General features: G+C 51.9%; 5 protein-coding genes across 5 annotated transcripts in view; 2 read left to right on the plus strand and 3 right to left on the minus strand.

Moving 5' to 3' along the window:
* The first annotated feature begins 37,063 nt into the window (after positions 1-37,063).
* Positions 37,064-41,595, plus strand: LOC100909077 (regulator of chromosome condensation). Its single transcript, XM_003743880.2, has 5 exons — positions 37,064-37,187; positions 38,599-38,689; positions 38,802-39,973; positions 40,100-40,852; positions 41,029-41,595. The coding sequence occupies exons 1-4, from the start codon at positions 37,152-37,154 to the stop codon at positions 40,808-40,810; spliced, it is 2,010 nt and encodes a 669-aa protein (XP_003743928.1). The 5' UTR covers positions 37,064-37,151; the 3' UTR covers positions 40,811-40,852; positions 41,029-41,595.
* Positions 41,596-43,554: 1,959 nt separating this feature from the next.
* Positions 43,555-47,457, plus strand: LOC100909219 (endothelin-converting enzyme homolog). The gene is made up of 17 exons (XM_003743881.1): positions 43,555-43,677; positions 43,803-43,890; positions 44,047-44,168; positions 44,332-44,475; positions 44,592-44,672; positions 44,815-44,943; positions 45,044-45,118; positions 45,262-45,374; positions 45,481-45,757; positions 45,863-46,069; positions 46,155-46,243; positions 46,364-46,452; positions 46,530-46,621; positions 46,704-46,769; positions 46,887-47,047; positions 47,140-47,241; positions 47,331-47,457. The coding sequence occupies exons 1-17, from the start codon at positions 43,555-43,557 to the stop codon at positions 47,455-47,457; spliced, it is 2,085 nt and encodes a 694-aa protein (XP_003743929.1).
* A 5,049-nt stretch (positions 47,458-52,506) lies between these two features.
* On the minus strand, positions 52,507-58,923 carry LOC100897254 (endothelin-converting enzyme homolog). The gene is given in 19 exon segments (XM_029111618.1): positions 52,507-52,606; positions 52,751-52,889; positions 52,892-52,922; positions 53,147-53,212; positions 53,309-53,412; positions 53,511-53,599; positions 53,682-53,770; positions 53,881-54,084; positions 54,200-54,521; positions 54,660-54,769; positions 54,928-55,017; positions 55,156-55,275; positions 55,444-55,542; positions 55,731-55,889; positions 56,013-56,137; positions 56,268-56,406; positions 56,489-56,690; positions 56,821-56,999; positions 58,900-58,923. Coding segments are annotated over 19 exon segments (2,391 nt in total).
* Positions 58,924-61,742: 2,819 nt separating this feature from the next.
* On the minus strand, positions 61,743-69,337 carry LOC100897396 (kinesin-like protein KIF18B; the record flags this gene model as incomplete). The annotated part of the gene is made up of 20 exons (XM_029111612.1): positions 61,743-61,870; positions 62,014-62,239; positions 62,564-62,623; positions 62,749-62,817; positions 62,979-63,104; positions 63,190-63,329; positions 63,427-63,514; positions 63,643-63,716; positions 63,841-63,937; positions 64,057-64,141; positions 64,319-64,407; positions 64,580-64,676; positions 64,838-64,935; positions 65,077-65,189; positions 65,310-65,477; positions 65,624-65,711; positions 65,794-65,935; positions 66,033-66,163; positions 66,241-66,342; positions 69,320-69,337. Coding segments are annotated over 20 exons (2,139 nt in total), but the record flags the coding sequence as incomplete, so codon positions are not given.
* Positions 68,621-70,073, minus strand: part of LOC100906121 (F-actin-capping protein subunit beta isoforms 1 and 2) — a 3,040-nt gene continuing 1,587 nt past the window's right edge. The window contains exons 3-5 of the mRNA XM_018639734.1: positions 70,004-70,073; positions 69,726-69,908; positions 68,621-69,637 (exon numbers count right to left, since the gene is read on the minus strand). The exon at positions 70,004-70,073 is cut by the window's right edge and continues 126 nt beyond it. Of these exons, the coding sequence (XP_018495250.1) occupies positions 69,392-69,637; positions 69,726-69,908; positions 70,004-70,073 (499 nt within the window). The 3' untranslated portion in view covers positions 68,621-69,391. The remainder of the gene's footprint in view (positions 69,638-69,725; positions 69,909-70,003) is intronic.

Consider the following 70,073-nt stretch of genomic DNA (forward strand, 5'->3'; position numbering starts at 1 on the left):
GAACTCGAAAAAACATACGCTTCGACACAGTCGGCTTCGAGCTTCAAGATTCGTATTGTATCGGTATTCCTCGGTCGTTTCGATTCTGTGCGTTTTATCCGAGTCTCCTTACGTCTTCGCAAACGCCCTTTGGCCTGATTCCGGCAGGTTTAGATCAATCTCTTTTCGTCATCGTCACCGTCGTCATCGTGATCAGCACCACAGTATCATAGTCAAACTGATGGAACTGGCTCACACGAGGGTGTCTCATTTTGGGATTTGATCTCTGCGCTCGTCTCTTCCGCGTTCCTCTCCTTTCACTTCTGCGAATTCGAACGAAATGAACTTCCGCGACACTGGGTTGTTCCCGCTTTTTCTTTTTTTCACCGTCGATTGTATCAAAAACCCCCATGGCCCTATGGCTGGTCGGCTGATCCATCAAGCATCATTGTTTTCATCGACATTCATCAATTCATTCCTCTCGATCTGTTCGTTCGGCATTCATTCGTGTTTCAATAAGCTATCTCGGGGAATGGTTCTCTCATCGATAGATAATTGTGCTTTCACGTGCAAATAGATACGTTGTTCCTCGATCGGAGCCCCAAGCCGCTGCTCATGATGTCGGCAACAAGAAAACGACGCCGGCCACCATGATGATGATGTTGACGGGGATCAGATGGACGACGAGAACGATGGCAGGGAAAAGAGATGGAAACAACGACGAAGACAAGAAGTGGAATGCCAGCGAGAATAGCCGTCACCGCTACTGTAGCTTTCAGATGAAACTATACCGAAAAAATATACACCGAATGAAAGTCCGCTGACTGGTTATCTGTTGTTGGCGTATTGCTATTATCGCTTTGGTGACCTGGCGGCTGCGGCGAGCGATTCTTGGTGAAGACAATCGGCGCGTTGAGGTGTGGCGTTCACGTTACGCAAGCCTCTACGACCGGTAATTCGCTCCCGTTATCAAAACGCGAGTAGTGCCTCATGTGTTACCATCATCCAGCCAAGCATCCAGCAATCCGAGCTGCTCGGATCGCACCGCCGGACCAAACTGTTTCACTTTTTTTTGCTAGTATTTCCAAACTACTACGACCAGTGCTGTCGCTGCAGCCGCGGTATCCTTGAGCATCGGGTGAAGATCTGTCTACGGAGGAAAATTCCTCAACAAAACAGCGGAGCACTGATGATTTCAAATTGCTCTACACGTAGTGGACCACCCGAAATTTGCCCAAAGAGCACGCACGCTCTCCAGCACGGGATCACTCATCTGACATATGATCAGTCTGGTAATCGAGGGATCATTGCAAAATCCAGGTGCCTCCCACACCGGACAAAACGAGTGGCAAGAAGAAACTTGCAACTGAAGTTATCTTTAAACACTCCTGATCGTAACAGCCGGGGACCTTGGGTAGCGTCGGCGGCCGGAAGGGAAGCTCATTCCTCCTTTTCCGCGGGAGCGCTCAACATCACCCCACTATGCGCACTTCGAGTCTCCGAAACGCTTAACACGCCCAGTGCGGTTGCGACGAAGGTAAAAATCTCCCGAAGAGTTGTGACATGAAATCAATCCACTTGATTCGCTTAATTGCGTCTTACCCAGCCGATCTTGAGCGAAGGATTTGTTCCCAGTTCATGGATTAGCATAAAGGCGAACTAAAAGAGGGCGAAACACAGCTGAAACCAAAATCACAGATCGCTTTCAACCACGTTTGACGATATCTATCCGAAACTTGTCAGTCCTGGTACATGAAGTTTTGGTATACATATGTAACCATTATCACCTGAAAGCATTACCAAACATAAACCCATGTCGGCGTCAAAGCGTTCCAGGTTGAATGATAAATCTATCGGAGAAAGACTAATTGCGTGAATAGAGCATAAAAAAAAACTCGAGATACAGTCGAACGTTTTTGTTCAGCTCCGATGAAGGGATTGCAGATTCCGTGAAGGAATGATTTTGCTTGACCGTCCTCACCCTGCGATTGTCGTGAGGTCGTTCGAGGATTCAGATAAACGCCAACGATTCGAGGGACTCGGAGACGGACTCGTTGCAGCTTCGGAAACTCTGCCATCGGGAGTTCCGGGGTTTCCTCGCCGCTGACGGACTCCATATCCTGTCGCGTAGTAGGCAAACCATGGATGAGGATGGCCAATTCTCACGGATGATGACTGACGAGATATTCAAGAAAAACTCGTCGGATTATACGTAAAAGGATTCGGCTCGCATGCGCGAAGATCCAAGGCGAGAGACCCAAGGAAGCTGACAGTTCAAATTCTGACAGTATTTTTTTTTCTTCGTTCGCGTGGTCCGTTATGACGGTAAAGCAGCAGGGGCGACGGCAACAGCAGCAGCAGCGATGACGGCCAAACAGTTTCGATGCCGGTTCGTCGGTGGCTCGGCTGGTCGGTCGGTCAGTCAGTCAGTCAGTCAGCGATCCAGTTCTTTCACAAAAGTTGACTCTGTCCATTTCTGAGACATGACCTTGGCCCCTCCCTGGCTTCCTTCGTCTCTTCGTCGGTCCGTGGGGCTGGCTTGCCATCCGTCCGTGTGTCGGTTGCCTTTGTGCCATCAATAGAACCTCGTTCGGCCGGCCGGACGAACGTAGCTCGTGATCGTATCGAAGTATCATTTGCAAATACCTACGCCGCTGTCGCGAACAGACTCTTGATCCGTCATCACATAGATGTGAAGCGGCAAATAGACCGCGCGCTATCTTCCACCTCGGTGTCGTACCGACGCCTAGTACTTGCAAAGACATACATCTCGTGTTGTATGAAGCTATCTGTCAATCGGTCGCTCTGTCCATTCGGCCGAGCCCCGCAGTGGAGCAGAAAGAAGCAGCCAAAAGAGGGCTTCCATAATACTGCGCAGCGAAACATCAAAATGTCTTCAAGCATCTCCATCGTCGCCGTCTATCTGATGACGCTGAAGTGTCCGTTGCAATAACGGAACAAGCACTAATCTGAACGATGTCATTCATCCATTTACTGATGGAAATCGACTGATGGCAAATTCAACTTTTGAAAGCGCTTGCCTGCCTTCCCGATTGCCTGCTTGACTACACCTGCCCACCCCGAAAAGCAATCGCAGTGGTCAGTGTCTCTATTTGTGTGTGTCTGTCCGTATAAGTGTGTGTGTGTGCGCGCTTTTTTTTTCGCTATTCTTCGTATGACATTCAGTCTTTCGTGACAGTCACCGTATCGGCTCGCTTCACGCGGCCGCCGCCGTGACGACACAATCATGGTTCGGAGAAGACAGCTCATCAAATCGAAGCCCAAAACCGAAGCATCTTGCAAAAAATACCATTGAGCGGTCTGCTGGGCTACATAGATTGCCGCTACACTTCGCAGATTGCCTTCGATGCGCGAAAACAGTTCAAACATCTAACGGTTTCGCGGTACTTCGGGCTGCGCCGATTCCGCGATGAGGGTGAGTTCGAATATTGGGACTCCACATGTGGGGAACTCGGGACTCGAACTATACGTCTCGCCCCTGCTCGTACGCGCAGATTGTCAGCGGCACCGATCAGGCATCGTCGACGGGAAAACTTCGGACATCGAACGTAGCTTTCTGCAGAATGATTCTTCGGTGGACTCGCTCACGATTAACGTCTGAGCGCACTCCCTCTACCGTTTAGTCGGTCCTGCGTCAATGATGTCCCCCGGAGGAGAGAAATCGTTGAGATTGAGAGCCCGACGACCATGAACGAGCGGCGACAGAATTCCGCCACAAACTTCTGCGGATGCAATAAAGTAGTCGCGTTTCTCCTCATTCTGCTTGGCTGCACCCGCAGAAGATTTGGTCTAAGTTCGGATAGTTGTGAAGCGAGAACCGTTATGGTCAGCCGGCGTAGCCGCTGTCGATCGGTGTCGGCATCGGCGCCTGTCAGACACCGAACGTCACAGCGGAATGTTTCGCGCAGCACAACTGAATCGAGAATGGAGACCTTTTCTTTCTCGTTGGCTCTCAAGCTCAATTCGAAAGCGAAGGTGAGATCATGTGCGTGCGATGTTAAGATGGGATGAACAAGGGACCACTATTGTGAACGCGCAGGGCGGGGTAGGAGCCACACAACCAGATAGCTCTAGTCACCGAGATAGTCAGACAACCCGGGCCAGCAGGCAGGCCAGAAGAGTCGGGGATCCGAACACCACAGCCCGAACGCAACCTTGCCCATGGGGGGCGCACAGCACGTTTTTCTTTCTATCCTCTTTTCTTTCTGCAAACACGGGTTAAAATAGTCGTCTTTCTCTTCGCTTGGCTCGCAGATATGTCAAAGGTGAAGCCCCACCTCATCACAATGAATGGCATCACGACAAGAACTTCGAGTCCCCACCTCGACGAGAGGGATTCCTCAATTCGCAGCGATACGTCCCTAAATGAGCCACGCTCGAGGTCGAGTCGAATATCGAGTATTCTAAAGAGCGTGCCGCCGTGCCATAATCTGGGAAAGCCCGGAACGTATCGGGAACGCAGGAATTCCCAGACGTACTGGGGATATTCCGACTTTCCAGAATGCAGAGAACATTCTGAGGGGAATAGTTCCGAAGTTTCGGAGCAGTCCTCAGCCGTGAGCTTCGAGTTTGTCACAAGAGGGACACCGCATCGCGCTTCGAGATTTTTTGAAGCAACGTCGCAGTCGACGTCTGGCGGGACCCGTAGCGCCATCTGTGTTCCGCTGCTCAACTACCGGTCACGATCGCGATCGGAATCGACCGTTCTCGCCGATGGGAGCAATCTTCCGTGTACATCTACAATACGTGCAGGAATTTCGTGAGACCGGGTGGCGATCAGATACCAAAATGCAATTACGTCTGACCGATAAAAAACAGGACCGCGATTACCATTCTGGATTCTTTGCGAGTTATGCACAAGGCCTCAAACATTCGATATCTCCCGATATAACGTCTCCGGGATCATGAGCCGATTCTAGGAGCCGATCATGAGCCGACAGTTACCCGCTCGGCATCACAATCCGTCGAGAGAGTCGTGACTCGCGCTCTTGAAATCGGACCGGCGGGAAAGCGGTCCATCCTCATCTGTTGGGCGTTGGAAGAGTCCCGTGCAGATCATTCACGAGTACGATTCCTGATCATTCATGGAGAAAAATGATCATCTCTTCCTAGGCTAAGAGGAGATTTTTTCCGTTCCTCCCGATGCTGAATCACCTCAGGTGCAACCGACACACCGCAAGTGTGAGACAAACGGCGCGGGCTATAGTTTTCTCAGTGGACAATGACATTTATATCGACCCTTAAACCCGGTCGGTTGTAAATCGAGCCCAACCCTGTCTCCTCGATCGCTCCAGCGCTAAGCGAGACACTACAAGATTGAGCTCTGTCATTCCGGGAAGTTTCGAGAGCGCTCTGATTGTGCGTCCTGAAATTCCCGGAATTTCGCTCTTCCGCGATTTTTCTGCCCTTTCGCGTACCCACCCCGATCCTTAGAACTCATGCTGCTCCTGCTGCCGTCTCCCTGATGATTATGCCGATTGAGTGAGCCAGCACCAGAGGCGTCGAGTCTTAACAGCCGTTCGTGCCGAACGTCGACACCATAAAAACGTGACGTAAAAATATCTCCTCTCCGGGCTGGGTGAACAAGGAGGCAGCAGCGGGACATGGGGGAGCGCGGGCAAAAGCGGTCGGACTGGCGGCAGGGGCTACATGGAAAAGGAAGGGACCACGGGATCGTTGGGGCAGCAGCATAGAAGGGGCTGTAGGAGCGCCAATGGGAGACCAAGGATGACAGGACAACCAATGGCGCAGGAGGCCCGCGAAGGAGGAGTCACGCAGCGAACTGCTCTTCCCTTCCTCCCTCCTACCCTTCGCTTCTCGGTGCTTCCTCGTCTTCGGATCTCTCCATTGTGGGGATCATCATCGATAAAGCGCTCCTCTTCAGCTCCGACACGTCGACGTATTTCCGATACGGAGCCCTGAACGGTCAAGACCTCCGCAAATAGATGTTCTTAATTACTGCATCGCTCAGCTAACCCTCATGTACATTGTGTCATCTTTTAGCCCACCAGAGAGCATGTGCTGACCATAGATAAGCGATCTACGGAAGAATAGGTTCTCATCGCTCGCTTCGTCGAATATTATTCCTCGTGGATGATCCAAACACCGAATCTCAGTTACACGGGCCGATCCGAATTAATCTGGATTGTCTATTACATGTCCAATATTCAATTGACCCAGACCCCTGGAGGAGGGGGGCCGGGGCGGGGGTCCACGGCGCCGGCGCCTTCTCGAGCATCAGAGAGCAAAATCCGATAGGGTGATCACTAGATCTGCGGTCGACGAAGTCGCCAGGGAATAGATCCCCGATTCCCCGCTTGAAATCCCGAGGAAAGCCTCAGGGATCTAGAATCCTGTCCAATGATCCCCGATGATCTAGGCAAGGCTCCCACAACCGATATTCACCAAGATGTCCATCCAGAATCAACAAATCATCATTGAGGCGCAGCGTCCCCGCGTTTCGACGCGAGAGCCATCAGAACAAAGTGAATCTCTCCTGCTCGTGCCGAAGTTCATCCCTCGTCAGTTCGAAAACTCTCGCATAATCAGGGCAAGACGACAAAGATGATCCTCTGCTTCCGTGAAACGGAGTTCGTACAATAGGACTCCATCTCTGACTTTCATAGTTTCATGCTCCTCATACGAAGGAAGCAGCCTCTAGCGTATCTTATTCTTACGATTCTTTGACGGAGATCCTGATTATTCCAGCTGACTCGCTCCGGCTCTATTGCACATGGCACGCCCACTCTTTGGCATGGAGATAGGATAATGAATTTCGGAGACGCACTCTCCCAGAGAACTATTGCACGGTATTGCACATATTTTCCTCTCTTGCACCGGTGAACGATATCGACCGAAAAAACAATCCGTCTGGCTTAGCTCGAGCAGACACACTCGGCCCTGGGGCTGCCGATGGGAGTCCGAGAGACAACAAGAGGGCAACGGAGCCGCTGGTGAGACAACTCGAAGAATGAACGGCCGCGGGAGTCTCGACGGTGCCAGGAGGAGACACGGCATCTGAGAGAGAGTCGAGAGACATAATAGCTCCTCCTCCTCTTCCTTCTTCTTCTCCAGCGCTAGCCAGCCGAAGCCACAGTAGAGGCAATGAGTGGAACAGCCGCGGCAGCTCCCTCGAATGTATAAGAAGACGACACCTTATACTCCTTGCGACGAACCAACGAGATTCATCCTTCTTGCGAGAGGACGGCAAGCGCTGCCTGACTGCTCGGATGGATCGCTCAGTCAGTGGTGGGAGGAGCATCCAAGGATGGGCGCCCTCTGCCGATGGAACGCCATAGGACGACGACATTCTCTTCTCCCTCATATCCTTCCTTAGCTCCGGCAGAAGCGAGCAACACTCTCGACTCTGGCTCTGTGATCCACCGAGTAAATCTATTCGGCCGTCGGCACTCGGCTCGATTATTTTCCTCCACCAGTCTCGGTCGCTTGCTCGCTTGCTTTGCTCATTACTACGGAGAGAGTGGGCGATAATTTTCATTTGATCGGAGAGACCTTGATGAAATTAGAACTCTCTGAGAACAAACGGCATCGACGTCGAATCATTCCGCCAGAACTGGAGACGGCAACCACTGGAATTCTCTCAGGGTGCCCAATCGAGCTCCAGATAACAACGTGCTCTCTAATATCCCCGAATCAAACGACTGCATAGGCAGTGGCCGACTGACAAAATGTCCGACTATCGAGTTCGCCGAATCGCATGCAAGCTGCGATCGCGACGGGAGCTGTCGGTGATATGAGTAAGCAGCCATTCGACTTGACAACTCGAGTTTCGGAATCCTGCGTAGCCTTGTTTAGTGCGCTGATTTTCAGCTGAGCCCGCGGATCGGCGTTATCCGACGGCTGTGTCGTTTTATGATGATTTCTTGATTTTGACGTGATTTTTCTCATTCGGATTCCATCCCCTTTCCGCGAGTCGGTACCTCCGTTGTTTTTCCTCTTGTCGTGCGGCCATGCATTTTTCGCCTGTTGTTGTTGTTGTCGCGAAAGGCGTCGCGGAAGGGGTGCAGTTTGGACAACTTTTACAAAGCTCGCGTTTTGTACCAATCGCAGCTGAGATAGAACCCTATTAAAATTCTCTGCGCGGGTAACTAATTGCGTGAACAGCTGTTGCCCTCCGAACCCCTCGAGCCTGCACTCAAATGGGTGCGCTCGCTTTCACTGCGAGTCCCCACACAGCGATTAGGGCGGACTTGGCCGACTTTTGAAATGCTGCAGGCTATATAAACATTGTCAGCCGACACAAGACGTTGTTTCTTTCTCGACTTCTCGAAATTTTCCCCGGCTCGCTCTCCGTGCTATCGCCGACAGTCTTTCCAGTCTCACCGATATTCGCGTCTTCGTTCCCGAGCAGCTGGCTGGAGGTTTTCTCTTGGCGGCCCGGGGAAATTCCCGGCCCATTCCCACCGGGAGTCAGCATTTCGTATAGGAGCCGTAGATTCCGGAAGAATGCGTGGAAGAAAATCGAATTCCTCCGTACGGAAGAGCAGCACTTACGCTCGGTCTCCGGACGCCGAACGATAGCGAGGCTCGAGAAGAGTATTGGCGATCGAGACAGTAGTTGGTCTCGGCTTGACGCGAAGGCAGCGGTGCTGCTTCGTAGTCGCCAGTGGTAAAGCTAGACTAAGTAAGCTTATTAATTTCGTGAGCTCCACCGTAGCAGCAGCCACCAAGGTGGAACCATATTGCACAAAGCGAATCCATCATAACGGGACACTGTCGTTCTGTTTACACGGCTGCCCACATTACGAATTGGGTTACGATGTCGAGCCCGGGTCCCAACAGCACAACTTCCACCAAGAACCTCAAGTTTCGTCCGAGAGCTGAACTCGCTAGTCTGGCTAGTTTGTGAGCAAGCTGAGCTCTTGTCGTAACTTGGTCCGACTAACTTCTTGCGACTAGATGGATTTGATCTGTCGACCGGATGGCGCAGCTTCGAGCAAATATTGACACTCGCCTAGACGCACACGCGCTGTACCTCCTTTCGCTGAGGCATTAAGCACACAACAAGATACTTCTGCTCTTCCTGCCATCGATCTCAATGCATGTACACGATGTATTCAGCGTTTTCGGAACGACGTACAACGTATATCGGGGACGTCTCCTTCGCACGTCGAAGAAGGATAAAACTTCCTCAGACGGCTCACTATGTCAAACCAGGTTAATGGAAGCGTATCGAAAGACTCGCACAGCATAATGGGCGTAGGTGTTTGATCCCCGGATACATACATAGAAACCAAAGTCTACATCTATATTGCTCCGGCCGCGGAAGCTCCGAGTGAGCTGCGAGCGGAGGAACCCGGAACAGAGCGACGAACAGCCAGGCGGGCGGTACAACGAACGAATAGACGGACAGGCAGGCACATCGGGTGCAGTGGGTACGAACAACCATTATGTAAATGTGCTTCCCTTATCGTTGCTGATATATTGTGAAGCTTATTAAACTGTATCCCTCGAATCAATGTTCGCAGTGCCCTAAAAACGAGGACGAAAAAATAACACTGATCGCGACGGAAACTGGGAAAAGTAGAACATGCACAATTCGATCAGAGGAGCCCAAAGTGGGGAATTCCGTGGGTCGACCCACGGAATTCAAGGGGGAGAAGAGGAGCGGGCTGATGCCGCAGCCAGAACACGCCGAGCCTCCTTTCCTCTTCCCTATATTCGGGAAATATCCCTTCGGAAAAATCGACGGAAAATATTCTGAATTTCCAAATCTTCCGATGAGAATAAAGATAAATGCGTCGCTGAATCCCCGATTCGAGTTCCGCCTCGACAAGGGCATCTTCCGGGGGGTTTCGACTGGGTCCATTGTCCGGGAGGGAGCTCGTGTCGTCCGGATCGCTCTTTCCGCCGGTCGGGCGATCATAGTTCTCGAAAATCTCATATCCGAGCACATTTTATATACGATGGTGTCGTTGTTTCCAAGTGGAGAGTGCCACACTCCCGAGTGAGTCTGGATACGCAGGATTCAATAAAGTCCTCCTCCTCCTCCACTTCCTCGATCCCCAATACTGGTATGGCGTCTTGGCAAAACCATTTATCATCCGACCGCATCGGTCGGGCCATCCTTCTATATATGGGCTTCCGATGGGCACGCTGAGAAGTCGGCCGTTAGATTCATGTGTCGTCCACATCGGTGTATCCTCCCACGTTCAGTCGATCCCGATAGAAGTCACAGCGCAGCGAGTCTCTCGCAGCGAGCGGAGTGTCTCGAGCTCGCTAGTGAACCTACACTTTAGTCATCCATGTACCTAGAGAGCATCGATAGCTATCTCGTCAGTGAATGTCACCATCTGGGGGCTGGCTACCCGGCTGGCTGGCTGTCTGGCTGACGAGCTCTCACTCTTTCAGTTACCGCCACAAGGTGTATGCGCGAGAAACAATACAAAGACATCTCTACGTCGACATGGCACGTTTATGGATCGTAGGAGCAAAGTCCGCACAAAGACTCGCTAGCGAAAGCGCCTACCTTCTCGTCCGACCGACCGGCTGGCTGGTCGTCCGCCTGTCCGCGAGTCAAGCAGCGAATTCTCTCTATCGAGAGTCTGTGTGCCTTTCTCTTATACGGTCGGTAGGCTGCCGGGGTCGGCTGGCTTGCAGCTATCGATGAAATAGTCCTCCGTATCTTCGATACTAACTGGTTGAGTGATAGTGACAGTTCAGCCAAGTTACCGTAGGCTGGTTTCGGCGAAACGTCGGCGTCGCTCACCACGGCCGTACAAAGAACCTACGGGGAGGCTACGTGCTGATAAAAATTATTGTGCTGCAGTTTTCCGAGCCGTCAACGATCTGGGTTCGAGAGAACGACGAGAAATGTCTCGCGTCTGACGGTGAACGTCACGAAACGCCTTCCAGAAGCGGTAGTCGAGACCGGAGTGACCGGGCGCGGTCTGTCAGAACGACCGACGAATCGACAGAGCGACCGGCGGGCAGGCAGGCAGGCAGAGTTCTTCGTTATCGTTTCGGCATCCGTTTGTTCGGGTCCGCCCTATCAACGCTACTCCATCCACGACACAACGACAGGCTGGACTCGATTCTGACGGCGCTGATCATCGAATAAGTCGCGCGATCAAGGATCTCGGACAAATATCGACCGCTGCCGCCACAGACTGGATAAGCGGAGCGCTCGTTATGGTGCAGCGGATACACTCGTATGCGCTCGCATCTTGAGCGCGATTCGCGAATCTGCTCCGTCGCGATAAACTCCGAGATAGAACGTCTCCTTTAGATTCGTCGTCGAGATCCGAGTCAGGATCTCCACAAATTCGGTCCGGGCTGAGAGTTCCGACGTGGAGAAGCCGGATTCGAGGGGTCGAGTGTCAACCTCAACTGCTGCTTCAATAAATGGTTTCGCCGAGAAAGGATTAGGGGGCTCACATTAGGAGAGGAAATGAAGGGAGAAGGCTCCCGAGGAGAAATAAGGGGTTCGGCGGGCGAAAGGGACCGAGCAAAACGAAGGGAGCCCGAGGGAAAGAATTGGTTTATTTTTGGCCGGTTAATTTCTCTTCACGAAGAGTCGGCGGCCAGAAGCTCCTCCGGTCGTAATGGATTCCCGCTCGGCATCGGGGGCACGAAACTTCATAATCGAAGGTCATTTACGGGCTTCGGTCTTGATCGCTCGCTGGTTCGCCCGATGGATGGAAACTCCATTCATCCCCGCAGCCATTCCCTCGAGGAAGGAGCTGGGTATCCCGGGAGAGGGTCCGAGCAGTACCTTTGTATCTCCGACAAGTCTCGGCTCCTGACGACAGCAAGAAGTGGGCTCGACGTGTATCCGGGTCCTCTGTCACGGCAAACTCGACGGTACACGTTGGAACTGTCAAAGTTTCCGACAAGAAAGAAAGATTGTGAATTGCGAATCTGAATTGCGCATTGGAAGACGACGGATGAGCGGAGGCAGGGGAAGTGAGACGTCGCTCGAACGGGAATTTCCGGCGTCGCCGTCTCCGCGAATGTATGGATCTTGACAGATGGAGGGCTTCGCTTCCGAAACGCCGAGCCACCGCCTCGTCGGAGATATTTTATTATTTTAAAAGACGAAAAATCTACGACGACGAGCCACGGGAGAGCAGCCCTCTTCCGAATCGAATTTGTTTTGGTCGATTTCTGAATCTTCTTGTTTTTTTCGCCCGACTTTTTCAGAAGCAGTTTTTCGAATGGCCTGCGTTCAGATTCGACGACGCGGAAAGATGTATTCCGCAAAACACTTGCCCACTCTGGCTCTCGGTGTTTTTGCCTTGTGTCCCCCCGAAACGACCTACCGCCCCGGCGTCCCCATATTCCTCAGCGTTCCCGTCTTCAAGTGAAGCACAAGCTGTTTTTTGAACAATTTCCCGAGCATGCGGACGGATCCGATGCAGCAAAGGCAGGATGCCGCCCAGCTAGCCCAGCTAGAGAAGGACATCGGTCAAAGCTTGTGTCAGACTCAGCCCTGGCCCCTCCCGTGGTCTGATCGTCGAGATCCGAGGAGAGTTGTCAAGCGGAAGGGCCTCGCAGACTTCCCGCAATCGCGGCTCTCGTACACGACGCAAGAGCAGCAACAACAACAACAAGCGCGACGACATCCTGTACGAATTCCGAGCGGGGGGAACATGCGCCCGAGCTGAAACGTGGATTGATTCACCGAAGCACGCGACGAGTGATCCGGTGCTTCGATATTCGGATATCGTTTCTTGATGGAAAACTGAGAAGTTTCGAAAGGTCGTATAATGAGCCCGTCGATCCACATCCCGCTGGCCGCCGGGTCAATCGTGTCCGAAAGACGTGTCAATACACTACCCATATGAGCAGTCGGGGCCGTTTTACGATTCCTTTTTCTCCGAATCGGGTCCCGAGGCTCCTTCACTCTTTGATGATGATCATCACAGCAGCAGCCGCGGCTGCAGCAGCAGCAACGATCCCCCTCCTGTCGATGCAGTTCGATCACAATTAAAGACGAAATCTTGATACGCGGCGCGATAGTCGCACTGTATCTTTCAGAGGTGAATCTCGGACGCTTCGAAGAGCTAGTCCCGATAAGAGAAATTGCGTCGCTTTCCCCGCTCCGGTGGAAACAGCTCCTGTGCTTTGTGAGCTCCGCGACTTTTTCCCACTATTCTCTTTCTTCGTGCTCCCTTTTTGCGTCGTGTTTTCCTCCGGCCCATGAAGGGAGATATTTGCGCCTTCTCTGAAAGAGCCGTTAACTTTATCTCACAGATTTATGGGATGACCCCGTCGGATAACCTCACTTCGAGAGTCACCCAACGGAGCAAGCTGCTCCTGGGTGCAAACCAGGTGGAGTAACTCAAGATGTCAGCGAATCGGGAGGGGCTCGAGGCGACATCGTCAGCTCTCTCCGACCGATACTTCGAGCGGCAATCAATGAAAGCCTCGGGAGAAAATATATCGAACCGGAAGAACTCGGACGAGAGGAGCCGCGAGCATTCCTGAATTCGAGATCCTATGGATCCGGAATCTTTAATCGGGATTGCGAATTCCTAACGGAGGCTTTCGCATCAGCAAAAACACTCCGAGCCCGTCTCCCTGCGGTGATGTCGAGTGTTTCGACAGTCCCTCTCCGGGAGCAGACGGTGGAGCGAGCACGCAGCTTCGTCGTTTCGTGTTCCTCCAGAACGGCAGGAGCTCCGATGCAAGAAGTGTTCAGCTGCCTCCACACATGTTGCCTTCATAAATGAGGCGAGCGTCTTTTCCCCGTGCCCCCCCCCACCTTAGCCCCGTCGGACTCACCGTCGGTCGAACCCGACCGAGTATATTCCCAAGTCTGATGGGAACCCAAGCAGGCTCAGGATGGGTTTCCTCATCCGAGCGGAATTATTCTGATCGGGAATATTGGGGCGAATGGTGTCTGATTTTCGTGACTCGTGAATACTCGGCTTATTCCTGCATCGATCCTCGCCGATGAATGACTGAACTTCTGCTCCACGTTGAGACCTGCTCGAAACTCGGAAAATCCAGACTCCGACCCGAAAAGCGGCCGGGAATGCAAGATAATCCTATTCGAAAGCCAGCGGCGACAGGAGTGTCTCATTCGGTCCGTCTGTATTGTCCTAGCACGGCGGCGGGTTATCACACGTTTAAGCGTCAAGACACATGGGACCGCGCCCTGATGACGTTCGTTCATCGCAGCTGTCGTAAATCTCCAATGTTTCTCGAGCGCAGAGCTGTGTATTTATCTCTCTTTGGGACTTTTTATGACAGACGACTGACTCGTAGTAAGGTAAGGATTTCTCCGCAACACAGCCAGATGACAGAGTCTTCTCGTGTTTGCGTTGTGCATGCTTGTATTTTCATGTGTTCCTTAACGAAGCCGATATTCCTCCCTCTAGCACATTTCTCACGATGCGATGGAGGGAAGTTCGCCCGAGAAGGCGCACCGAATGCCGCGTTCCTTACGAAGGGGTTAATTCTCGAATTATTCTGGAGCGAAGGAACCGAAGGGCTCTTGGAAGAGAACTTAGGGAGCGGAGTCCAAATCAATTTATTTTGTGCGCCGAGGAACACACATCACGGATCACAGATGAATCCTGAGATGTCGACAACCTGACACATCAACGAAGCTACAAGAATCGGTGTCGCACGATCGGAATCGCCTACCCGCCGCCGCCTCGAATCAGGGGACTGAATCTATGCAAGGTTTCGCGGGGGCGTCAGAGAAGCCTCTAGGAAATCGGACAAGTGAGCAAATAAGACCAAATATGGCTTCACCAGCTCGTCGGAGGCAGACAGGCAAGCCGTCAAGAATAACTCTGAATTCTCGGATACTCTCGATAGTCCTTTAGAGAGGGAACACCTCGCCCGACCCCATCCGGGGGTAGAGGGGGATCTCGATCTAATTGTAAGGCTACAGAATCTGTTCGCTCACTCACTCGCTCGCTCGTTCGCTCGCTCCTTCTTCGAATATGTATGCCGAGCAGTCTCGCAAAAATCGGACTCACCTGAAATAAGGAGTAACGCATTCGAATCACTTGTCTAACCAGCTACCTAGTGTGTCGATCCGACATCTAATTAGGTCGCAGGATAATTCCATTCCGTTGGGGGGCAAGAAAAATTCCGTCAGTTTCGCGATCGCTCCGCGAAGACGTCGAGTAACGATTTCTTCCACGTGCATTTTCGTTATACTACCGCAACGAAGCGTGTATGCATCAATAAGCGAATCACGCGCATGACTTGAGTTACCGGGCGCCCGAACGCCCGCAGATTGTTTGTTCGCTGAAACCATTGGACGACGAAATCATCCGCGGCGAGAAAAATCGCACAAGCTGCGACCAAGTCTGTCGGTTAACACGCCGCGGAGAGACGTACTCAGAGAAAACTAAGGCTCGAGTTTGTCCGTAGAGAACAACCAAAATCTGGGAGGGACCCGTATTATGCAAGAAGACATACACAAGGAAATCTTGTTAGCTAGCTAGCTGGTTGGCTCGTTCTCGGGTAAGCGAGCTTGGCACGAATTAGCACGGGTGCTTGCCTCGCTGGCGCAGTTTTCACCTCGACGAGGGAGGAGGAGGCACAGCTTGTAATAAAGTCATCCGGAAGGGAACAATGTTAAATGGTGTGGAATAATCTTTGAGGCGCACACAGCAGCTCCGCTCCTCCTCCCCTCCCCCTGCTGCTCCCATCTCTCAGGGTCTCCCCGCCCCGTTCGCTCGTACCGTGGCATACCGAAGCAACTCTCGGGTCCCCCTCCTCGGCCGAAACGTTCTCTCGTGACATCCCCTCCGCAAAACGAACTCTCCCTCGCTCGCTCTCTCTTCCGACGGAATACTGATGAAGGCGTTACAACACGTCCTAACTCTCTCCAGCCCCAAAGATACTGCCTTCCCTGACTCTGAATACATGGAGTCACTGGAGCTTGCACGGAACGAAACACATAAAAAAAAGAAACTGCAGCTACATCAGGGATGCCAATATTTAGTCGGATATTAAATTTCCTATCATTCAGTATTGCGCCTCTAGGTAAAGTTCAGCCGAATCCAAGCCAAGATTCATAAAATTAAGATAGACGAAATTTCCGCGCGCCACGATTGAGTCTCCACCGACTATCATTCCGACGAATAATTTTGAGCGCGTTTTGAAGGTCTGCAGAAGTTCCGCTCACGGCCTGCCCCTGCGGCGAGCTCGAACCCGGTCCCACGACTCGGATTGCTCGAGCGACTCCCGGTTCCTCCCGGACACCGACGCGTCGGTGTCGCGGCTATAGCTCTCGCTGAATTATTCATCTCCATGGCGCGATTTGAAACGATTTGGAAGTACCTGCGAGGTGTCTACTTCATATCGGAGGTGTGTCGTCGAATGCTTCCTCAGCGGCGAGAGCAGCTTAGAGCAGGGATGTGTATGTGAGTGTTCGAGCGTGATTTACGCGGGCTTGGTGTTGCTCTCTGAGCGTATATTGACGATACACCCCCACAATCCAATAACATCGTCGACTGAACTGCCCGGCTGGCAGCCTGCGGGCCGACTTGCCGGGCTTCCTTCAATCTTGCGTTACTCCCGTCTACTGCGACCGACCGATGGGCCGACCGGTCGTCCTGCCCGCCAGCTCGTCCACCAGCTCGGTCGTCCACATTCGAACAGAATCCAGATCTGCCAATACACGGAAGACTCCATTCGGCTAAAGGAAGAAGAGAGAAAAAAAACACCATCACCGCTCTCGGATCAAACGGACCCCAGTTGCGCTCATTCTCTCCGTCACTTCGGCGATTCATCATGAGCGTTGCGTGCGCTGGTTCGGAAGTCGTTTTCGCTTCGTTCAGAACGAGCGTCGAACTTCTCCGAATCTCCGTTTTTCTTTCAAGTAGCGCGTGCATAGCATGGCTTTTCCTTTTTTTCTTCATCTAGCGCGGCTCCGGCGCGGAAATTCACTCAGTGTCCGGCGTTCCAGCGCAGGTAGACGCGTAAGCAGGACAGCGAATTCCCCTCATAGCCGATTCCTACATTGGTGAGGAGAAACGGGTCATGTAGCCTCGAAACCTTACTGGCGAGCGCTTCTGATCGAGTGTTTGATGTTTCGTCTCGGGGAGCGGCTCTCACTCGTCAGAGTTCGCGGGAAGCATCGACGTCTTTCCGACGTCCGCACCGGACAGTGTGATTGAGGAAGGACCGGGGGTGAAAGTGATGGTGAATGGGACTTCTGCATCGAAGCGTAGAACTGTCTTCGTTCGTCCGAAAGCTACGGAACAGGCGAGCTATTGAATAAGTAGAGCTTCGATGGAGCGTTCGAGAAAGAGCTGCGGGGTCGCTCCGCAGTTTGTGGTCTCACTCGATCTTGGGTCGCGGTCGACGCGAAGTCGAGTGAAGACGAGGTGCTCGACGGCGCAAAATGATGAGCGGACCAGGACCCTGGGCGCGAGTAGGAGAATAGTTTCAAAGGAAGAAGAAACCACAGCGACCACAGGGCCAGCAGCCACGGAGCGCAAGTCTTCCGTCACGGAGAAGTGGCTAAACACGATAACTCCATTAGACGGAGATCAAGCTCCAAGGTAGGCGACACGCTCCGCAGGGGCGCACACCTACAGCCCAGCAAACTTTCACAGCGGGAACAACAGGGACAAGAGTGAATCACTTTTTCTGCTCTTTCTCGTGATAACAATGGCCAGGAGACAAGCTCGCGCGTTATCGCGCTCAGGGTTCAGTTCGTCACGATCCGACATCGCGCAAAGAGCTTCTTCACAACACGTCCCTCGACACATATGTAAGTCGAGCGCGATTCACTAGGTAACAGTTCGCATATCCTGACCGCGAGAGCCCGGATTCAAGGAAGACATTTTCTCGTTTTCCTTGATGGAGGGACGCTTGTTTTGCTTTTGACAGGGAGGAAAAAAAGAATCCTACTCTCGGGTGAGCGAAGGTTCCATTCCTGAATCGCGTTTTTCGCGAAGGTTTCCAGCAATTCCTGAGGGAAGGCTCGACTTCGGAAGGAAGAAGTTCTCGATCGAATAAAAGTCCTGAGGCGACGCCGAGACGAGGAAAATTTGCAGAAGCCATGACTCGCCGGCCCGCGTAAATGGCCACTTTCGACAAGCAGAATACAATCAGTTAATCGAGCAAAGTACACTCGGAGGCTCGTGACAAATCTAACTCGTCTAACAGGATCCTTTGTATTTGAACAGCATTGCCCGGCCGGCCTTTTCTATCTCGCTGACCCTCCGTCCGTCCGCGTTCGTTCGGTAAACCGTTCGCGTAGGAGCAGCTCATAACTCAAGCCATTCAAGGGCGAATTGCCTCCGTGAACAATGAAATTGCCTCCTTGAGGAAGACTGACTCCGTACCACTATCAACCTTAGTGGTCAACGTGTTGCGCTCGCTCGCCCGCGCGCGCGCCTTTCTCAGGGGTTTGCTTAAACGACTTCCCCCGGGGAACAATCTCGACACAGTCTTCTCCGCCTCGGTAAAGGTGAGGGAGAAAGCCGACACGGGGAAGGGAGGGGGGCGAGGAAGCCTAGAGAAGAAATGGCTGCTGCAGCCCTCGTCGCCATCGCTCCCCACCATCCCAATATCCCCTTCGTTCCAAATAAATATCATTATATATGGCTCGCACGTGTTGCTGGCGGCAGTGGCACCGAGATCGCCGATTCAAACCATGCTGCTGCTGCACTGCGGACTCCAAGCATCTGGAATCAGATAGCTCTGGCTGGTAACCGCTGAGGCGAGCAGGCTACGCGTCGTCCAGGTGATTTCCCCGTTGAAGAATGAGGAAGAACGGCCGATGTGCACTTTCGTTCCAAGTCAAAAATCGAGAGTTCTCTCCTCCTCTGCTGCTCCTCGACTTCCGGCAGACCGATCCTGGCTGAAGACGTTCCCGAATGTTCGACCGAACTGACTCCTCTCGATTCGTGAACCACTCCCTTCGCCAAACAGTTTCGAGCTCGCTCCGCGTCGAGTGCCTCAAAATGGAGTTGTTTTGCCATCTCTCCGAAAACGATCGTTCGTGAGTGCAGCCAGAGCATGTGGGACTTGTTTTCCACGAATCCGAGGAGCACAAGAAGCTCATTGCTTATATATAAGGATGTGGGTACGGCGCTATATCTCAATAGCGCGCAGAGACTTCGCGCGGGTGGAGCCGAGCGAGAAGAGAGGAACGACTCGCAGAAATTGAGCCCATTCGGCTTGAGCATCGAATCAAAGACAATGTTAGGCGAGTCCGTTTAGACAATGCCGTAGTCGCGTGGGTTTCCCCTATGCGAATTTCCCCACCCTACGAAGGAGCTCCACGTTCGGTTTTCAGGGCGAAGTTGAAATACTTCTTCGCTTCTTGACGTTGCGGATCGCGGATGGAACTGTCGGAGGGACGTGTGCGAGAACGAACACGGAGGAAACTTCGCGTGAATGCGAGTGGACTCTAAGGCCCTTGCCCCTCAGAGTCGAGATTCGCGCTGCTGACCGAGATGACGAGATGACTGTCGTCGGAATCTCGTCTCCACTCGGCCTCGCCGAGAACAATGCCGATTTTGAGACGAGTGAGCTAGCAGGAGCCGGAGGAGCTTGTTCCTATCAGGTCGGCTTGAAAGATGAAGAAGCAGACCGATTGAAGACAGGGGCTGGAGACCGGAGTTTCACACTGGTCGGTTAGCGAACGGACGGCTAACGGCGACTGCTGCAGCGGTGGCCAGCGGGTGTCGAAGAGAGACCCTCTACAAGATTTATGTGGCCATTTACGCCACCCCGCTGCCGCCTGCTTGCCTCCCCGCCGCCGCCGCCGCCGCCGCCGCCGCCTGTCTTGCTGACCGACCGTCCGTCTGCCCGACCAGTTCGCAAGCCGCCCGGCTGACCAGATTGGATCGCCTTATCACTCACTACATTACTTACATAACGCTGGCCACAGCTCCGCCAATGGACACTGGTCGGAAGAATAGTAAACCCTGAGTTCCCCCATCTTCCGTGTCGTGTCGCCTCGGCGCGTTTGTGAACTTTTGATCGATTTGAAGCAAATATTGGTTCTCTCGGAGCTCGGTCCGAGACTCTCCTCCGTGATCTCGACATCGGTGCAAAACGTCGACAGCGAAAGAGCCGAAAGAGACAATGAAGTCATCGAGAGTTGTTGTCAGGCAACGGAGGCTCGTAGCTCATGAGTGGGTTTGGGGCTGCAGCCCCACGATCCAATTGCTCTCACGGCAGACCCCATTTCCTGTGCCATTTCCTCTATGGCTTATCTTCCAACGCTCGTCATTACTATCAATTCAAGTGGCTGTGGTTATCTTGACCATTGCACAGCGATCAACATAGCGGACTCATTTCTTTGTTTAGTCACTCTGACAGCGATAACCAGACAAATAGATAGCGCACCTGATAAAAGGCTGATAGATAGCCGAGCTAGGTCGCCCTCGATCCTTTCATCGGCAACGAAAAGAGTGGACCGACTACAAAGTAACTTTCGGAGGTAAGCTCCCCGCCAAACGACTCTGCCTCATCACCCCCGACACGCTTTCTCGCACGCACAAACAGACATTGCCAGCTCCCTCATGCTCCGCTGCACCTCCAGCACCCTGTTGCATACGACGACAGTCATGGTGGGAGAGGGGCAACCCAACAGAGGAGTTCAGGGAAAATCCAGCTGCAAGAGAAGGCAAGTACCGCGCGCGCCCACCAATTACCATCCATTCCCCAGTCTAATTAGGAGAACACGCTGTGAAGTCAGGATGGCCCCATTCAACGAGGCTTCTTCCCCACCTCGGACTCCTGATTAATACTCAGGAACAAACCGTCCCTCGCCTCGTTCCCGTCCGATGGGAAATTCGATGCTCGATGGAGCTGCCACGTATAACTGAATATAAGTATCAATGAATGTATTCATTCCGGAAATCTTTCCACTTTTTCACCGATCTAGTCTCCAACGGTACCGCGCGTGCATGACCTGTGAGGGTGTCACGAGAAACGACGAGAATCTTCGAGTTGAGGGATAATCGTCTCCGTGGCATCCAATCGTTTGATGTTGATTCGCTCTTTAGGTGAGAACGAGAGGAAAACCGAGGCGGGACTTTTGGAACATATCGTATGGAACGTATAGGCTGCGTGCGAGCGATTGTAACGATTGATATACTAGGAACGTTTCGACGAACAGAGACAAGAGGTCGTTATTTGCCTTCAGCTGTCACTGCTCCGGCGTCACCGGTCGTGATGGAGATGGAGCTGCCTGGTACTGCCAGAAGATGTCGTGCTAGTCTCTTTCTCGTGATACGGTTCAGGCCACGTAATAATATTTGTTTCGCGTACCCGATCGATCGTCAGGGTCGGCAGGAAGGGACTTCGGCCTGAAAGCAGGGGCGGCGCGTCGAGACGATCCGATGTCTGGCTGACTGACTGAGTGTGATCGGGAGCGAGGACGGAGGTGACTCCAGATTTGGAGATCCGCCTCGCTCGACAATCAGCTCGTCCACTGATGTCGTCCTTAAAAAGTTTTTCAGCGGGATGAACTAGTCTTTTGTTTCCAATTTCTCATCATGTTGTGCAGTCCAGGAGCAATCATTGTCGCTTGTCAAATTCAGGACAGTGGAGTCCCGCAGCGACTGGGCGAACGAACGAGCAGCGCCCGTGTCGTCATCGTCGTTCTACACAACTGAACAGTCTTTTGTTTTACAATGTCGATGGGGAACGCAAGCCATCCAGTCGTCTGTCGGTCGGTCGGTAGTCGGCCAACGAAAGAACAAGCGTGCCTGAAGCTGACAGTCACATCTGACATACAGATCCTGTGGATGCTTAATTGGCGAGAGGAGAGGAAATGAGAAAAAAGTGAATCTCTATCTCACTCAGTTGCAGTTTGTTTTCTTTCCGTCGATGGCCAAGAACAACAAACACCGACTCGACGGCCACAGGCTCTCACAGCGTCCCATGTCCCATCGATCCGTGGAGGCGCGGGGAAGGGATTCACAGGAGGTATTCGGATCTGCCCGTCTCGAGCCCCAGACAATGCTCGCGTGGATTCCGCGAGGAATTAATTAGGAGCTCGCGGCTCGATTTCTCAACATTATTCGGGAATTCGCGAATCGCGATCTCCGATCGCCGTCAACAAGTTGCACCATTGCGTCTTCATCATTTGTTCGCTCTCTTCGACCTACTAGTACAACCTCACCGCTAGTCGCTATAATTGTGACCATGATTGCCCGGGACGAACAGGTTCCTCGCCGGGATGCGTTTTGAATGGACTCTGCGCTCGTTTTTCGCTTCAATCCGGTTGTCGGAATACTTGTAGTGCTAATTTTTCTCCCACCGAACGGAGCGACTAGACAGACGACGACGATGATGATGATCATGAAAGATCATGGAAGCACAATCGTCATCGGGCCAGTTGCTGTGTCGGGTTCTGTAAGCAGTGGAGCCTCACGAGACACACGAATGTGGGGTTGAATGCGACGATCAGTGATCTCGCTGTTACATCGGAGGAGGTGGGAGATTCAGCGGCGGCAGTTGTTCTCGCCGCTGCTGGTGGTGAAGCTGAACCCTCGTTCGCTCGCTCCTTCTCTCGTTCGCTATCTCCTCCCTGTCGGCTTCTGTTCACCGATGTCTCTATTGCGATAACTTTGCATTTTTGTAGCTAAGCTGTATGCGAGCCAAGTGGCTGGGCGGACCGGCTGCAAATCGACGAACACTAGCACCTCTGCCTCGTCGCCGGAGCTTCCAAAGACAACCGTGGACTCACCGAGCGAGTGAGCGAGCGAGCGAGCGATCCAGTCATCCAAACAGGCAACCAGCAGCAAGTCAGGAGAGAAGCTTTTCGCAAAACGATTTGCTGATCCCCTACCCCACGCAATGTACGACCGCTGCCGCCGCTCCCGCCACTATTGAAAGCGATTGACTGACATTTGAACTTTTTAAACGGAACTCGAACTCGAATACAGCGCTCGTTCGAAACAACAGACAGACCTAGCCAGAAACCCTCGACGTAACCGCTTCTCAGGAATAATTCCCTCCTCTAGTGAATCCGTTCCCCCGCCACGACTTCGGGACGGGACAGTTTCCTAGTTTATCACGAAATGACCAGGAACAGACAACCGCCAGAATTTCCACGAGCGGACCGCCGGCCCGTCGAGAGCCAATTCGGAAGAGATGGGTCGCGTCAGGGATCACCGAGTTGGCAAGCGTCGGATGTTAGTATGGCGGATTCGTAATTGATTTTTGTTGGCCCGAGATGAGAGATGTGGCAATCCAAAGAGCGAACTGCGGTCCCCACCGTCTCCAACATCGGCGGCAGCAGCGGAGCCAGCACAGCATATGTCCTGATGTGTCGTCCGATTTCGTCTGTTCCATGATCGATGGTGGTCCGCATCGAATCGCAATCTGCTCCATGCAGCAATTACCTCATTTGCTCAGGACTCCAAAAAGGAGAACGGGGATGAAGCCATCAGACGGAGCCTCCGCTGCCGTTTATACATCGAAAGCCGAGCACCACTTGCTCCGAATGTTCACACGACGAGCTTCGCTCGGAATCCAACTGCTCCACGAGGGCTTTCCCGAAGCGATTCTGCAGGATGCGAACGACACTTTTTTTCAATTCATTGGCGTCTTTGGTCCGTTTTCCCCCACCGCTCGTCGCAGAGGAATCTCATCGCTCCCCGAACGATAGACGGCAGAACGGGGCGCCGCTTCCCGAGACTCTCCGGTCATGGCTCCTCTTTCTCTGGTATCAGACCGTCGATCTCAATATTATGACGCATGATATAAAGGGAGACAATCCAGGTTCGTGACGAAAAAGAAGGTGTCGTCGACCGACGTGAATCCCTAAGTCTCGATCGGCCCCTCGAGAGATCTTCGCGGTGGCTGACAAGAGAACGAGAATTTGGATTGCCACTTCCCTGAACTTCCCCATCTCGAATTTCCCGTCGGAGTTCCGCAGACGTTCCGTGAGGTTCACCGCTGCTCGATTTTGTACTCATGCATCGGAGACGTTCACTCGTCTCAAACAGCCCCTTCGAGCGCGGCTCCGGCCATTATGCTTTTCACGACATCGGATCCCGGACGAATGCGCACACGGTTGGGTTTTGTCGTGGATTTTTTGCTGTCGAAGCGTTTCTCAAAGCTGTTTCCTCCTCAGCTGATCAATCATACATGTCTCTCCCAGGCAGAGTCAACTATTAACAACAAAGTCCGAAACAACTCAGGTCGACTCAGCAGCGATCGGATCGATGGTCGTGTGACAGAGAACATCGTTTGTCGGACCATCTGCCCCGCGAGGATTCGAGGGAAGCAACGAGGGATGAGGGCAGACGGGTCGACCGCTTGCCCGCCCGCCCGTCCGACCGAGCTACCGCTTTCATATTTACTGAAATCATGATTGTCGTTCCCTCGACGCCCCCTTACCCTGTCGGACGACGACGACGACCGCCGCCGCTGCCACCGCCGGCTTCCATCGATCCGGATGACCTGACTGCTTGTAGGTTGACTGCGCGTCTTCCTCACGCCAGTCTCTGATCGGTATCGACCTGGACAATGTATTCATCTGGCCATCTATCCGAAGCCCGTCCGTGCGTCCCCTTCATCCATTCTTATTCCATGCATCCAGCGAGTCCATCGAGCCGTCGGGAGTCGCAGCAGGGTTAGCAACTTCCGATGCAGTTTCCGGTCGAGTCTGTTCGTCCTGAGGACATCTAGAGATCGAAAACACGAACGACGAGCCACCCGTCGCCGGGCAAGAGCTTCCTCGTAGTAGAGCATTACTTTTTTTTGCCTCACGGAACGACGAGCTACGAGAATCGTCCCCCGAATCGTAGCATTTTGGAATCGCGCGTTCCATCGGCCGGGAGAGCCCCGAACCGTGTAGGTGCCTACATACCTATACAGAGAGCAGGGAAAACTCATGACATCACGGAGCAGCGACGGAGAATATCGTCCCGCGTTCCCATGATAGACTCTGCGGGTATATCGACTTCTAGGAGTACCCACTTTCGATGCTCCCGATGGTGCTGCTGCCGCACCTACGGCGGCGGCAACAAGCACCATAAAATCGTCAGTCTCATCAAGCTCAAGATTTATAGCATCGCGTCCAGCTTGCCGAGAATATCGGTTTACCAAGCGTCGTTGCAAGTTTTCTCCCGGCCATTCGTTCGTTTCTTTCGTGCTCGCTACTGGTGCAGATGTGCGATTGAATAGATGTTCATACTCAATTCAAAAGGGGCCATAAAATATCTTAATTTCCGCTGTCTCCCCGAGCGACCACGAGATCGCTACCAACCACCACTAATATCGGACCAGATTCTCACCGACGACCGAAGAATCGGCTGACCGACCGAGCGACCAGACGAGCGATAACGAACAAGAAGGAACGACTCTGGAAGTTCCAACGACGTAGAAACGGACAGACTCGGCGGTCGCCATGCCTGCGGGATGGATGGCTGTAGGCGGAGTGGGCGGAAGTCTCGACGATAACGGGTTTTGTGTCGATCTGACTGCCAAACACCGGCCCGATCAGCACCAGCATCAGTAGGCCGGATATAGAGAATGTCGGAAAAGCCCGCTACAGATAGATAAGCTCCGACGGAAACGTCCACGGTCGTGCTACCGGCTTGGAGCCCGAACCACATGACTTGACGCATAATAACAATAATAATACTCAATAATAGGAGACTGCGGGCGACTGGAGGCACGCGAACCGGTGCTCGCTATCCTGCGATGCGGCGATACGCTGCACGAAGCGATATACATACAATCAGGGAACAGGCGCAGGGCGCAGAGCTTCCCGAGCCGTTCTGTTTCTATTTCATGGATTCGATACAGAATTGATTAGTCGAGGGTGGACCCGATCGATGAGTGACCGACTCACTGCTTAGTTAATCAATTCCGCCGCGCAGTCTCAATTCAAGACTTTCGGAAGGGCTCACCGAAAAAAGCAAAATCGACCCTGATACGGTCATCTTCAACCTTCCGCGCTCGATGATTCATTACGCGCTAGCAATACGCTTTAGGTAGAAAACAGTTCCCAGAGGAGGCGGCCCAGGAGGAATTCTTCTCTAGTGCATTCCCACGGCTGGTTGACGGGCGACGACGTCAATGAAAGAGCGATGTGTCTTTACTGTGCCTATTTTTCTCCAGCTCACGCCCGGAGAACGGGTTGCATCATCATCCCCGCCACACACTGACTGAGACGCCGTAACGACTTCCGATCTCTGTGACAGAAGAATCTGAGAATGGATGTCACACGGAAATACTACGGAATCCGTACGACAGAAAAAGTAGCAAAAACCAATTCAAAGCACCGACCGACCGACCGGCCAGACGCTCGACGAGGCAGCGAACACGTGAAGGATCCTCTGAAAAGACCGCGGGATCCATAAGACGTCGTCTGGATGGATGTACTCATGAGAGCGGAATAACTGAAGAGAAAATCGACGCCCAAATGCATCGGATGTCGTTTCAGTTGCGTCTAGACGAACATTCTTCGTACAGTATGTATTCATTGACGACACGAGAGGATTTATGACGTCCGAGGACTAAGACCGCCGAATGTGTCGCCAGCTCCACGGTACAACAAAGAACCTCCGGCTGAGCGGTGGCACTTAATTTTGTGGCAGGGATTTTCCTCGAGCCCGCGCCGAGGATTCCGGGTGGCATGTACGTAACTTCTCGTGAATCGCGATCTTGCCCGAGTGCCTCGGTGTGTTTCGCATGCGGCCGCTTCCCCGTTTAATATCCTTTGATACTTCTCTCGGCGATAGAAAAAGTCCGAAAGAGAACGCTGGGGTGAGTGAGGAGGAAAAAAAGCGTCTGGTATTCGTGACGTTAAGTACCCGCAATGAAATTCCGACGCTCGGCGTGACAACCAGAATCCGAGCTAGAGCAGAATCGATTCTCAAAACGTTCTAGCGGTGCTGAGATGCGCGATCATTATACCAAGAGCCCGATGCGTGAGCACGTCTACGGTGGTGGTCTAGCGAGGTGAGATCAGGTGATGATCGATCGTCCAGACAACAAGATGAACATCCTCACACATTCACAGTGTCCGATTTCGCTCTGTTCCGCTTTTTTGGGCGTCTTCTCGTAGCTGGACGTGGAGAAGACAAAATCGGCTCGACCGGCTTCTCGTCTACCGCTTATCGCTTCCTCTCCGTACGATATCGCCGCGGATCGCTGAGGCATCGAGGCAAGACTACTCTCCGAATATTACGACGTGAGAGTTTTTTAAGAATATCGAGTGCGAAGATATCCTCTCCGAAGTTGTCGAGCCGAAGATCCAATGGATGTCATCTCGCTCCGTATAATAATGATCTGAATGATGAGGACGATGCATCGAGGAGGATGGCAGTTCGAAGGCAGTTTGGGCGGCCTTGCATACGCACCATCTGGTGTCTCAACCAGCACGGTAGCTCCCAATCGAGAGCAATTTGTAGCTCTCTCTGAGCATGGGTCTCGTCGTTTGTTCGTTCGTTCGCTCGCTCGCTCGTCCGTCCGCTCGCAAGGGGAACCCAAGTCCCAGTCTTGCAGCCAGCGAGTCAGTTCGGCAGTCAACCAGCTTGGAAGCTGGGCCGCATCATCGCTTGCATGGGCTGTTCGGAGGTTCGCCAATACTCCGGTGATAGATGTAACCTAGCCTTCCTCCGCTTGGTGTAATTCGGCGTGACATTGTCCAACATCTCTATAATAAAGACCCCTGTACCCGAGAGCGTAGCGTGCCCTGAATCGCTTGTATGTATCTATTCACATCGAGAAGAGCTTCTAGGGGACCTCGGACGATCTCCCAGAATGTCGGAGCGGTAGACTCATATGTATATGTTAGTCCATCCGTCGACGATTGAGTCCACTCGGGAAGTAGCTCCGATGGAAAAGCGCAGGGATTTCCGAATCTTCCGGAATCCGCTGAAGTTTCCGAGCCTTCTATGCCGCGAAGGTTCTCGCTCGGTTCCGATTCTTCGGACGGTCAGCAGATCACACCCGTTGCCAGGGTCGTTGAGCACGAGATGGGCGTTGTTAACAGCCGACTATTAGAAAGAGAATGGATGCGTGGCACTTAAGGCCGGGGTCAAGTGGCGACACCTGAGGTCACGTACATGACACCCGAGAGGGATGGTCCCACCATCCACCCGTTCGGAGTGTGAGGGGTGTTGATGTCTGCGTGGAAGAGCGGCATAATGCATAATTTTCAGCTCAGGAGCGGCCCGAGCTTGATTTCTATGGAACCGGTAAAGACTCGTTGCAGGGAATCATTTCATTTCTATCGGCGTGGTCACTAGCAGTCAAAGCTTTGCGAATGACGCGACGACGATCATCTTGAGCCGCATCGAATACATCAGTCCCCAGCACGCTGGTTTGTTCCTTGCTCGTCTGAGCCCCCTGGAGGCAACGGGAATTTGATCCACGATCACTGGTTGTGACAGTTGCGCGGAGGATTACGGCATCAGCCTCTTTGTGCGCGGGATAGAGGAAGTCCGAGCACGCACAGCTATGTATCCGTCTCTGCGTTTCCTCTGTCCCTAATCAAACAATCAAAGGCCGCTAAACGCCCGGCTGTGATCTTGTAACAACAAAAGCCATCGCAGCAGACTCTCCGAATGCATTCGCTGCATCCTCGGTTATATGGTCACGGGTCGAAAGTTTCTCCACTTGTGCTGAATCCGGCTCCGAACAATTTTGATTCTGCAGGACATGCTCCTCAGCCAAGATAATGAGGAGGCGCAAACGAGCGTTTCCCGATAGGTCCTCGTCGATATTCGCCCTCAGACCGGAGAACGGATTCTCCGCGATCGAATAAGTACAGTGTTTTCTTTCTCCAGAGCACGTAGCTCTAGGATCGATGGGAACTTCAAGAGGAGAGCGAACGACGCACATTATTCTTGCGGAAAAGCATCGCACCAACTTCCTCCGAGTCTACGACGAGTGACCGGCTAACTGTTTGGATGGCTGATGGCAGATGGGTGTCCTCAGCAATATAAACAGTCTTGCATAATCTCAGACGAAGCGAGGATCATCTGCTCGAGCCGGCCAAAATCTTCCCCTAAATATCTAAATCATAATCCAATCGAGGGCTTAGTCTGGCCTCTCGGCATGTTTTGGAGTCGCTCCCACGAACTCGGCCAAATACATACATTATTCGACGATGGCTCGGATAAGTCTAAGAGTAATGAGTAATTTTCTCCGCATCGGACGACCGAGGACCTCGTGTTCTCCAGGAGTAAAATTGGACAACGAGAGTCTCGGAAAAGCCTCGCGACTCGCGACTCTCGAATCTCCGACGCAGATTCACGCCGGAACATTGTTCACTCAGTGGCTTCTCTGCCTCACAACTCACAAGTAAAGCCTCGAATCCCTGCCTGGGTCGAGAGCGCGAGGAATTACGTGGTACGGCCAGCGCTGAGTTGAGAAAGTTCCATTCGTTCCCGCATGGTGACTTCTGCATGCTCCCCACCATCATCGCAATCGTGAAACATCTCTGCTTCATACACCTTCAGTTGAGGTGAACGGGACAATGCACCAATTGTTGCATTTTCGGTCGCGGTCCTATTTGATGAACGCTCATTGTGGACGAACTTTTTGCTCTTTTGCTCGACTCTCAACCCAGCCACCGAGCAGGCCAGTTAAATTCTGTTTTCGCCATACCAGGGCATCCCACCTTGGTGTGGTACACATTTCCGCTATGGTGATCCAACTCGTCCGGCGGAACGACAATCGGCAGCAGCCGAATTCATATAGCGAATGCGATCCCGCCATGGTATCATACGTGTTTTCTGGTAGATCGAGGGTACCCCGCTTCGTCCGAGCTCCCGGGATCCTGAGCAGATTGCGGGAGCTTCCCTCCTCTATAGAAAGGAGCAAATTGCCCAATCAACAGGCGATACCGGACTTCGATGTCACGGAGGAAGATTCCGAGAGGCAAGCGATAGAATGCGAATCTGGCTGACCTCATGGAATGAACGCGATAGCACGTGTCTCATCCAATTGTCGTATAATCGTTTTTCCCCATCCACGCGCTAATTCCCACATCGAAATTACTCCCAGTGTCTGATTTAAAACACGGCTGGGGATTCCGGAATCGTTTCATCCCCTTGATCAACTTTTTTGCCTGGTTCTCATCTCGAGATCGTCATACAATGGAATAAGCGATTGCCAATGATAATTATTGTATTCGACCGAAACTTCAAGTCCAACTTCCGGACCGCAGAAGACATCATCAGTCGAATTCTCGTGGAAGAAGTCCCGGGTACCCCCACATGGGATCTCGAGTTAGAAATTAGATTTCTCAAGAGTTCCTACAGACCTTTGTCCCGCGCGTCCACGATGTCGAAGAACAATTACTGGAGAATACACTGAATTCAGATACTTGACGAACTGATCGATTACTGACGGACTGTTTGACTGACGGCTATTCTGGAGGCGACCGACTGCTGTGTGTATAGTTGGTACGTGTGTGGGTCGCCAGGCTCGACGGTTAGTTCCAATCGCGAGAGTCTGAGTACCCGTCGTCCCTACATAGGATAGGATAGCCGCAGTAATAATGTCGGTGGATCCAGACAGAGCTCACGGCCAGCGCCATCTTGACGAGGCGTGGCTTAGCGCTGTCTGCAGCAGCAGCCCATGCCAGCTGTAGGCGGAGTCAGACTCCTGGGCCGCCATTCGGGTCGCGCCATCGGACAGCCAGCGAACAGCACACACCGAAGACGCGCTGCCCTCGACGTAGGCCCTTTCTCCTTATTCCCCTATCTCACGCAGTCGTCTTTTACGTCTATCCGTCCGTCTGTTCGTCAATCTGTCGGTCCATTCCAGGCCTCTCTACCATCCGCCAGCCGGTCTCGCTGCTGGCCCTTTCTGTGTTCTCGCTCGGAAATGCTCCATACCGTCGGCCTTGCCGCTGCCCACAGTGGCCTGATGTAACTGAAATTATTCAAAAACGAAGGACAATACGACAATATCGCAGGAGCTGCTTTCGATCACAAGGGTTTCTCTGGGTAGATCTCCCAGCGCTGCGCAAACGAAAATTGGAAAATGCGACAAGAATTGCTTCGGCTCCCTCAGCCAGGTGTCGTGATGGAGAAGAAGCGGCGAGAATCCTTCCCAAGGACGTCGAGCTGTATACCGATGGACGGAGACGTACGGGTTCCGCCGAAGATAAGCCCCGGGACCACGAGAGGACAGGCACAGGAGGGAACCTCCAAGTCAGATCCTTCAGAAGAACCAGACCAATCCTTTGGAGAATAAACTCCTCCTGAAGAGGATCCGCCTCGCTTACTCGACGTTCACTTCTTTGAATAGTCGGTTCGACTTGAAGAAGCGCGACAGCATCAATTATGATGAGCGATGCGATGCTCGTCGAAGGAGACACCCAGACACGAGTTTTGCGCGCGGAATAAAGAGACAGAGTGATCTTCGTGTGGGAATAGCGTAGAGAGTAGAGCAATCATCGGCATGCGATGTCATCGATCGCCTCGATTCCGATGTCGAAATTTCCGCCGCAGAGGTGTTAACGACAGGAAAGTTTCGCCAATCCAGCTCGAGTTGGTGCCGGGCTGACTAACTGGCTCCAGAAAGAGAGAAGGAAATCGTCGGACAGATCGACCGACAGACAACAGTTAGGACAAACTGGCGAAACTGCAGAATGAAGACATTAGCTTCGCAAGCTGGCGAGTGAAGTCAATTACAACAAATGATCAGATCACCTCCTCCCCTCACATCATACGCCCGCCTTGGGAGTTAGCCTCGCGAATTGAGGAGGCAGAGCTAGAAAAATGGGGAGACTGGGAAAGGCGAGGGGGAGAAGGAACTACTACCGCGACGACGACGCCGCCGCCGCCGACGATGAGGTAGCAGCCGCGAGCCATATATCAGGATCGTCGTTCACGACTTGATCAATGGGCCATATGCCGGCATGGGAGATGATCGTCGTCATCATCGTCGGCAGCAGCACCTCCACTACCACCGCTACCACCATCGTCATCATCATCGTTGTTGTCGTCGTCGTCATCCTCACGATCAACGAGCTTATTGAAGAAGCTGCACAAACATTCAACAAGCGACTACGACTATGTGTACACACTGTAAACATTTGAGCAAACAGGACGCTATCCTTTATTATCTTGCATGTATCTCCCGTCGAACATTTACATGTCTGGCGGAGATGCTTCATTTGTGTGACCCTCTCGATAACTTGTCTTTGCGTAATTGAACTCCGAAGCGGACCCGTTCCCCGATCGTTTCCAGACCCGAGATTCGGACGGGAGGACACCGACCGTCGCTCTTCGGACAAGAATTCGTTCGATGGAGCATCCGTGTGAAAACCTCTATTTCGGAACAGCAGAAACTCTGGGGAAGACCACTGAAATATTCCTGTCAGAATTTCCATGATCTTTATCTGGGAAGATTCGGAGAAGAGTTCGTTCCAGGACGCATCCGTGTGCAAACCCCGATCCCGAGCAGCAGAAACTCAGCAGATGACCACTGAGACAGTCCTGTCGATTTTTTGTTTAATAACGATCCGATCAAATTAAAAGGTCGGATCTGAGCCTCAAATGCAGGAATCCGAGCAGCGATCGATGTTCTCGTAGTGAGTGAGTCCCCTCGTCGAAATTCTCAAAGCTTCTTCTTCGCTTCTCTGGCTTTCTCCTGTCGGCTAGAGTTGAGCTGATAGAGACGACATCGACACAATGGCATTGTGAATCTCTTCGCATGGACACCTCGGCTTGTGACGCCTCAATCGGGAAACAGATTCACTTCGGACAGAGTGCAGCATGTACAGCACGTCCTCTTCGTCAGCGATGAAGCACCTCCGATTCAGCCATTCTCAGCTGTTGATCCCTAGCTTTGCGAAATTCTGCGCGAGGTTGTCATGAGGAGAGGAAAAACGACACGCGGACGTCCAGCCCGGGATATGCTAATCCAGGAAGCGATCTCGAGAATGAATCTCACGCAGAGATTCCAACGACTTGCGAAACTCAGAAAGTCGCTTCCGAGCGGAGCATTAGCCGACCCACTCCGCGGCATCTCTTTGGGAGCCCGGTGAATCGCTGAACGTAGAAGCCACTAGATGGTTAGCTCCGTGGACGACACCACAGCGCAGAGAGATAGAGCGAAGCTGCAAAGAGATACAGATGGCACATTCGACAAATGACAATGCAGACAGACATCGATAGAGATTCCGTATGCGCAGAGAGGCCGCAGCCAGCACTGGCAACTTATTTTTTAATCCGATTTTTCTGCCAGATCGAGAGCCAACCAGTCGGCCATCGAGTCGGTTGGTCGTCCGTCTCTCCATTCAACCACAGCAGCCAGCAGGCAGGCAGGGAGATTCATTGACAGCACTCTTCGTGATGTTCTTCGAGAGAGCGCGTATACTTGCGACTCTTCACTGGAAGAACTAGGTGTAGATATTTTGCGGGTTACCGTATCAGAATTTACTCAGTTCGCGTCTTGCGATAGCTCTCGCTCACCTACGATTTCGTGTCGAATCCATTTCATCAAAGATTTACTGTACGAGCGAAATCAAAGCGTGAAGCAGAGCACCATTTCCGGGATGTCCCTCCCGGGGTTCTCCTCACTAGACGGAAGATATCGCTTTCATGCTGTTCAAATCATAATCCATCCTCTGATCTGATCCGATAATTTCTCCACTCTGTCTCTTGGATCGGTCCGGGACTCCTATAACAGCGACCGTCGAGAAGGTAGCCACGGTGGAGCTCGAATATTAAAACGTGCCGGATATCGAAATCTAGTCAATGCGGCAAGAATTGAGCGGTCCGTGCTCGCATCGAAGCGGAGGGTCGTCCGCTTTTCTCAGAGCTCGGGTCTCCGGATTTAGACGGCTGCTCCTCAGAGATGGCATCGAGGACAAATGGGGGGTATTTCCTGCGTTTCCATGGCTGTGTCGTCCCACCGAGCTGATCTTGGAGTACGGTCCTTGCGGATCGCGAACGAGAGTTGCATTCGGAGACCCGAAAAGTCTGAAAACCCTTCCTCTCGTCAAAAGGGCGCGCATGGACGGATTTGGAGCCATGGTCTGCACTACAATGGTTTCATGCCACGGACAAGGATGATGTGCAATCATTATCGAGCGAGAGGAATTGTCCGCGACCGATGAGATCCGATTCACGGAGGGAGTTATCAAGCTACGACGACTGAGTCTACTACATCTTTCGGAAGAGAACCGAAATCAGCCGGACGATGTTCGCGGAGATTTCGGGACTTTTCAAGTGTGGCACGAGCACGATCACGGGGCCTCCGCGCAATCGTCAGATTTGAAGAATGCCCCACCTTCAACTCGGAACATCACGGATGTGCTTGTGATGAGGACGCTATTATCTCGGAGCAGCGTATAATAGGGGCGGAGGGCGAGGAAGGGTTCGCATCGAGGAGCCCCGGGGCTGGTGTGTTGATTCTTGATAGAGAGGGGGTGATTGTGGCGGAAAAGCAGGCTGCGGACAGCTTGACATATTCAGCGAAGATGGAGACCTCACAGAGCTCGATAGCGTCGCCTGCCGGTCCCGTTGGGGGCTCACCCGAGAGATATCTGTTGTAGCCTCCAATAGGGATGACTTAGGAATCAAGGGAAAACACTCAGCTGAGCTCCGCTCCATTCGCAGTCCCGTTACGACCCTAGTTCCCGGGCGGTTGGATGGGAACATTCACTCTCGTTGGGATCACGAATTCGGAGTTTTCCAAGCCCTTGGAGGGGTTAGTGAGTTGGTCCCCAAAAAGCGCGGAATCGACGAAGTCTGCTGTGCTACAAACCCCGCTTTGCCGCGACGCCGACGATGTCCTATATTGTAGCGGAATTCTCAGGACATGACGATGGTCGATGGCTCCGTATTTTCGGAGTGTCGTTCCTCAAGGGTGCCGCCCGGGCCAGGTTCCCCCAAGGGCCCGAGATGTCTTCTGACCAAGGGCGATAACTGGTAGGGATGGCGAGTCCACTTCCGTTTGGACGAAGTATCGATTGAATTTGAATTTCTACAGCGAAGACTGAATTGGAGTAGATAGAGCGCTGTGGGGAATCATTTCGTGAATGTCATGAGCTCGCTCCTCGAAAACAATGGGGGAAACTCCACGAGCACGAGATCCCGGAGAATGCGACCGAGAGCAACGTCTGCGAGAAAGCTGTCGAGAAGAGGCCATATGTTCGAAATGAAGTGACTCGAACGAGGATTTTCGGCTGATACCTCCATGACCCAGTGCAGGGTTATAGGTAGTCATGTCACAAGCTTCGTAATTATGGTATTCGTCCACCAGCAAACACGAACAGCCATACTCGTCTCTTGTTCGTATATTTTTCGTGACATTCCATCCAGGTTCACGGCTGCAAGTAGGAATCTGCGCTGCGCTACTCCGCTGTCATAAGTCATAACATGCGCATGAGTCGCTCGATCCGCTCTGGCGCGTTAGCCTTACTGGAGCGCTACCAGAGTTCATCTGCTGATACTCTGGGTGTGTGTACCCGCAAAAGCTCGACACAATTAATTGTTGACGGAATTCGAGGAGCTCGATACTTTCCGAGAGCTTAGATAATTCCTTGTGCGAATAGAGCTTCGACCGGTTGACTCCGAATAACCAAAGACATCGTTAAAAAGGTAAATCTTGGGAAATTTTCCGGTGATGGAACATCTTTATGACCAAACGAGATGCAGATTCGAGGTCCCCCGTGCTCAACTCGCCTCGACATCGTGCGGTCGCGATACTCTCGAACTCCGGTCACTACCAGCAGATGCTCTTGGTCTTGGATTCGAATCCGAATGTGGGGTCCCACGCTGAACGCTCTCTCTTTTTCTATTACCGGAATAAATTTTGTGATTCTTATAATATTATGGTTTTTAGTAACAAATAACAAATGAGAACTTTTCCGATTTGGCTCAATCCATCAAGCCGAGCCAAGGAGAGCCCCAGAATAAAAACGACAAATGCAGCGACGAGCTGCGCAGGGAGCGGTCTGAATTGTATCGTATCCAACCGAATGTTCAGGAGAGAATTTGAGAGGTCCGATCCCTCTTGCCTCACCAGAGCTCGGAGCGAAGCGACCAAGTATTATATTCCGCAACCTGGTGGAGTCAGGATCGTAGAATTTTACCACGAAGGGCCCTAGAGCTACCAAGATGTCATCACCTGAGTCTCCGGCAGCGACAACATCGTTTTCCATCGCGGGCACGCCTCTTGAGCTTCTGGAACTCCCGACTAACCGTGCGAAGAGCCCGGGGGCTCATCAACCTTCCGTCAAAAGAGAGCGGGAGACCCTTGCCCGGATAGGTCGCTACCTTCTCCAAACGAGGGGAGGCAGTGCCTTCGGATTCGCTCCCATCTGAACCGGACTCGCAAACCCGACCTCGCGTGTAGGTTCGATATCCCTACAGCTCGAACTGCGGCGCGAAGGATGCGTTGGATAACCCTATCTACTTAACTATTTCTTCCCTCATCGCTCCCCGAGATCGAGCGCGCCAGCCCCGGGCACGCTCACACCTGGATATCGCCTGAGCCGCGAAATCAAGCTCAGGAAGAGTTTTTGAGACCGCCTTCGCAGCATAAAATGTTAAGCAGAGATCATCAGCAGCATTTCCCACGCTCTCGTCGATTGATCAACTCCCGCCATGAATAAAATTCCTGTTGATGGCGTCCGCGCTCTTCTCGCTAGCGCGTATACCGTATTAATCACCAGAGTTGATATTATTCCTGTTCCGAACATGCAAGGATACGGGACGAAGTACATATTTCCTCGAAATACGTATAATAGCCCGCTAAGCAGGGACTGATTCATCTGTCAAAGAAGAACGATTCGCGAGCCGCAGTCTCGAACCATCTCGAATCGGAGCCCGGTTGAGCCACTCATTCTTGTCCTCTATAAGTTCGTCCATCCTGGCCAAGGTTCTTTGCCAGTTGGCGGGTGTTCTTCCAGAGACATGATTGCGGACCCTAATCAACTAATCACCGATTAGTCGGAGACATGGGGATGAGAAAACCGCGCCCCAGGACCACGGCGCGCGGCGCTGTGTGTTCTGTTGTGGTGTGAGAGACGAAGAGAGAAGGCGGCCACCAAGTAGAGTCTGCTGTCGTGTTTGCTGGCTGCTACTCGTCGTCGTTGATGATCGGTCCAACATCAACAGCTTCATAGAGTTTGTGTGTTGCTGCTAGTCCTGAAGCGCTGCGGCCTGCCAAAGTTTGTGTGTGAGAGCCGTACAAGCTACCGTTCGACACCTGACTCGAAGTGTCTTCTGCGATCTCGCTGCTCGTTCTGAAAGATTTCGATAATGCAGACTCCGCCGGAGACGATTGTGGCGAAGGAGGTAAGCGGTATTGTTATTTTCACGGTGAAGTCGCGTAATTGCTGGTCGAGGGAAGACAGCGGTCCGGCGAGCATTGCCACCCGGCGCGCCCAGCTCGAGGGATGTTCCAAGCCCCGAAACACGCCGTCGACCTGAGCCTGTCACCGGGTGCCGGTATGCGAAGTCATGCGGCCTTACGGCAATCGCTGAGAGCATTTCAATTGTGGCGGACAGAGAGATTGGGTAAATCAATCTTTGTCCTTCTGTCGCTATAAACAGCGAGGTTCCCCTCACTCCGGTACTGGGCTCGCTGGCGATGCGCGCCAACGTTTGACGACGAGAAAACGTTTGCTGCGAGAATATCTCCGCGTTCCTTCTCGAACTCCCGGGGAGATTCCTTCCAGCTCGGGGGAATCTCCGGCACTTGTTGTCCCGAATACATTTCGATTGGCATTCATTCTTAGCGGGCAGCCATTGGTTTCGAGATTTTTTTCGCGAGAGAGACCGGTGAAATGCTCCTCGAGGAGAGTCGACAGAGATGCGGCAAGAGGTGACAAAAAGTTCGTCGGGCGAGACAACGAAATTTCGCGATGGATTGGCTCTCCCCGATTCTCCGTCTCTTCGTGAGTTTCCCCGATTCGACGCGGCAAGTGCCGTCCGGACCGAGTTTCGTCCGACTCGTCTTCAGAATGAGCCTGGCTCCAATCAAATGAGGCCCATATCCGATCTGACGCGTACACCTGACGGAGTGTGTTGAAACAACATCCACATGAAGTTGTGAGCGCCCAACCGATTCTCTCGCCGGAAATTAGTGCCGAAATGTTTTTCGCGCCCCGACACGGGCAACGCTTTACAAGAAATACCGAAGACCGTATAGCCCTCCCTGTCGCGATTTGGCTAGCGGATCTCAAGGCGACCCATCGAGAGGACTGTCGGGCCTCGAATTGCCCGCGTTTTCGCCGCCCGCCTATCATCCCGCTCGCGCATCCATCGTGGCCGGAATCGAAGTGCTATCGGCTCGGGGAATTTCCTTCTCCCTCGAAAGTCATCCCTCTCCGCGCGGCAGAGACTGCACACCACAGAAACTCGATCTAGAATACCGGACAAAGTCTCCTCTGCGGCTTTTACTCTATGATAATTCGTATCGGTGCGGCGGCGATAGCCCCACGAACGCCGAGCTGTGGGGTTGGCACGGCTTCCCAGATCTCATATCATGCGCGGTTTCAAGTGGCGCCTTTTTCGAACTGCCGATGCCCGCGCGCGCGCAGAGTTGCGACCGTGATTCGAGTCTCGAATCTTCCCTTGGGTTTCGCTCGCGAGGCTTTCGGGACTTTCCCTTTTCGAGATTGCGAATGGTGGAGACCTCCCTCAAAAAAAAAAGATGGGTATTGAAAATGACAATATTAAATCAAGTTCTGTCTCCCGCTTCCAGTCCACGGAGCCAAAGACGAAACCTGTCGAAACACCAGTCGTCGAAGCCAAGAAGGAGGAGACGATCCCGAGACAAGATGAGCCTCCAAAAGGTGAGCAAGGCCTCTCTGTATATTCGAGCTGAAGAGCCATCATCTCCAAAGAGTCCCCTTTCGGGCTCAACGATCACAGGCGCTCTCTCACCAATGAAGTATTTCCTTCAAGATGCACCTAAAGATTCGCACCGGAAACCGTCCCCTGCGGGAAACGGAGGTGACACCATGGAAACACAGGAGACGAATTCCGTTACCGGAGCCAAAGCGAAAACGCCGGATGTAGTCGAATCGAAACCGAAGGAACCGACTCCTCCCAAGAACACAGAATCGACGCAGGAGTCCAAAAACCGGTCCGGATCAAAAATTCAGAAGGAAGAGGTGAGCGCGAGCAAACCCTCAGAAAAAGCCGTTGCGAAAGAAGACGAGCCGATGGATACCGAGGACGGCGATCCGAAGAACGACCGAGGGGTTGAAGCGAAAAAAGAAGATGTTGAAATGGCGGAAGAAAAACCCGAACCGGCGAAGAAAGGCCGAAAACGGAAGGCAGAACCGGAGCCTAGAGAGATCGAAGTGCAGACTTCGACGAGTCGAGCGAAGCGCACTCGGGACAATCCACCGGAGAGCACTGAGGAAAAACGCAGCGGTCACAAACGCGCCGCCAAGACTGAGGCGTCGATGAAGGAAGAAGCGGGTTCGGAGGATGAAGACGAAGAAGACGAGGACGAGGAACCCAAGAAAGTCGTCAAACGCGGTCGGGGACGCCCGCCGAAAAGCGGAAAAACCCCCAAGGCCGCTAAAGCTACCGCCACCAAGGAATCGAAGCCACCCAAACCAACGATCGAGACTCCTACTGTTGAGGGTAATACAGTTTCCTGCTCCGCCGGTGATGGCGAAGTCGGTCAACTCGGCATTGGAGAACAGGGAGAAAACGGGAAAAGTCGATTTGTGGCTATCGGTGACGTTCCGGGCAAGGTTGTTCGGTGTGCGGCCGGTGGGATGCATTCTTTACTCCTGACGGAAAAAGGTGAAATCTTCTCGTTCGGATGTAACGACGATGGCTCCTTGGGACGTCCGACCGAGAACGAAGAGGACTGTTTTGTACCCAAACTCACGCCCTTGTCCGAACCCGTCGCGAAATTGGCCGCCGGTAACATCCATTCGGTCGCGATCACGCAATACTCTAAAGTTTTCATCTGGGGAAGCTATCGAGACAACAACGGAGCGTTTGGGATACAGCCCGACGGCGACGCTCCCTTGAAACAGCCCACGGAGCTGAAGGTTCCGGAAACAATCGTTGATGTCGCCTGCGGTTCTGAGCACACCCTATTGCTGAGCAACAAGGTAAGCCATCTCAGGGAACGGAGACCCTCGTCTGGTATCGCTTATCTATTTGAATCGTAGTCAGCCGGAATCGTAGGCTCACTCCTTCGGAGGTATCCATTAATTCCTGATCGCCGCTTATTTTAGGGGAACATCTTCTCGATGGGAGTCGGGGAACAGGGTCGCTTGGGACGCCTGAAAAGTTCACACTGCGGTCGTGAGAATCGCAGAGCGCGCCAAACGCTCCTGACTCCTGTGATCGTTCCTGTGCGGAAGCGGAAGATGAGGTTCGATCGCGTCTGGGCCGGACGTTACAATAGTTTCGCGCGATGCACTGACGGCACTATCTGGGGCTGTGGTCTGAACAACTACGGTCAGCTGGGCGAACTGGATGCGAAGAGTATGGAAGATAATTTCGTTTTCTTCCTGACGGAGCTAAAGAGTTTCGACCCAGCGAAAAAATGGGAGCAGATCTCTGGAGGCGAACAACACACGCTCGCTTTGGATGCCGAAGGCTCGGTGTACTCGATGGGTAGAGTTCTCTACGGACGACTTGGTCTCGGGAAGAAAGACGCCAACGATCCGGATATTAAAAAGCCAACGCTCATACCCGAACTAGAAAAGAAGTGCACCATGATCGCTGCGGGTGATCATACGAGTTTCGCTCTGGACAAGGAAGGTCAACTCTGGTCCTGGGGTCAGGGCACGAATCTCCTGGGACAAGGTTCTCGGGACGATGCGGATACGATGGACGTTTTCACTCCCACTATTTGCACATCGAAAGCTCTCCGGGAGCACAAAGTCGTCTTCGTCAGTGCCGGCAGTAACCATGCCCTTTGCGTTGTCAAATCCGATTGAATGCGCACATCCAACGAACCTCCTCCACTGCCTGCTGAAAATGTGAGTTAATTCGCTCCTCACATCCCGTGGAATTCTTCCCTCGGTAATCGGCCACGCCGAGGTTCCCTAAGCGAGACCTCTGTGTCTCGTACCAAGCTACCGTCGTCGAGATAGATTTGGATAATTTCGGCGGTGAGATGCACCCCCCCTGCTCATGTCGACTATGGTCTTTCCAGGGTTTCAGACGCTGTACACTAATTCGGCTCATCTGATGGAGCTGTGAGCTCCCAATTACCGCCCCAGCTTCATTCCAATATACTTTTCATTGCTGAAGGAATTACCAGAGCATGGAGCTGCTTCGTTGAGTTCCACTGACTCCGGCAATCGAATCCTTTTTTTTAGCCAAAAATTCCTAATATCACGCACGCTCCTCACCGCTCGTGCTATCGTGTATTCCCCTCGCGGTTTCCCGGCTCCACGGATTTCCCAAGAACCGCTTTGATGTGCTCCGATGTGAACCACTCAACGACCTTAAGACATGTATCAGGAATGTAGACGATTATGCAACGAATCCCAATGGACGTAGTCAAGAATGGAGAAAGTATAGATTACGTAGAAATTCATCATCTCCTGTAGTCTGAACCGTGGAAAGTGATCGATTGATCGCCGCATTGTCTTGTCCTCGGGAATTCCGAATCAAACGCTCAGGAGCATCGATCCCACTTCAATCCATGTTATGGGGAGTCTCTTCTATTGTACATATACATACATTCATGCGAAGGAGAATCTAATCAGGAAAGGGACCGATGAATTCACTGAGAACCATGGTTGGAATGTCAGACAGAAATCCAAATACCTATACATACAATACCTTAAATAAATCACAACGACCTTCGCGAACTGTCTAAAACGAACAGTTGGAAGCGCGAGTGAGGAGGCGGGGAGTTCCAGTTGCTGTCGTCATCACTATTTCTCTGCGATTCGTTTCCCGTATGCAGGCTGCCCACGTCGATCTCGATGCAACAGTCGTCGCAATCGAATGCCGTCCTTCGATTGCGCCAGCAAGCTTCTGCAGTCTGTTCAATGGATGCTTATCAAATCATGAATAGAAACTTCGAACCAATATATAGCGAGCACATTGCGGAAGTCTCCATGTCTTGGGCAGCTCACTTGTTCAACTTGGCTAAGAGTGCGCCGGTATTCGGAAGTTGATATACGAACCTTCGATCGCCACTCCAACTCGGAGGAGGTTTCTGATGTTCCGAATCCCGAAGGAAATGCATGTATTAGCTTGTGCATAATCAGTCTTGCAGCTCCCCATCATTATAAACAGTGAGTCAGGATGAAACAAAACATGTGGGACATCGAAAAATGAATAAAGCCGGATCAACATGTAATCGGACAAGTCATTCTCCCTAAATCTCCCTATTCTCCGCGGGCTGGCAGATGAATTCCGAGGCCGCGCGCCCAGAGGGTATTCTTGATTAATATCACTTACTGAGCCCGGACAAAATAATGAATGTGTAAGTTATCACGGCCGCCACCGAAAAGTGCTCCCGAAATATTCAGACGAAGTTTCATCGCCAAGCATGCAGGGATGAGTCTCGGTCTTCCGCGAATCGGATCAATCGGGCAACGAATTCATCATTTCCAGGATGCTGGCTTTCGAGATGATTTCGTTGGTAATCCTGATGCTTCGCTACCGTGTGATGCTTGTTTGGGGATCGTGCTTTTCGAACATCATAATCGGTAATCCTTGATGGGAGCCGTCTGATCCACCGCGAGCGGCTCGGCGTCGATGAAATACACTTCTCTTCTGCGCAGCTCGGTAGGAGTGTCGACATTGTATAACCGTTTGATCACGTGATTTCTGCATGGGAGATCGAGATAGGTGGAGGAATATCGGTATCATGGATAGACTACAGGACTCTTGGCAGACGGACCTTCCGTAAAGCTATCCCACGTTTTAAAGTTCTCACAGCTCAAATGGAGCGACTTAGGCGATCACGATTTCTCATCGATGGGATGCAATTATGAGAATAAGCTCCCGACTATGCACCGATGCCTCGTGACCTTTCATCATGCCCAAATGATATTCGCCAATAAGCGAAGCGTTTTGTTCCAACTCGCCAATCGAACTCAGTATCTGTAGCGAGCTTCCCAATGGAAACTTCCCTCTTCCCCTCCCAAGAGAGATTCCGCGAAGATCGCGAAGTCGAGTCTCTGGAACAAACGTCCCTCCTTGATAGCGAGAGAAAGACTCCCTAATCGATGGTAGATGTCCTGGTGCCCCGGCAGTCCTGGACCCTCGGAAGTAAGCGAAATCCAGTGAAACCCAGCTGAAAGATAGCAGCTAACTCTTCTGAGAATCCGCGACGAGGGCTGAGGCCTGGGACTCGTAATTACTCCGAAACAGTCGGGCATCCTCTCTGGATTCTTTGTAGTCAGGGTCATTTTGCGACTTGCCCTTTCCACATGGACGAGTTTTTTCAACATTCACGGGTTTGCCTTGGCTTATTTCGGTCCCCTTTATATTGAGCGGACCTCGTAATCTAATTCGAGAGTTCGAAGAGCACTCTGAGAACGGGTCTCTAATATGGGTTTGAATTAAAACTCGAGAGGCGTGCGGATACTTAATAGACAGAAGGTTGCAGCTGTCAGTCCGAGTGGCGACAAATCGGAGTCGACACGTCCTGATCGTGAGAGTTCAGTTCGGCGGTCGGCTCTGGGTTTTACGGTTGCGAAGCCGAGGAGTGCGAATGATGTTTCTGCGAGTGAGCTTGCTTCTGTTCGCCGCCGTTCCCGCTATACACTCGGATGAAACTTGCGCAGGGGGTGTCTGCGAGGATATAGCTCAAGAAATACAAGCCGACGCCAACATCGAGGTCTGACGTCTACAATATTTCACGGCTTGTCCAAATATTCTCTGAGGGTGTGCTATCTCCTGGGAATATGTAGAGCTCTTCCGAAGGTAGCTGAGTCCACTGACCCTGCCCTCTCTGGAATCTAGATACATCCATGCGACAATTTCTACGGCTACGTTTGCGGCAACAGGCAACCCCGAGACGATCGCTCTCAGATCATGATCGATATCCTGAGTGAGTGAACTTTTCTCCGCAATCTGGGGAATATTAATTCCTCCGATTGGCCTCTTGCGCAAGGTGCTTCAATATTTACGCACTAGTTTGGCAAGTCCCTCGGAGCGTCGCTCAGGTCATTCCTCAAACCTCACGTCCAGATCGTCCGCTTTGCAGACACGGTCGAGCCGGTCACCCCTGTACAAAGACAGGCTTACCTCTTCTATCGATCATGCGTCCTGCAAAGCACGCCCGTGGAGCGCAGAGCCAACTTCGCGGCTTTGAACAATATGGTCCGAGTAAGTTCTCGTGTTAGCGAAAGACGAACTAGCGCCCGCTGCAACCGCTCATGTTATATCATCATGAGGGGATCAAAAGAGTTCTCGAGGGCAGATCTTCATCCGACCGCCTCTTGCGAGATCCGGGTAAAATCCTAGCTTCATCCTCTCATGTCTTCCTTAGGACTTGGGAGGCTGGATAGTGGACGCGGACTTGTCTGATTTTAATGGCGTTGTACAAAGGGCTCATCAGAAGTATCGTCTCGATGTTTTTTTCTCCTGGAAAGTGACACAAGACTTGGAAAATCCCGCGAAAGCAGTTCCATCGGTGCGTTCTTAAGCCGTGCAGGCATCTCTGAACTCTTCCCCCACCATTTGGCTACGGTATACACATGCGAAAATTCTGTCACTGCGATCATGCTCGATAGGGGCTCCCCTTTCTAGATATCGATGGACACATTCAGCGCAGATCTACTTCTCAAACCCGGAACAGCTCCCGACCAGTTCTGCGAGTTCATCTTGCAGGTGAGCTTTGCGGGATGAATTGCAGAAACAACTTCGATCGTCGCGGCTCTCGCAGGAAGAAAATATCGTGAAATACCGCCGTCGTTAACACGCGAACGCCGAGAGCTTCATTCATATAAAGTTTTTGTTTTATTCTCCTCAGTTGATGCATATGTGGAATCGAGGAATATACGGGGTCAAACCGCCGGATATCCAACTTGAGCTGACTGACGTGATAGAATTGCATAAACAGCTACAGATCAGGACCAGGAGACCCGAAAGTCCACGAAAGGTTCTGCGCCGATTGACCATCATGGCACATTGTGAGAATGACCCTCTTGGAGTATTGGGGAGTCATCATCCACTAACGACACCTTCGATACTCCTCGCAGATGAGAATGGCTGAGATAGCGCAAATCGCTCCATTCCTCGATTGGGTCAGCTTTTTCGCCATGGCATATGATACGGTAAGGAGGATATGAGGAGCGCTCTAACTCCGGGAAGACTTCGTTAAGTCATCTGACATGCGGATCATGTCAGGTGCGAGCGAGAATTTCGAAGGAATGACCCTATGAGACGAATATCATGAGGCGCCTCTTTCTTCCCGAAGGTCGGCGTTTCTCTCTTTCCGTCGGCACCCATGGTACAGATCGAATACCCTGAAACCTTGAGCCAGGTATCGGCTGTCGTCTCGCAGTACTTGAGTGAGCCGCCGAGGAAAGCGTAAGTCGGGACGGGTTAGGGATCGCTTTCTCGCAGACATGACTTTTCCAGTGTTGGGGATTCCGCTCAGGATGGTTCAAGTGGTACGAAAGCGGAATTCTTCCAGCTTGTTGCATCATTACATCATTCTACGGGCCTTGTTCGAGATGAGTCAAAATCTTGCACCCGCGGATGAGAATCTGGAGGAACGATGCGTAGAAGAGGGCTTCACGGAGATGACACCAATTTTCAACTCGATTTTCGTCAGAAACGTTATTCCTCCAGGATCGCTAGTGCGGGAGGATGTGACGACTATGTTCTTCGCCCTCAGAAGAGCCCTCCTAAATACTCTCCCCCAACTAACCCGACTCGATGAGTCTCGCTTGAACTACCTCACGCAACAGGTGAGTTTTTCGTTTCAGGCCATTGCCATCGATGCCCGACATGCATTGAACATAAGCTCTGGGAAATCTTCGAAGATGAGATTGCCAATGATCCTCCTCCCCTAGCTCGAGAGAGTCCACTTCTTCGCCGGCTACATGAACACTTCCTTCGACGATGAATTCTTCGCGGAGAAATACAGTACGCTCGATTTGGAAGGAAAATGCTTCATTGAGAACAAACTTATTCTGCGGGAATTCAGCAAGACTGAGAACGTAGCTCATGCACCGAATTACGTGGTCGAAGACTTCCTCGATGGGTTTCGGGTCAACGAGGCAAGTAGGCCGTCCGTAGACGGGGCTCTGATGATATCTAGCGAGAGGATGCGTGGAATCTTGAACAACTCGACTCGTTCCCCAGGTGAACGCCTTCTTCAGCAAGAAACGGAACTCTATATATCTTCCGGTGGGATTGATGATGAAACCATTCTACGAGCTACAATATCCCGAGTGAGTTACGCGCGAAGATGTTCAGCACACCGCATGCTTGTACGCCGCGCTCGGGTGACGGTCCTCTCGGGGACTTCTCCTCTTGATGGACATCCATTCTAATGTTTCCGATGCTTCCAGTTTCTTGAAGTACGGAGCGATCGGTAGTATCCTCGCCCACGAGTTGACCCATGCGCTGATGACGAATCTCGTAAACGTCGCCCCTGGAGGTTTGCGGAGTTCTTTGCTTTGTCGGTGCAAGATGGGGATATCCTAAGTATTTGCTTACAAGCAGATTTCTCAACAGGGTGGGAAGTCACGCCTGCCGAAGCAGTCTTCAGGGAACGGGCGATGTGTTTCGTGAAGCAGTACTCTTCTTACGGAACCGAGAATATGAGGGTGAGCGAGAACATACTCCGAATGAGAATTCCCTGTGTAAACCTGTGCACTATGCTGATGGAAACTATCGATTTCGCCAAAGGTTGACGGTTTGGCGACGCTGGAGGAAAACCTGGGCGACAACATCGGCCTAGCTATCGCTTTTCATGTGAGTTGACGCAGCTTTCCCTAATCGATGTAGATGCATGCGGAGAATCTCTCTGCCTTTCCATTTTTCTCCTGACATCCCGTAAATCTCCGAGAACCCCTCTCTTTCTCCCATAAGGTCTACAAATCTCGAGCCACGGGTCGAGTCCACTTACCGCAACTGGGTCTGAACAGCGACCAGCTCTTCTTCGTTTCGTACGCTCGCAGTTTCTGCGTGCGGCCAGGAGAAAGAGACTCACAGGCGTTGCTCTCGAACGCGCATACACCGGATTCGTACAGGTCAGCAGAAATTCGTCGTGATATTCATGCCGGGTACACCGTTGAAAGGGAGTAGTTCCTCCCCCGAAACTCGATTGGTCCTGTGCTTCCAGAGTCAATGGAGCTCTGTCGAACATCCGGGACTTCAGCCTGGCTTTCAAATGCAACAGGAACAGTTTGATGACCTCAGACTATAAATGCAACGCGTGGGAATCGTAAATCTTATTCTCAACGTCTTCGGATTCGTACAATCTCTGGAGCTCCGGAACGATGCACACTGATAATTTTTGTTGTCCGAATTCAGGGAGGTCGGTAGAGCCTGCGTCTGTGATGATCTCTCTGTTTGGCTCGTCATGAATTCCAGGAAGACCGTCATCAAGCCGCAAATACTTCGTCATTTATTCCTATTCAAGCCCCTAGTCGTCGTCTAGTAGACGAGTCGTTGAGGGTCCGGAAATCGCGCTCCGCCGTGAGGAGCTCCTTTTTCTCACGCTCAGGATAGTATCAACGCATTCTGCCAAATCCATTAGGTTTTGAGGAGGTAATCGCCGGGTCGCGAGGTTATCGCATGCTAAATCAGTTAGAGCTAACATTTTTTGCTCGACCTTATGATTTCTCAACTCGTGATTGCCCTCCTCGAAATGTTTCAACAAATCCAGTGAAATTGTAGTGTATGTTCGAGAAGTTTCGTCTCCGCCGGAAAGCACTTATATTCCTCTTCTCTGGAACGATTAAATGAGAAGGAGGTTTTCTGCGGGAGTTTTCGCTCATCGAGACATGTCCCCTCGCTATATATGTACACCTATCCCCGAATGTACACAGATTGATATACATTTTTTTCCATTCCGCACTGAATGGATCCCCCTCCTCCTCACAATCGGGTGAGCACAGGTTGCCCCGTCAAGTATCCACTGAAGGAATTTCTCAAAATCTACAATTTGTTCTCTCCTCAAGATGACTCCTGACGGAGGTTGTCAATTCATTTAGAAAACACAAAGACCTGTCATATCATTCCGCCAACGAAAGCTCCAGCGCAGCAGCCTCGGACTCTCATCAGGGATCTCTGAGCTACCATGGTGACAATGGGAGGCTGCTCGAAAGTTACTCGATTCTGGTCTTTGGCGAATGCGATCAGTGTCGCTGCCGAGGCATTCAGCGTTGTAGACGAGTGTGGATCGGAGTTATCGGAGTATCGAGTCGTGCGCTTATGGACTGCGTCGGCTCCAACCACCGGGTTCCGGAGGTGATGTACGGCTGCTGGTCAGTGAAAAACTGCGCAGAGGACATCGCCGAGGACATTGGAGAGAATCTCTGTGTTGGTATATTTGGTGAATGTCGGTGCGTGACCACATACTGCGGCGACGCGTAATGTATGTGCGCCTGAATTTTGGAATCCGTGAGTCCCGGCAGGATCACCGTTCCCGAGGGCTGCGGGCTCCCGTAAGCATAAGGAGAACCTCCGGGCTTATGCGTATAAATTGGTGAAAATCGTGCTTGTTGGCACCTGTCGGCACATCTCGATTGTACCGCAGTCGATGCGTAGTGTTCCTCTCTCGATCGTGGCGGGTGAGCCAGAGGCTGTTTGAGCTGTGGTGAGCAGCTCGCTCCACGCATTGGGTACAGAAAGTGTCCAGAGTCCAGAGACTGGTCCAGTCGCGGAGAAAATTGTGCGCATTGTGAGTAGGGAGGGGTGAAGCTGGCATGATTTGATGCTCGTGATGGGGACGTCGATTGTTGTTGATGGAGCGGTGAGACATTCGAAGGCGCCATCGTGTACGTCAACCTAGTCGAATGCGCCGGTCCCGACGGAAAAATAGACCCAACCGAACGAGGACTTTCCGAAAGGGGCATGGACGCGGAGGATTCATCTATTTCCGATGACCGTGGAGTGGAGGGCGCGGAGCGGCATGGCATCGTCTGGGATGGAAACGACTGTATACCGGACTCCCTTTCAGAGTCGAGATCCAACGAAGTAGCTGAGCTGGTTGCGGACAGCCTCGATGCCGGAAACGTCACGGTGGAGAAAGAATTCCGCGACATGATAGCAGTGGAGCTCCGCGTCTGTTCCGCTTGGCACGGATGTCTTGGCTGCGAGTGGCCTTGCAGAGCAGCGGGGGTCTGTAGAATTTCCGACTGCTCCACGATCCTTACGAGAAGAGGTTGATTCTCCGTCTCCAAGTAGAGCGAGGGATCGATTCGGGTAGTTTCTGATACCCTCGACGTACAGATATGTTGCGTATCTATCTCCACCACTGTTCTCGATCTTTTCGGGACGCAGCATGACCCAGATGGCAGGGGGGCGGATCCATCCGAGCCAACCTTTAATGAGAGAACTAAATTTGAAACATTTCATTAGGCTTTCACGAGGCGTTCAGATAGATGAAAATCATAGCCTCACCCCATCAACGGCCACTTGAAGTCTTCCGTCACCATCCATCGGTGATATTTCAACGGGGTCGATCGATGACGATGAATCAGGATCGAATTGCGGTACGGGCAGCTCTAGAGGGATCCGGAACCCCTCATTCGGTCTCTGAAGGACCGAAAATTGTGAGGATTTCTGCTCGGGATGCGCCAGGTTCAGACGGAGTTTTTCGGAAAACGCCATATCGGAGTGCTTTCAAAGATAAGGTAAAATCAACGGGGCTTTCCGAGACACTTACCTTCGAATCGGGTTCTAGCAAATTCTCTCGAGGCATCGCCGGTGATCTCAGAACGTCAGAAGACCAGTTAAGAACAGGGAGATCCATGTCGCGGCTGGAATATTGCGGAAATCGACATGAACATTTCTCTAAGTTTAGCCATTTGTGAACGACGTACAAATCGAGCTCCCAGTCTACGTAGAGACGATCCGGAAAACTACTAGGCCATTTCCCTCGATCAACAGTTCGAGTGAGGCGCAGAAGTCGAGGGTCCCCGTGGGACGCTCCTTCGCAGGCACCCTTGCCAAGAGTCGGAAGTCTCGGGTCTCACACTCAGCTACACGGAGATTAAGATTCCATACTGTTCGAGATATATGATTGAAGTGGCCCGAAAGTGCAAGAGCAGGAGGACTTATCGCCTCCACCATGACCACTCATTCACTGGGGGAATCGACCGGAAGTCGGGAGCTGCGAGAATCACGCTCTTCCGCAGGAGTTTTCCCCTTCCAATCTAGCGCGAAAGAAACGCTAGCTCACCCATCTATGGTATTTTTCTATTCTCCATTTCCCTAATCATTATGGCGGACGCCAATTCCAACGTCGAAAAATGCCTCTATCGGCAATCTAGACTGAGATAAAACGTCGCAGCTTTATGACGAGGTTCCACGATTGCGTAAGATCACTCAGTGTCATTCGCTGGCCATCGAGACGGGCGAAGCTGGCCGTGGGTTCCGAATGATAGAATGAGCCAGCGGAAATCGAAGCATTGAGGGAAAGGTTAAGGGTTCTGTGGAGTGCCCCTGCAAGCTGACACCAGACAGCCTGGTCTAGTATGCTCAGTTGCGAGTCGCCCCCGGAGGCATTTGAATCGCCATCGTGTACGGAAGTGAGTCCGAAATCTGAGGGCTCAAAGCGGGGAAGCTCCCGCTCATAGGGAGGAGCCCCACCGCGAGGTCAGACAGGGACGGCAACCCCCACATCTTGGTATCTCGGTCGGTGTCGAAGCGATACTAAGAAAGGAACTCTGTATCTATCAGATCGTGACCGATCTTCTCACCTAGTTCCGGATTGCATTTCCCGTCGACGACGCATGATCACATTGAACGGCCCCCCATCGGTATTGGAGTCTTGACTCCGAACTTCCGTCGGATCAATCCGTTGCACTCAATTGATTTACGATTGGTTCCCATCGGAGAAGAATTGGGGAGAACCATCAAGATGAATGCATGCGAGCCCTGCAGCGAAAGTGTGGCCGTGCTCATAGCAGACGACTTCGCTCCGAGAAAATAAACCCGCGTTGTCGCTGTCGCACGCCCGAAGCTGGATGTGATATTGGGCTCGGGCTGGCTGAGGCTGGTCTCGAGTGCGGAGGGAACCTGATGATAAATGCACTTCAAACGCTGGGCACACTGGGATCCCATAGTACGTAGCGGAGACCACTTATGGCGGGGATGCTCGCCTGTGATCTGAGGGATCTCCGGCGATTTTCGGTTCCCTCAGCAGCAAGCTTGGAGAGTTGACCTTGGTAACTCAACGAGAACATACGCTCAGCGAGATGAGAGGATGCTCAAGGCGGATCCGGAGCTTTCAAGTTCCTACGCATCGACATGCTAATAGAAATCCTGCGAAGCCCTGCCAGAGCCTGTATGTACTACCCATCATCGTCGGAAGGTAGTGCCCCCCTAATCTGTTTGGCAGCGAGTGCATTTCTCTCTTGATGGGGGAGCGTAGAGTGCTGATGCTCCTTCGGGGTTTCCTCTAAACTCGAAGCTAAGTAAGAGAGAAGATCCGCTCTATATTTACCGCGCGGTTCATCAATCACGATTCATCCTTGGGATCGCCTATCGAGTGCGGTCGTTGTCATACGATCGATACCTTGCGTCTTCAAAGCAGAGCGTGATCCAAATCGGTATTACATGAAAGTCCCCCCGCGGTTTCTCCGGAATAATCCCCTTTATTCATTTTTTTTCTCTCAGTCGATCGCTCGTCACCTGGGTAGCTCTGATTTCCTGACGGGAGAAACCTAACTTTCTGACCGGTTTTCCCCGAAATCACATTGATTCCGGCCTCCTGTCCTTGGGAAACTCCTCGGCTCCTCTCTGTCTGTTTCTCCCGATCCATCTGACGTTCTCGTCTCGACAAGCTTCCGTCTTCGTGGTCGGGTAGCATATACGCACGGGTTCTGTGATCTAGATTCTAGAGGAGTCCCGTGTTCTCCCTCAAGTGAATCGTGTGAATTCACCTGTGTGACTAACTCGTTCCGAAGGTACGCGGCTTGCTTCCGACGGGCCGACTCCTAATGATACGTGGGTCACAATACTCGCCCTGTCGCCCAATCCTCAACCGGATCCGCGAGAACTCGCAATATCAACAAATCAACAAGATCGTGTGGGTCATATATTTCTAGGAGATGTGGGGTCAGATCATTTTGAGGTCAAACGGTTGTCTCACTCAGTCAGTGCTCTCATAGAAAAGAGCTGTTTTGAAAATCTACTGAAAAACGCGCTTTCCACCGTAGAAATATTTACATCTTGTGGTTCATCGTCATCCGTATGCAGGAACGAGGTGCCGGAGACGCTCCGAGCGGGATCACCGAGCTCCGTATATTTTGACGGAGAGTCTCGATAGATATCTCAGCATCGATCGGTACGCCGAACGTAAACACATCTGACTTCTCCAGTTCGACTCGACTCTTCCGTTGCAACGGGAAACACATCCTGGGCTCGGAAATTCCGTCGTCGAAAATCCCCGTGACTACCTAGGGAAGCATGTCTGCTTGCATGTGCGTTTCACTTCCCGAGCGCGATCCGGGGCGGAGCCCGACTTTCGCTAGGAGAACTACCAAAGTTCACATTTCTTCTGGGGATTCATCTTGGTTGACGCTCCACACTTGTACGTCTTCGCAAACTCCACTGAATTCGATAGAGTGCCGATGACCCTAGAGAACCAACACGAGCATTAGCGTGACGGAAAACCGGTACCCTAGAAGGTTCAATTAGTCGGATCCGGAAAATCCCTCTCAGTACTCCTCTCGGGAAGGAAATCGTGATTTCAGATGAGCGGATGCTATAATTCTCTTTACCTGTATTTCGGCGGCGAATGTCCATCGACGAGCAGCTGCATGTGCCGTTCTTCCGGAGTCTCGGTGGAACACCACACTTGCGCGAAACCAATGTAGAACAGCTGCTCATGGGTCAAGTTAACACCCGGCAGGGGGGCAGCTCTTTATTTTGTTTCACCCATGAACGATAGGCCTGTCGATCGAGAAGAAAATCGAAAAAGTTCCGGGTGATTCAGATATTCCGCAAACACCAAAGAGGTATTCCCAGAGCTGTGCGCCGCGCCAAGCATTGCAAGCCATGGCGCGCCACGGCGCTTAAGCATCGAGTCTAAGGCGTCCTGGGTACGGCGCACAGCTGTGGGTATCCCTCGTTCTTGCCGTTCATCAGTCTGTCGGATTATCGTTGCAGAAACTCACGTTGAAGGCCGCCTTCAAACCGCCGTTGTCGGCTATATTCTCTCCGAGAGTTATTTTTCCGTTGATCTGGAACGAAGCGCCGGATAAGTATTTTTCGGACTGTCCCCTGACTCGAGCGGGACGGAGAGGGGATCAGCGACATCGAAACATCGCTTTACTCACGTGCTCTTTGTTGACCAAATAATCCGAGTATTGGTTTACAAAGCACTGCGCTTGCTCGGTGAAAGCGTTGATCGTGCGATCGTTCCACCACTTGTTCAGGTTACCTGGAAGCGACGAAGGCCGAACCGTTGCAAGATTCCGATAGAAGCGCTGCTTCATGCGGAACCCAACTCCCATACGGATGCATCGTATCAAAGCTCACCTTCCTTGTCATATTCCCTGCCCTGGTCGTCGAAAGCATGGGTGAGCTCATGGCCCATGACTACACCCATGGCTCCGAAGTTCAAAGATCTGCAAGATAATGTGCCTTTCTCGAGAGAGAGTACTGGGCTAGTCTCCTATCCGGAATCAATTGATTTCGGCATATACCGACCTCGGGAACTTCGTATGGTAGAAAGGTGCTTGCAGGATACCAGCCGGGAAAACGATCTGGTTCTTCGACGGGGTGTAGTACGCGTTCACCTGTTTGCGGAGAAGTCCCGGATGGTTAGATGAGGAAAGATGAAAATCGTTGGGCTGCGCAAGTCTGTCCTCCGCATGTCGTCGGACAAATCAGGGGGGGGAACACCCACCTGTATTGGACTGATCTCCCATTCTCCTCTCTTGGGAGCCACGAGTAGCTTTTTCATGTTTCGTTTAAGCATGTACTGAGAAATCTTGATGTTATTCTCGAAATAGGCGTTGTCCTCTAAATTCAATCCAACGTACTTCTCATCCACTTTAGCAGGGTCGCTGAGAAAATCGGGGAACGCGATCATATCGCTCACGTAATCAGCCTGGGAAGAATGGATTTTCATATGAAGGCTCACGTCGAGCTAGCTCCCGCTAAGAATTATCGAGTCGATCAATCATCGACATTAGCGAAAAACTCCGGAGCTCGGGACAACCAACCTTGTCCCTGGCGAGAACTCGAGTGGCTTCGTCCATCCAGTGGAGGTTTTGGAGATTGTCCTTGAAGGCGGTTTTCACTTGGTCTACCATGGCTTGAGCGACCTCTTTCGACTTCTCATCGAACGCGTGTCTGATGAACATCGACCCGAGTGCCAGGCCGAGCACTCCGTCCGTATCTGAGATGCAAGCTCGCCAGGTCGCCTCCATTCCCTCAGTTCCTTTGAGAACTCGCTGCACGACGCGAAGAGCATTGCGGAATTCGGCAGCCAAGGCGAATAGCAAAGAGGTCACCGTTTGATATCCGACGTAATTCGCGAGGACTCTGTGAACAGTAACAGAAATCTCCTGACTCTGCAGGATCCCCGAAAACAGGCTCGTGGGCCGAGAAACGACAGCAGGACCGTTTTCCTGATCGTATGAGGCTTATCGGAAGAAGTCGGACACGCCGCAAAAGACTCACGTTGGGCCGTTCGGGTCTGAGAGCGTGCTATTGATGATCGCCGAGAGGTTGCGGAAGAAACTCGGCACCGCGACAACAACTTCGGTGTGTTGGTCGATTGATATGTCCACCTTGAATTCAAATAGATCTTACCCCGACTGACTGAGAAGGGAGAGCCTCTGCGCGACCTAAGCGCCTCATTATCCTATTCGGCGTTCAATTCGAACTCGATGCGTACGATTATTGGACTGGGCAAAAATTCTCTCCTTCATCGACATGTGACCCTTACCTCACTGAAGCCTCTGCGGAAAAACTTGAGCCAGTCAATAAAAGGTGACATCTTCTGAAGTTCTGCGATCGTCATCTTGTTGTAGAGGGCCTGGAAAATACTCGAGTCAAGCCTTGATCCATTCGACAAACATCGATGAGCAAACTTCTGCGTTCTCGGCATCGTAGCAGATTCGCCGAGAAAGAAAAACGTCTCGAGAAGCTCGGTCGAGCTCGGATCGCGTCTCACCTTCTCATTCCTCCGTTCCAGCTCCGGAATGTATATATTCGCTAACTCGAGCTCGAACTCGATGACACTGTTAGCTTGGGCCTTGGCGGATTCTATCTCATTGCCCATCAGCATTCCCACCTGATGGAAAAATTTTCCGTCAAAGCGGCGGATCGAAGGAGAGCACTCCATAGCCCGGGGCACGTCGGGTAAGGATGCATGCTTGCAGTCGATGAAAATCATCCCTCATCGCGATAAGATTGAGGAGCTTCAACTGTGACCTCGGAGCAACACGAGAGTGAGACTCACGTGAGTGAAGTATTGCAACAACGCGTTCAGTGCCTTTTCCTGATTTGTGTCATTGACATAGTAGTCTCTGGACGGCAAAGTCAATCCGCTTTGGTCGATCTGAAATTCGGAAATACAGCGAATTGAATCGCAAGACGCGGGAGTGTCCCGATCTGAGGGAGGTCTGGATTTCACCGAGTGCAGAGTCTGTCTTGAGCATTTACTTCAGCCCCCATGATCAAGCAGAAGATCGGGAGCTCTCTCAATGTGGGATTCGATCGAGACTGCTCAAGTCTTTCAATACTCACAGAGATGATGTGTCGCGACGAGTTCTGCTCGTCGGCCACCACCGACCATTCGAAGAAGACATTTTTCGTGTAAACCATTTGAGCCGTCTCGACGACCTCTTGGAGGTCCCACGCCGAAGGATCAAACCCTGCACTTGAGAGGTTCCAACCTCCTATTTTCTGGAGGAAAATCATTATAATTGGAAAAAGAATCGAGTTTCGACGGCTTCCCCGAAGTCCGGATGTGCTCGTCCACACATTTATTGTGGAGCCCCGGGATGATCTTTTTCTTGCTCTGCTAACCTTTATGAGATCCTCTATAGGAGTTATACCAAGCTCTTCAATGGTTCCGTTCGGATCCAAACAAGACATGTAGTAGGTTTTCGCGAGTTTCTCTGCTCGAGATACCTGAGGCTTGCTGTTATCCTCTGCAACGAGACATTGGAATTCAGAGACAAGTTGGGCACACCATTCGTGGAAAAATGAGAAAGGAGACGATGATCCCGTGCACAGGGAAAACTTCGAACTCTCGAAGGAAAACATTCCTATGTGGCTCACCGATGATATTCTTCATCACGAGTTGAGTCTCCTGCCAAAGTTTACCGAAAGCGCCCCAAACTGATTTTCCGTCCGGCAGCGGGTTTTGCCGTATCCAGCCACCGCATGCATACTGGTAGAAGTCGTCACAAGGATCGACCTTGAAGGAGATGAGAACTTAGTGGAAAGACTTCTTTGATAGGAGCTCGCTTCCGATGGATCCACGGAGTCGGCGGACCCACCTGTGTATCCATGGCGGACATGATGGCACTGGCTACGTTGACACACTCAGGAGTTAGGCACACTCCTTGTGAGTTCTGATCCTGACCGTGGGGCCCGAATGAACCGAAATATAGGAGGTTCACAACGAGCGCCGAGAGTGCGGCTACGAGTATCATGAGCACACGCTCCGAGAGACTCGTCCGGCTCCAGAAACCGCCTTTGCTGTGAGGGAAAAGAAAGATCGAGTCCATCCGGGGACACCTCCGAGAATTCGTCAAGCGGGTACATCCGGGGCAGGACCGATATTTGAGAAAACGAGGAAGAAACGAAACACTTGTTCCCATACACGCACCGAAAAGCGACTCCTGATATTGACAGTGACGGCCGCGATGGATCATGACCCACGTTCAAGGTGGTGGTGCTGCCCTCGAGAGTCGGGGAGACATTGACACCCGCATCTGCAGCCATCGAGCCCGTGCCAGCCGAGATCTCGTCTTCGTCGAAGGATGCTCTCCGGTAGCGGGCTGCCTGCTGAAGAGGGAAAAAGATGACTCGCTGCCTCGTTCGACGACGATCGAACGATGAACAGATATCGGCGCTTATCGATTCCGAGCTAGTCCTTCGTAGCCTTCAGCTCTCTTCGGAGAGGATCGCGAATTCGGCAAGCATCTTCTGTACCGAAAGCACACCGTGACTTGCTCGCGTGTGGATGACGGAGCTCCGACTCGAAACTAGACGCGCAGTTCTGTATTTTCAGCTACGAAGCAGTCCGCGCGTCGGAATAACTTACAAGAGAAGGAGTAGCTTTCTCATCCCGTTTCTTAGGGGAAGGATTGCATATTCACTTGAAGATTTCTGACAGACCGAGCAGAGAGAGAGAGTCGGGTATCAGCTCCATGAGCGCATGAGTTCCTCTCACAATGATATGGCATTATAATGCGCCGATGCTCCGATGAAAATATACGCAAGTTTCAAGGTTTCGCTTACTCAGTCCTCAGTCTGCCCAAAATGAGACCGACCGCCGAGCCGTACAATTGGAAGTTCGCTCCATACTCCACCGCCTTCGCTACAGGGAAGAGCGGGGCAGAGTGGGGGATCACCCCCCCCCTCTCAGGGAAGAAGTACTTATACAGACTATCCGACGAAGCGGTGCCCTCGCACGGATCAGTTAACCTAGTCAGCGGAGGAATTCATCAGGAATCTCAAAACTTTCTCATCATTTCTAAGGGTGGTTTTCTGAGAGCTAACTTCACTCGTTGTTTTGACATTTGTCTCGGAGCAAACATGTTCCTTCATTCGTAACAAATTTTTTCTTGCAGCATGTATTGCCCGACACGGCACGGAAGTTTCCGCTCCGCGAATTCTGTAGCGAATTCTCATTCGTGTCTTCCAGCTCACGATATGTCTATCAAGAATTTTTAATAAGAATCTGAGCTCACAGTGGGAAAGTGAATTCATTTAGCTACATTGAAAGACGTTCCATCGGTCAGGCAAGAGAGCTTCTCCGACGCAGAAATCTTCACTGATGTTATGCAGGAATCGTGAGTGGCGCAGCCAGAGAGAGGGTCACACATTTAAATCTTCAGTATAGACCGGCAACACTGCCGCATCCCTCGCGGTGATGAAGAGCTTACAGAACTTGGCTGAAATCAACCAACATCGACAATGCTTTTGCGTCTCTCTCTCGTCATTCCCTGCAATGGCGGAGATTCGGGTCTGAAGCTCTCTTCAATGGATTCCATCAATAGTGACCTTTTGTCCGCGCATTGAAAACCGTCGAAACAGCGAGCTGAGTAAATGCTTGGCCTCAATTCATCAGCCTCACTGAACGGATTCCAGATTCGGAGCGCCCGAAATTCCGGAACTGGATTTCAGAGACATCCTTGCGGACCAGGCAGGAGGTTGCAGCCCCCCAGCAGGTGGATAATTCCAAGTCACCCCAGTCCGGAGCGTTCGAAGGAAGGATTTCCACGATCAGTCTGAGAAAATGAGTCCCGGCGAGTCGGTCAGCATTGTCTGCCCTGCACTGAATATCTGCGTGATATCATACGTGATCTCGAGTTTGAATGCTCCGAGAGTTTTCGAGAGTGCAAATGAGGCTTCATCTAGGCTGCGCTGAGAGTTGCATCAGTGTTCAACAATCGCCAGAAGTGATCCAATTAGCTTGCATGAGATACCGAGGAATGATCGACCCCTGACGAGGCGTACTGTGAGGAAGTTATCCGGTTCAGAATATGAATGACGGTGCTGCCGAATTCACGATCTCTCGAAAACCGTACGCCCGCGCGCCCGCTCCGGCACGAGGTCCGAGAGCGACTGATCCGAGCATCTGATTCCGCTCCTTCTCAATGCCGATGCCGTGGATCAAGGGGGCGGGGGCAAGGAAGAGACAGACGGAATCGGGGGAGATGGACAATACATTTCCACTTACCGCTTTCAGCTGGATGCCGTTCATTCTCCTGCAATGGGAGGAGGTACGCGATTTATCGATAGTCAGAATAACTTATCCCTCTCGCCAAAAGCTCCTCCTTGATTCTCCTCTGGTCATACTCGAATTTCCAATCCGAAGCCGGTCTCTCCAGAACGGACTCGCATCTCCGCAGTCAAATGCTCATTCTTCGAGTTCGACAAAATGACCCATGCCCCCCATGCGGAAGAAGAATATTGCGGTGTGATGTCAAATTCAATCACATGCGACCAAACTCTTCGAATTACTGAGGAGTTCCCCACGTAGGACGAGAATCGATCGTCGATATCCTGCTCACCAGATGATTCACGGAAGCAGGAAAGCACTCGTTTGATTCGCTCGTGAGCGCCGACCGCGGCAGGATTGGTCTCGAGATTGACGAACCCGCCTCGAGCGTAAACACGGCCCGTTGAAGAGCCCAGAGTAAATACCACAGTAGAGAATCGCTGTGAGAACCTCGGAACTCAGGGGAACATAAGCTTCTGGTCGGCGCGCACTCTCCAGCTGACTCGCGAATTCCCGGAAGGGCTTGGCTCCGCGAAAAGAAGTTGCGAAAATACAGAGACGTAACATGGACCTAGCATCGTGTTACGCAATCTCACGAGGCTGACGGGAGCTGACTTAGGATCCGTCCGCCGATTGCGAGGAGACATGGTGGAGCCTCGGGGCTCGAACGTGTGGTCCGAACTCTCTTGAGTCGGAATCACGAAATGTGCATAGTCAACGAGGAGCGATATTTTTTCCGGAGCTGATGGGGATCAGCCGAAAGTGATCGATCACTCCCCTAGTAAGTCGGCGCAGACCAACTGTTGCGCGACACCGACGTCTCGCGATCCAGAACTGACTCGGACTCCCGATAGCGCGTCGCAGGCGAACGTCGAATTTCGATCAAGAAACGGAGGAATCTGATGCTCATTGGCCAGATCTCCGCTGCATACTCACGGGCAGTAGGTGACGAGCAAGTCAAGCTGATCTCCGTCGGGATTTGCCAGCTTTAATCGATAGGGGCGGACCGATTCTCCTGACTAAAGTACTACAGTTCTCGAGAGAGAACCCGAGTTCACGCTCATCCCACTAAACCAGGAACTTTCACTTCGAATTGCATACGATTGCAGAGGACCGTGATCGCGGAGAGTGTCTAGCTCAGGTCGGGGCTCTCAGTATTGCTCCCCACAATATGGACCCCGAGAGCCTAATCTGGCCTGGTGGCTGGACAAGTGGCTCGTTGGGTCGCAGTCGGAGGGCTCTTCTGAGCGTTGCCAGGAGTAAACAACCGGTTCGGAGGAGTCCACGGAAGTTCGCGGGAACCCACCAGCCGGCGCTAGCGTAGCGCCCTGTTGCCAGGAGCTGAGCGGGATGAGCACGTTGGCCGTATCACCCATACAGTACCACCGCCAGCAGCTCTCTCGGGTGTGGGTATAAACAAGTGAATATTCATCTCACTAGGACTTCAGGAGGACGCGGAGCTCTCACGGAAACCTCGACGGTAGAACGATCCGTCTGAAGGGGTAATGGGGGAAGGGGAGGGGGGTTAAGAGGGCGGAACTTATTTTGTCGCCCGATATGGAGAGCACTAGAATTCCAAGGCCTTATGGTCCCAGTGTTCAGCCCGTCCGGCTGCTTGCGCTCTCCTTAGAGATATGTCTGGAAGGATCATGCGTTTGCGGACACGCATACAAATACGGATAGCGATCATGACATCCAGCTGTCCTGAGTTCACCCGCGTCCCCGCTATCCCTTGTGTGGAGATCCTAGTTCTTCAAGCTCGAAGGCTCGAGTTAATCGATGCTCGTATCGCATCCGTTTCCACACCGTATGTCCCGAGGGTGTTTTCCGGTAGACAGGTTCCGAAGCGCTGACGTACAAGATGGGCTTAGCGCTCCCCGTGTACGGAAACTGCATGAACGGGGACGAGTTCTTACCACCGGGCATTCGCCTTCTGGAAATGCACCAAAATGCTGTAGGGACATAGCTCCACCGCCCGAGGGATAGTCGAATCACACATGCAGCGAGTTGGATAATTCCACTCGATTTCAGCTGTTTTCCAACAACTCCGGCGTACTCTCGAAGACATTCCCCATGTAGATACGATGTTCACCACCCGCTGAGGATCGTCTTTGAGTAAACCAAAGCAGATTCTGGGCACTTCCAAGTTTGACGAACGTCGCCGATCATTTATTCTCCAAGATGAGAGTACAGAGGAGCTTCAAAATCGAGTCCAACTCGGCTTCACGTATCCACGATGAGATTGGTGCAGAGTGCGCAATATCGAAGCAAAATTTTATTTCCACGACCGTCGGCCGCGGACGATGAGCTGGTAGCGCAAGCCGTCACTCGTTCGCTCCTCGTCGCCAGGAAGAATTTAGATCTCGACGCGGATCCTACGTCCAGTCAAAACGAGTGATCTTATTCAAAAAGCACCCGGATCTGAGACCAATTTCTCAATCCGCCCTCGTAGTTGATCTCAATCCTCGAATTCGCACAACTCAAGAGAAAGGAAGAGCACAGGTCCCCACAAGCGACTAAATCAGAGCATTAAAATGGAATAAATACACGACGGTACTTCTTCGATCAGTAAGATCTGACATTTCTCCGGATTCCCCCCTCAGTCAATTCTCTACACAACAGACACACCTCGCAGGTGATTTAAGCTATTCTTCTTCTACATACAAGCACATTACCATGAGCGCTGTGGCATAACTAGCTATTTACACTTTAGATTTGTGCGCCATAAGAAACGTAGGCCAAAACACTATGAGAAAGATAACGCCGCCTCTCTATGTACTCCACGCCTTTGGGAGTTATGGTCATTTCCAAGTCGGTCGCTTGAAACTGGCCAGTTTCCCACCAATCGTGGCGGCTTTTTCGGTCAGGGCACGCGAGCTCTGCGAGCGCATCAGATTTCGCCGAACTTTGGAGTCCCGGTGCGAGTGAACTGAAAATTTTGGAGATGAGCGAAGATGAGAATAAGGAGCGATCAAGCCGGTCATGATAGAAGAGAGAGATTTGGAGAAAGCTTCTCGTGACTGTTCCCGCCATTCTAAACTATTCGAAAGGGAAACAGAGCATTTCACTCACTCGTGTCGGCGCTCGAAGGGATCGTGCTCACGGAGACTTGCTTGGTGATGGTGTTCTTCAGGATCGATCGCGGCATGGGGAGAGGAGGCGTCACAAACTTGCTGAATGTCTGATTGAGTCCTCCGTTCTCGATCGGCGTCATCGGCGTCGAGATGGTCGGCTCTGGACACTTGACGTCCGGCTCTTCAGTGTTGTCCAGACTAAGAAAACGCGTCAGGGACAAGATCTGAGAAACAAAGTTTCGGAGTCAAAAATACATACTCCTCACTATTGAAACACTCCTCGTCCATCGAGTAAGCATGATGCTCCTCTCGTCGAGAATCAGTCTGCGGAACCCGAACGAGTGTCTCGAACCCAGCTGTATTCGGCATCCCTCGTATTATCATCCATATCAGGCACCGGGAGAGAGGGTTTCAGGGAACGCTAGGGAACGTGCCGGGCTCTACCGAGGCGCGTCAGCAAGCCCGCCGTCACGTCGGCGTCGTTGGCTCCAAAGGGGCTCGGATGGGTCAGTCGGCTTCGGCTGAATTCAGATCATGATCGTACTCACGTGATTCGCTCCACCCTTCAGCGTCTTCTGCAGGATACGGGCTGACAATGCCTGGCTCTCCTAGATTCAAACGTGAAGGACCATTTATTATCGAGTGGTGTCAAAATTAATGGCAATTCTTCCTTTGACGAGACGAAACGGGTTATTTCGGGAAGACATTCCCCGAAGCTTGAGGGAGGACGAACCTGGATTTCTCTTTGTGTGGTGTCGTGTAAGTGCTGACTCGAGAGGGCAGCCAACGCGTCCGGCGGGAACTGATCGGAAATGGGCGGGAAATTGTCTTAGACCATGATTGTAGAGGAATCGCAGAAATCATCATCATCGATCAGGTCGCGAATATCGACGAATCACCAAAGACGAGGACATTCGAATACGGAACGCCACCGATTCTGCATCCAGGCCGAGGACTACGTACCTTCGTTCTCGCGTCGTTGATCAACCTCTCGATGTGGTGTTTCCTCGCGGTTTCGTTCTTCACGTTGGAGAGCAGCTGTTCGAGATCATCGTCCGTCGGTGCTCCAATTATTCGTGCGAATTGCGCCTACGATTGAATCGGTTGCTTACTCGAAAATCTCTCCGCTATCACAAGGTCTTCTGAGCAATTAGTCCTTAACGCGAGAACTCACTTCTTTCAACGCAACGAGGGCCACAATTTCGCGGTTCCGTGTGCGGCTGTATTGACGGAAAATTTCTTCCGTCTGCCGGTCGACACCGTTCTGGATTGGCGTCACTTGTACGAGGGTTGGGGATGATCTCCCGTGCGCAGCTGCAATTTAGCATGTCGAATGAAGAGCTCTCCGGTTCTCTCGAAGCCCTAACCTTAGCCCGCTTGAGAAAAGGTTCCGCAATCCTGATTACCGTACCTTGAGACAGACCCTCTTTTGCGTTTTCAAGCTCTTTTCGCAAGGTGTCCACTTCCGCTTGAAGTTTTGTCGACTTTTCCTTCTCGGCCTATAGTATTTCGAACCATAAATTAGTTGGAGCAGTATAATTCACACACCGTAAGTCGCTTCACCTCCGAGGATCTAGAGCGGATTCGTGGCTTTTACTGCTGACATAAATCATCTCATTGGACCCACCTTCAGACATGTTTCTGCGTGTTCTAATTGGCGACTCATATTATTCACTAGAGTCATGTAGTTGGTGACACCACCTAATCACAGGAAAGAATGTGATTTATAGAGGTCAATCAAGACTGCTGGATCTAGAACCTAGAGCCTGCGGCAGTCGGTCTCCCTAGGAGCTTTATAAAAGGGAATGTCTGAACTGATACTCACCGAGAGCTACCCGGCTCTGGTTTTTCGCTGTGCGAGTCTGGATGCGTCGAGCACGTTGCGAATACAGCAATGTCTTATGTGTAGTCTCATATGAACTCTAGAAAAAGTGAATGCCATCGAATAATTAGCTGTCTTTAATGACCATGATATATGATGCTCCTTAGGAATCTACTCAGCCCTTCCCTGAGGACGATTCCCTCCGGAATAGTGTCTCACCTGCGCTGGACTGATGTTCGCGATCATGAGGGTAGCAGCCGTCCCTCCCAACGAATCCTTGAGGATTCTCGTCAATTTCGAATCTCTGGAAGACAGTGCTCCGTATGCTTCCATGAGCGAATTGGATACGAACTCCTTTCATTTTCAATCAACTGCTAGACAGAGATAAGAATGTCCCTGATAGCATTCGGGACATACGCAGGGTCGGAATCGGCGCCGCTCAGATGGAAGGCTCAGGCCGGAATTCTGGAAATCTGCTCACCTGTAAGGCACATGAGCTTTCTTGTTCTCGGCTAAGGCGTTGATGCAGTTCCCGAGTGCGAGCAAACTTTTATTTATGTTCGTTCCTTCCTGCAATGTAAAACCGAATTCTCGAGACCGATGGGGATACAACCCCCCGCTTTCCGCTACCGATCGAACATGCTAGTGGCAAGTCGTCAGCGATGTTTTTCATAGATCGAATATGGATCATTTCCCTATTTTCTTCAATTCCATTTCAATCGAAATTCTCGTTGGCGCTCACCTTCAGTCTATTTTTATCTTTATTCACTCCTGCGGCACGTTCGCTCCCGGCGAGATCAATCAATGACATCTTACTCTCCTGGAGTGTTCGCGTCGACCTGCAGAAACAACGAGTTATATTGACGAACAGTTTGAGCAGCAGCAGCAGTTTGACGGCCAGCGGAAAGTTTGAGCAGGTTCCACCGGAGCAGGTCGCAATTTTTACGATTGGAGCCAAAGGGGGGTCGCAATTTCCACGATTGTAGCCAAAGTAATGTACCTGTTCGTCATCTTGAGATTTATTTGGAAAATTGCGTGCGAACGAGACGATTTGGAGTTCGCCTGGGTTTCTGACTGACTCCGTCTCCTGCTTCCCTCCTGGAACACAAATTAATCGGCTGTTTCTCGGGTTGGGAAATTGCATCTCAAAAGGAAGTTCCGCTGTATCTAGGGTGAGAGGGGGACGGAGCAATCGACCGATAGAGTTTCTGAACGATTTATTTTATTTGACCTCCATACCTCAATCAAATCAAAGATTTGCTCCATAGTCGTCACCGCGTGGTATGACAATCCACTTATTAGCACGTTTTTCCCGATTTCTCGTATCTCGAGAGCTTTCCCTTCGCTTTTGCCTGCGTAGAAACGGGAGGTTTTCGGAATGTATCCAGCAGTTTCGGCTAAGGAAAACCACGCTATTCGGCCAAGGTTCATGCATATTGGAGCCGAGGGATCCATTTATCAAATCGACTCACCAGGTCTGAGAAGGTCCAAGATGTTTTCATTGTATATTTCAAAATAGGAAGCCTGAATATCGATCACATGGTCGCTTTCAAGTTTTTCCAATTGCGCGAAGAGTTTCTCCATGGTCAGAGAGATTATTCCTCGGTCGGAATCATGGCCCATCATCGTGTGGGTTTTGCCTAGGAAGGGAATAGACGTCGGGAAACTCAGAAGGCTTCGATGCCTGAATACAGCTGTAGCTCAGCCGCTACCGTAAGGTGGGGCTAAAGATGATGCTGCTCAGAATTTTCGGCGGAAGACAATATAGAAAGGGACCTCGTCTTACCCGAACCAGTGGCTCCGTAGGCAAATACGGAGCAATTGTAACCCTCGAGGAACGAGTTCAAGAGCGGGACCACGGTGTCATCATAAACCTGGAACAGAGCAACGTACTCCGGTCAAGCGGAAAATCCAATGAGAGAATCCTTCAAGCGTCTCGCAGTGCGCGGAGCCTACCTTGCGGTTGTCACAGGTTTCATCGAAAACCCTATCGTAAGCGAACTCCATGTTCTTCTCAGCGCTCGAGACGATTTTCGAACCCTGGACCCTTGGTTGACGTTCACTGTCCTCGAACTCTCTCTTCGGATCGAAGATGAGACTGAAACGAGCAACTCTTAGAAGTTCATGTTTCAAAGAGACGTGGAAGTCGGAGGGGAGGCCCTGAATCAGATTTCGGGTGGATGTGATGGACCTACCATTTCTCATCCAGCGCGCAAACCACTCTTTTCTGATCTGATTCCTGGGCGGACATGGGACGAACGCGAACGGCGACCGCCATTCGACCCTTGGCGAGCTCGATGCATGTTGCTGACGGAGTTTCGCGTTCCTTTCAGGAAACAAGAGGAAGATGATTCTTTCGTTTTAACGCAACCAGGTACAAACGCCCGAACGACCCCTACTTACCTCAACGTAAGTCCGTAGAGCTGTTGTCTGTGATGTCAGCGATCTCCTCGTCGAACGTCGGAGAGACGTTCGCTTGAGAGAACGTCTCTGAGGTCCCATCCGCTCCAAGGAGATTGGAACCAATTATCAACGAAGGAATCAGGAATCTGGGCGCGCGAAGGACTGCTTTCCGAGGAATTCCCCCTGGCCTTCTGCAAGGAAGCGGAAGCGAGTCGTAACGTTGCTCATGTCGATTGAGTTCCTTAACCAGAGGTACTGCTCCACCATAAATCTCATGAGTCTCACTTTAGCCGTCCAGCCGACGAGCTGAATTAAATCCGTCAATATGGAAGAGAAGTGATTCCGGCTGTTAGACCACCAACGGTTATGGTGAGCCCTTCGACAAGAAAGCCGCGCTAACAGTCGGAATTAGGGGATGCCGTAACTAGCTCGTTGCCCTCCGGGAATACAGGTTTCTCATGGTATTCAATGATTATCTCGCGAGTTGTCGAGAACTATATCTATCGGGAATATCTCGGACGCGGAGGGAAATGGACAGGATCCCGGACGGTTGCTAACTTCTCCACCACTGTCGGTTGAAAGCCGACCGTCGTATCCACAGACTCGTTTACACGGAATCACGTCAGTCATCTTAGAGTAACCGTGGTCATAATCAACTGTCATCAGGAAACGGCATTGATATCGTGTACGCGTAAACTCACCTCGGAATGCTATTGGGGTTGTCGAGCTCGGTTTCACGTCTTCGCTCAGATGTTGACCAATGGATCGAAACAGAAAACCTTCCTCTCACAGAAAACGAAGTAAACAAGATCCATGCAAACCCCCTATTTTGCCCGAGGATGAGAGAGTAGAACCCCTCGAAAGCGCACTTTCACAAGGATGAGGTGAACTCCCGTAAACAAGCTGAGAGTTGTTTCAGAAGTAGCCCGCCAACGATTTTCAAGATGGCGCGATGGGAAGGAGCAGCAGGAGGCATCCAGACGAGGAAAGGTGCGGAATGAATCTTCCGGAATATGACTTTATGCCGACAGGGAGAGTCATCACAAAGAAGACGTTTCGGCGGACCCATGATTTCCCATATTAGAGACAGCTTTCAAGCGGGCCGCAAAACCCTGCGAGAATGGGGATGATGATGACGATGATCCTTGGGCTTGATCCGAATCATTCTCGGGCGGTGCGTGCCACACCACCTGCAGTCGGATTCTTCCACCCTTATGGATTGATCGTTTCTTTCGGAGGGTCGCCCGACGGCTCTGACTGCGAATTGTTGATAGAAACTGAGCCTTCATCGGTGTGATCTTCCGTCTCTGATGACCCGCTCGATGGGCATGCTGAAAAATGAACGTAGGTACTTGGGGCTTTCCGTACAGTCTCAATGCGTCAGAAGTCCCGTACGAAGCCTTCATCTTGATCCGTCCCCGATTCACGCCTAGCGTACCCACGTTCTCGAATCATCCAGAATATGATGGTGGAAGCGGGTCCTCCGTGCCGGATTGCGCTTCCGTCGCATCATGCCAATGGCTTTCTTAGGCCTGAGCTCATTGTGGGCCACAGTTCCCGACATTCTCATGGAGCGCAAGTCGTGTATCGAGCGATTCATCACATTTCGTTCTGCGGCATTCAACTCCGCGAATACTCTCAGAAGAACATCCGCTGACCTGAACTCACAATCACAGGAAGCACCACACCTGCCATCTCCTAGGTATGGCATCTGATCTTTTCTGCAGTTCTGATGATGAATGCCTCTCCCGTGTAATCTCCAGGATATTTTGGGGGAGGCTTTCCAAGCGTTCAAAATCTGGGAAGTCTTTGACCGCCGAACGTGACTAGCTGCTGGACCATCGAGCCACAGTCCAACGTTCTCTGCAATCGCCTCACAGCGAAACGAATGATCGTAGCTCTTTTCACTCACGACGGAGGAACGAAACCTCCCTTCTGGAGGATCGCCGGACCGCCAAAAATCGAAAAGCCAAGGCGTTTGTCACTTCTCGTGCAGGCGTGCACGAAATTTTCGGGGGGTGCGACTTTTGAGTGTCAATAATCCCTCACAGCTTGCAGATTTTGGGGGGCCTCTGCGAGGAGCGCTATCGCTGTCCCATATTCCTCGAAATCGGAGGAGAAGTTTGGAAGAGTTAGTCAAAGGCTATCGGGTCTGAACAATTTCATCCTTGGTCTCCGCGAATGATAGGCAGGGGCATGCGCGCCATTCAGCTCGCGAGGTTTGGACACTACGGCTCTTTGATTTCCCCGGTCCGGAGCCGCATGCTCGAGGAATCCAGTCTGACGGGTCTGATCGAGTGCCCCACTGGATCATCGTGCTGCTCGTGGACCGAACCGATCAAAACTCGTGGGACCCCTCATCAAGAGAGAATCGGCTACATCTCAAAGGTCAAAACTCTCATTTATTCTCTCCACAACAACCTGATGCTACCCCACCTCATCGAGTCTCATGTAAGCTCGATTACTCCTCTTAAAATCAGTCCTAAAAACCACTCGGTCCCTGACTCCATATGGATCGTTTCACTCCTTCGCGTCCTCTATAAGTTCGCTCTCAAGGGCTCTTCTTCTCAAAACAATGATCAAGTGAATACTAGACCGTGTTCTGTGTGCGCCTGTCATGTACCTAAAAGACTCCAAACTCACAGAGGCATTTCAAGAAGCCAGACCTTCTTCCGGTTCTGATGCGGTTCTTTCTGCGCAGCCCTGCATTGTTGTACATATAGTCTTTCCGTTCATCCTCACTGGAACGTCCCATCTAGTCTCCCGAAGGCGTTAGGTTTGGTTCATTTTGGGTGCCTCGACATTTCGAAGGATTCTCACGAAAAATACATACCGCCACGGATCAACCATGGCCGACAACATGTGTTCTCTTCGAGTTTTCACTCTCGTCTCAAGGGCGCATCCGGATCCGCGGCGCATTTTTTTTCGCGAAAGGAAGCGTTTCTCGACTCTCAGGAGAGAGAGGGTGAGGAGTAAATATGAATCCGAATAATTAGACGAGGATCTCGAGGAATGTCAGCTCCGCATAGTTCCCGTTTGTTCATAATAATGAGCTGAGCTCAGGCGAGAGGGAGTTGGCAATCCTGGAAACGTCAGGCTTCCAACCAAGCTCTATATAGACTCTTCCTCCGCTTGAAACTTCTGACTGAATTCAACTATCTGCCGGCGGAGTCAATTTGTGGCGATTAGTCAAGGCCTTCTCCAATGCCTTGAGGTGTTCGGTTTTCTTCTGATCGTCTTCGACGCCGTCCTTGCATCGCAATCCGTTCACCACGTTCAAAGTTTTGCTGAAGTAGATCTCACTGAGACTGACTTTGATCTTGTTCTCAGCCTCTTCAATCATTTTGCCGATGTTCACGATGTGCGGATTGCTGTCCGTTACCTGCATGTCTTGTTCCTAATCGAGAGAGCAAGGAAACGGTGAGATTTTCAGCCACAGATTTTCGAAGATATCGGTGCGCTTCACGAAATTAAGAGCTACTCACGGACTGCCGCATTAGCGATCCACCGAGAGAGACGGTCCCGGAGGCGGGAAACATCGTCTTCAGCCACAGCATCACGGTCGACGTTAATTTGTAATGAGCGTTCTTTCCGGACGATTTCTCCTGGACTTCGATCACATGAATTGAGTCCCAAGAACCTTGAATTTTCCCGGAATTATCTCCTCCCTGCGAGTAAGGGAGAGCGTAAGATGCCGACCTTGCACCGGTGTCGAGAATTTCGAGGATCGAAGGCACCGGGGTATTCCATGGTGACGACTTACCTTCTTGATGAGGACGACTCCAGCGAAACCGTTCCCCGACAATTCCCATAGGTAAACGGATGAGACTCCG

This window comes from Galendromus occidentalis, unplaced genomic scaffold (assembly GCF_000255335.2).
Source record: "Galendromus occidentalis unplaced genomic scaffold, Mocc_1.1 scf7180000077452, whole genome shotgun sequence".
Taxonomy (NCBI): Eukaryota; Metazoa; Arthropoda; class Arachnida; order Mesostigmata; family Phytoseiidae; genus Galendromus; species Galendromus occidentalis.

Bases quoted from the DNA above. Each gene is read 5' to 3' on its own strand.
- LOC100909077 (XM_003743880.2), top strand. From the start codon at position 37,152: ATGCAGACTCCGCCGGAGACGATTGTGGCGAAGGAG. The intron at 38,690-38,801 runs GTGAGCAAGGCC...ATTTCCTTCAAG, and splicing joins ACAAGATGAGCCTCCAAAAG to ATGCACCTAAAGATTCGCAC. The intron at 39,974-40,099 runs GTAAGCCATCTC...CGCTTATTTTAG, and splicing joins CCCTATTGCTGAGCAACAAG to GGGAACATCTTCTCGATGGG.
- LOC100909219 (XM_003743881.1), top strand. From the start codon at position 43,555: ATGTTTCTGCGAGTGAGCTTGCTTCTGTTCGCCGCCGTTCCCGCTATA. The intron at 44,944-45,043 runs GTTCTGCGCCGA...TACTCCTCGCAG, and splicing joins GACCCGAAAGTCCACGAAAG to ATGAGAATGGCTGAGATAGC. The intron at 45,375-45,480 runs GTAAGTCGGGAC...GAATTCTTCCAG, and splicing joins AGTGAGCCGCCGAGGAAAGC to CTTGTTGCATCATTACATCA.